At 37.4% G+C, this 72,089-nt stretch overlaps 1 protein-coding gene and 1 long non-coding RNA gene across 2 annotated transcripts; both read right to left on the bottom strand.

The window, feature by feature from the left end:
- Positions 1–43,621: 43,621 nt before the first annotated feature.
- On the bottom strand, positions 43,622–57,615 carry LOC145115575 (serine carboxypeptidase-like 17). The gene is made up of 14 exons (XM_079051885.1): positions 57,325–57,615; positions 57,000–57,145; positions 56,452–56,528; positions 55,975–56,097; positions 55,706–55,808; positions 55,460–55,497; positions 55,201–55,302; positions 55,011–55,097; positions 45,923–45,997; positions 45,597–45,668; positions 45,306–45,454; positions 44,990–45,103; positions 44,561–44,615; positions 43,622–44,191 (listed from the first exon to the last, which is right to left on the bottom strand). The coding sequence occupies exons 1-14, from the start codon at positions 57,549–57,551 to the stop codon at positions 44,108–44,110; spliced, it is 1,452 nt and encodes a 483-aa protein (XP_078908011.1). The 5' UTR covers positions 57,552–57,615; the 3' UTR covers positions 43,622–44,107.
- On the bottom strand, positions 49,270–52,219 carry LOC145115576 (uncharacterized). Its single transcript, XR_013711616.1, has 3 exons — positions 51,877–52,219; positions 51,709–51,785; positions 49,270–49,904 (listed from the first exon to the last, which is right to left on the bottom strand). It is a non-coding gene; the product is annotated as an uncharacterized LOC145115576 (long non-coding RNA).
- Positions 57,616–72,089: the final 14,474 nt, after the last annotated feature.

Here is a 72,089-nt window from a genome sequence, read left to right as displayed (position 1 = left end):
GCGAAACATTATTTCATTTCATGCATTGTTTATAAAAGGTTTTCGTTACTCTTTTAATGATTTGAATGGCTCAATTCTAGTTTATAAAAATGGTATTTTTATATTTGAAGAGTTAACTAGTAATGGTGTGTATGCAACTATGACATGTATTGATAGCATAGGCAATAATGTATTTCATATTGATCCGTATAATGGTTTAGACAAGGCATGCTTGTGGCATTGTCGTCTTGGGCACATTAACAAGAAATGCACCACCTAACTCCAAAAGGATGGAGTCTTGAAATCATTTAACCTAAGCCCAAATGATGAATATGAATCTTGTCTTTTGGGCAAGATGACAAAATCACCTTTCACTGGATCTTGTGAAAGAGGTGAAGGTTTGTTTGAACTCATACACACAGATGTGTGTGGACCCTTCAGATCCACCACAAGGGATGCTAATCGATTTTATGTAACACTTACAGATGATTATAGTAGATATGGCTATATTTACTTAATCAAACATAAATCAGAAACCTTTGAAAAGTTCAAAGAGTTTAAACATGAAGTCAAGAATCAATTAGGAAGGAAGATAAAGATGCTCCGATCTGATAGAGGAGGAGAGTATCTTAGTATCGAGTTTCATGACTACCTCAAGGAATGTGGAATATTTTCACAATTGACTCCTCCTAGGACAGCACAACTTAATGTTGTGGCTGAGATGCACAATCAAACCTTATTGGACATGGTTCGTTCCATGATGAGTCGAGCCACTCTTCCTATTTCCTTCTAAGGGTATGCCTTATAGACAGCCACCCATATTCTCAATCTTGTCCCAACAAAAAAGGTTGCCAAAACACCTAACGATATGTGGACAGGGAAACTTCCCTCGTTAGCACATATCAAAGTCTGGGGTTGTGAAGCTTTCGTTAGACGAGCGACTCATGACAACCTAAAAGCCAGAAGTGAGAGATGTCCTTTCATTGGCTACTCACCAAAGTCCTTTGGATACTTGTTTTATACACCTAGTAAAAACATGGTCTTTGTGGCACGAAGAGGAGTCTTTGACGAGAGAGAGAGAGAGAGAGAGAGAGAGAGAGAGAGATCATATGAAAATAGGAAACTGGGAGTACAACTGACCTTGAAGAAATTCTAGAGCCAAAAAATGAAGGATCCTTAGATTATACTAGCGGTAAACCAGAGAATGAGAATCATGTTAAATCTGTTGACACTTCGTTACCTCTTACACATTCTAGTAGAGTTAGCATGCCACCTACGTTCTATGGTTTCCATATAACGTCACATAGTGATACGTTTATCAGTGATCAAACACTGGTAGATTTGGAAGAACCAACTAACTACAAGGAAGCAATGGCGGGCCCGGAGGCTGCTAAGTGGAAAGATGCAATGGACAACGATATCAAGTCCATGCATGATAACCAAGTTTGGAACTTGGATGATCAAGAACCTGGTCGAAAGATAGTTGGTTGCAAATGGATCTTCAAGAAGAAGACCGAAGTGGTTGGAAATGTGCACACATTCAAGGCACGACTGGTTACGAAGGGATTTACTCAAACCCAAGGGGTTGACTATGATGAGTGCTTCACACCAGTGGTTAAGATTAAATCTATTAGGATAATGCTCGCCATAGCGGCATTTCATGATTATGCAATTTGACAGATGGATGTCAAAACCACTTTCCTTAATGGGAAGTTGGTTGAAGATGTGCACATGAGTCAACCATAGGGTTTTTTTGATGAAAAATTTCCCAATGGAGTGTGTAAGCTTGAGAAATCCATCTACGGATTGAAACAAGCATCTAACAACTAGAATCTTTGCTTTCAAAGTCAAAGAGATTGATTTTTCTAGAAATGAGGATAAGTCCTATATGTATGTCAAAGCTAGTGGGAGTATAGTAACTTTTCTAGTATTGTATGTTGATGACATACTCCTCAAGGGAAACGACATTCCAACCTTGCAAGAAGTGAAATCTTGGCTTGGAAAGTGTTTCGCTATGAAGGATCTAGGAGACGCAGCCTATATTCTCGGGATAATAATTTTGAGAGATAGAAAGAGCAAACTAATTAGACTTAGTCAAAGTACATACTAGGACAAGGTACTAAAATGGTTTAGTATTGAAATATCCAAGAAAGGAGAGCTACCGATTTAGAGAAATGCCAAACTGAGTAAGACTTAAAGCCCAAGTACAAATGAAGAGATAGTTGATATGAGTCGAGTCCCTTATGCTTCAGCTGTAGGATGGATCATGTACGCTATGACATGTACTCACCCTGATGTGTCCTTTACTCTAAGCATGGTCAATCTCTATCATGGAAATCTTGACAGAGCTCATTGGACAGCAGTTAAGAACATTATCAAGTATTTGCAAAGGACAAAGGACATGGTTCTAGTTCTTGGTGGAAGTGAGATGTTGAGAGTGACTGGGTATAGTGATGCCAACTTTCAGACAGATAGAGACAACTTTCATTCTCAACCTGGTTGGGTGTTTACATTAAATGGTGGAGAAGTTACTTGGAAAGTTCCAAGCAAGACACAGTGGCTGATTCTACTTGTGAATTAGAGTACATAGCGGAAAGTGAAGCATCTAAGGAAGCAGCTTGGTTGAAGAACTGTTGAGAGAAAAACTTGAGACACACTTTAACAAACGTTAGAACAAGTATAGTTGCGGAATAGTTTATCTCAAAGGATATAAAAGCTCAACAACAATAATAAGTTAACGAGTTAGATAATTAGAGAGTCAGTTGCGGAAATGTAAGGAAATATAAATGACAGCGGGTGTTATATCAAGTACACACATAAGTTGATTCTTAACAAGGAATACATTCAGATTGAGCTCTATATATAGAGTCTCAAATATTACATTAGTTCAACTATCTAAGCATAGCCATGCAAGGCATACTGGACAATAGAGAGTATTCTAACAAAAGTAGATAAAGGGTTAAACTAAGAAAGCTAGATAGTGAACTGCGGATGATGATGACTTCGGATGGGGTTGCTGAACAGAGATGACTGCGGATCCTTGAAAGCTGTGGTAGACCAAGTTTAAGAGGGTCACTTTTATGATTAACCAATTTCCCCCTAAGTGACATCTTCAACTTTTCTTCAGTTATGAAGTTTTAGGAACTTGATGAGTATCCACCAAAGCTTTCTGACATTCGCCAACCAGGTGATTCTTCTTAAAATTTCGAGCTTGACTTCGGCAGTTGTGTGTTTTGACTTTTGAACTGCGGTTCGACAAACTTCATGTTACTTCCTTGTGAGACTATTCATGGCAGTCATAGGAATGAAATATTTGGTTTCATTGAGCTTTCGCTTAAAAATGACTCCAAGATCTGGGAAGTTTGTTGCACCCAAAGATCTTTCTTGATAACCTTCAGTAAGGATCGGTGCAGGATCAAGTGGTGGTAGATCGAACTTTTTGGCAAGGACAGGGTGAATGTCTGCATCAATCTTTGCGAAGTCACAGGCAGTTTCCCTTTGAAATATGCTTGCCCTTTCGATGCTATCTTCATCTTAGGATACTTCTCAGACTTGTTTTGAAACACCTTTGCTATTAGGAAGACTTCTTCTGGATTCATGCATGGGAAGTCAGCTTGGGTGTGGACGTAGTCCTGATTCCTTCTTGTAAGAGTATACTAGATAAAATTAGCTTTCATGAATTTCCAGGGCTTAAAGTTCTTGACTGCGGATGGTCTATCATTAGACCAGATTTTCTCTATTGAAGAAGCATGTTTAGCATAGAATCGATTGAGTCTTTAGAATTCCATGGGCAGTCTCTTGTGATCAGGTAAGCTGCGGTCAAACTGCTCAAATACAGTGAAGTATTTTGCATTGGGGGAGACTGGAACATCCCAGTAACCGTCAGAAGGGGGTTCAGCAAAAGTAAGATAGGGTTTGTAGTCATCATCCATCAATCTTCGGTGGGGATTGATCCAAGAATTTAATAAGGATTCATCCATGGTGATGTCGAATCCGTTTTCTCTCCAGATAAGCTCAGCAAATTTGGCTGCTTTCTAGTCTGCTTTCTTCTGTTTCGCTGCGGGAGAGTCATTGGAATGTTCGGATGACATGTTGGATTCTAAGTTCTTGAAGTGGGGAGGAGTCTCCGGTCGCTCATGAGAAGGATTAGATTCTTGAATGATTTCCTGTTGCGGTGGTGACTGATGGCTTGGATTCTTGTGAAGAGATGGTTGCGGTGAGGGAACTTTTTCATTTTTGACAGGGGGGATCCTATGATGAGAGATGTTGTTTGAATGATGGTCTTCATCACTTCCCCCTCTTGAGGAATGCAAAACCGGAGCTTCCTCAAGCCATTGCTTAAGACAATCGACTTTGGCACACACCTCCTGGAGTTGAGCTTTGAGTGCATCAGCCAGTTGCTGATTGTTTGGGATGGTGGTGTTGAAGAGTAGTCGATGAATCTCCTTAGTTAGTTGAAGAATCTCAGGACCATGAAAATTGGAAGTTAGGGAGCGTTGAAGGCATTTGATTGTAGATTGTAGGACCGAGATGGTGGACTCATAGGCAATATGAGTTTCATCTATCAGCTTCTTCGAATGTGTTGACTGGTCCGCAATGGCTGTTTGTAGATCTGCCTTGATTGCGGATACCTCAGAGATGAGGCGCTCTGCAGTAGCCATAAACTGCTTATTATCAGCCTGACAACTTATATCTAGAGATCGAATTCCCATTTCAACTTTCAGAGAAATTCGCTCAGCAGCTAGTCGCTCACGAGTTTCAAGTCGTTCGATTCTTTCAATAAGTGACTGCGGTCCCGGGAGGTCTTCAGGTTGCGGTTGAGTGGGCTTAAGCGCAGCAAGAATCTGATCTACTTTGGCTTGTAGACTCAGTAATTCTTTTCTGGACACAACATTCTTCTTTTTCTTCTTTTTCTCTTTCGGCTTGGAGGTTGAGTGTTGAGAGCCACTCGAAGCTTCTTCTTCATCAAAAATCATTAAATCGTCATCAGAAGGGGTAGGATGAATTACCTCATTGAGATCAAAGTCATCGAATCCGAATGTAGGAGCGGAGCTAACTTCTATTGCGGTGTCATCCTCTTGAGAATCTCTAAAAGTTGGAGTTGGAGGGAGTTTTGATGTACCTTCACCATCAAGAGTGGTATGAGCGTTGCGGACTGTCTCAGCCATTGTGGACATCCACTCCTGTACTTTGAGTATGGTGGTGACGGTATTGGCGTTGTTAATAGCGTCTGCCCAATACTTTGCTACAGATTGAATTTCTTGTTGTTTTTGTTGAAGCTGCTTGGTCTGTTGATCCTTTCTTGCTTGAAATGCCCTACGGAAAGCGGCATATTTCTTTGCTTTAGCTTCATTGGATGGCTTGTAAGTATTCCATGAATCATTGAGGTCAATTCCGTTAGTTCCTTCAAAACGCAACGAGGTGTCCCTCGGGTTCACGGATCCTTGCACAATGGTGCTCACCGTGCCTAAACCACCTGGAAAAAGATGTAAGTAGAGTAGGATTTCCTGAGCTTCCTTGGTCTCCTCGACCCGTGGTCAAGTCTGGCCTCGGCTCAGTTCTGTCAAGGGCGGAAGAATTGCCCTGCGGTTGGGAAGGTGTTTGAAGTGTTTGTTTGACTGACAAAAGGATGGAGTTTAACTCCTCAGGTGAAAAGAAATGTAGACGGGAAGCCCTGGAGACCTTAGGGCGAGAACCAGTTCCATCCCCTTGGGAGTGAGCTGGGGGTGAGTCTCCACGATTAGTTGAAACATACACACTTTCTGTGTCTGAGTGGAATTCGATGGCTGAATTGAATGGGTCTGCGGCCACCCCAAGGACTATCGCAGCCTTTTGAGAGGCCGCGGCATCAGCTCGGTCACACATTTGGTCAGTGGGATTGGTTTTTCTTTTCTTGAGGATAGAAATGGGTTGTGTGTCATCATCAGAATCACTGATAAGTTCCATGGAGGGAGAGTGAGATTGAATGTCAGTTGATTCGTCATCTGAGGACACAGTTTGTTTGAGTTTCCTTTTCTTGGATGGTTTAGTGTTTTTGGGAGCATATTTCTTCTTTGGGGCTCCATGTTTCTTGCGGGGGCCTTGGTGGGCTGAGGCTAACTGCTTGCGCCTTTGTGATAGAGGTAAGTTGGATAGAGTGGTGCAAGATGGGACTGCGGTACTCACAGGATTGATGGGTGCGGATGAGGCTAGTATGTTCTGACTAGGAAGAGGCGGGGTAGGATGGTATGGGTCAATACCTTCCATAGCCTCTATGTGGTCTGTGACATCAATGTTTTCAAGTCCAAGTGAAGACAATATGTGGACTGGAAGCCGTCGAATGGGTCCAAAAGTAGATTGATCTTTAGAGGGGTTGTACCTTTTTAGATCTCTGGTGATGAAGAGGTTGACATCGTTGCCCATGCTCAGTCCTGCATCCGCATGAAGGTCCGAGATACATAGAGACCAGAATCTTGCAAAGGTGAGCTCGGTAGGATTTTCTCTTGGACTCTCCTTGGGAATGTACTGCAAGAAGTCATCCCACAGGATCTGACCGTAGTTGACATCGTGGCCTGTAAAAATACTCCACACTAACTCTAACAGATTGAGTCCCATGTTATCAGTGCCTCCGATTCTGCCAGACAGATTGCGGATCACGAAATGGCAAACGAACTGCCATACCGCAAGCAACTGATTCTTCTTGAATTCGCCTATGCCTTTCAGTTTCTTTTGGTAACCCATTTGGTAAAGAGCAGATAGAATGTCGGACATGCTTGGGGTGAAGAACTTTGTTGAAGGGTGAACTAACAGATTGATGGCGTTCAGAAATTTCTCTTTGGTTAGAATGACCAAGGAATCATTCACCAGATTCAGATGCACCTCTTGAAGGTTGTTGAGGGGTCGATACGCATAGAAGGCACATTTGAAAAGTGTTGATAGAGGTACCACATCTGTGAAGGAGTCAAAAGGACCAAACAATGGATGATTTGACAGGAACTTGATCATCAACTTATTTGGAGCATTGTAAGAGGAATGCTCGTCGAACACTGCCCTAAAATTGCTTGAAGCAATCGTTGGCGTTTGGTTCCTTGAAGCAGAGTCAGACCCAGTTGGGTGAGCTGAGGCAGATGCCTTGGAATGTTTCTTTGAGATACCCGATTTCACCATTTTTTTTTTGAAGAGTTTGAAGAATTTTCAGGAAAACGGAGTGCAAAAAGATGAAGGAGAAGAAGTTTGTCTTGAGAGTTTTCAAAAAGCGTAAAACTTTCTTGGGGAGGAAGAAGAGGGTTTTATAGTGGCGGATTTGAAACTGTTATTGATTTTACCTTAAGTAAAATTGGATAAAAACAACGATTGGTTTTTTTTATTAGGAAAAGTAATCTCAGCCACAGATGAGATAATAAGAGGTTTATTTTATTTTTTTGAAATTTTCCAAAACTGGGTTGCATTTAATGAAATGTTAGTCCCTATAACATCACGTCTGAAGAACGTGTGGTGAGGGGTTAATCCGTTGTACAAAAGAGGAAGATGTAACGAATTTGACGTTTTGGGGGTAATAGGAAGACACAGTTTAATAAAAAGGAATTTCTGAAAAGAAATTTTTTATGGAATATTGTTCGTTTTGTCATCATACCCAAAATAGGTCGGACAGAAGGCTTATTTGAAAAGTAGAACTGAGACAGTGATATGCTATACAAAGAATGTTTTTTAATGTTTTTCTTATTTAATGAAGGATCATTAAATAGCACACCATGTTTCAAGAATTTATGAAGCAGTTGAGAGATTAATCAATGTGATTGCGGATTAAGACTTTATTGCGGATGGATCTTTTATCATTACAGATGGATGGTTAGATGACTGCAGTGAGAGATCTGAGGAGAGCAATAGAACAAAGAATTAGTAAGAACTAGCACTAAGGACCATTGAAAGATAGATATGATATATAGTTGCGGTACATGAGATATATTGCGGTACATAGAATATACTGTAGTACATAGGATATACCAAAAATTATCTATCATAAATAAGTTCAATTAGGACCGCAACAGATACCAAGGATGGTCTGTGGTACCTATCAATTCAGAAAGAATTGCGGGTCCGGATTCAACATTCCTAACATTTGTAAGAAACTGTTGAGTTTTGTAGAGTCAAGTGCCTTTGTGAATACATCAATAATTTCTTCATGAGTATGGACAAAAATTAGTTCAATGTTACCTTTCAGGATGTGGTCTTTGATGAAGTGATATCGTAGTTCAATATGCTTTGTCTTTGAGTGCTGAATTGGATTGTGGGAAATCGCTATAGCACTCTCAGAGTCACAATAGATTGGTATCCGCAGCATTCTGTATCCGTAGTCCATAAGTTGTGTTTTCATCCACAAGACTTGTGAACAACAACTGGCTGCGGCCACATATTCAGCTTCTGCGGTAGACAGTGATACACAATTTTGTTTTCTTGATGACCATCTGACGAGTTTTCCACCCAGAAATTGACATCCACCGGAGGTGCTTTTTCGATCTAGTCTGCATCCGGCATGATCCGCATCAGTGAATGCTTGTAGGCTGAAGTCATTCCCTGCGGGGTACCATAAACCAAGAGTCTTGCTGCCCTTCAAGTATCTTAGAATATGCTTGGCTGCGGTCATATGTGACATTTTTGGATCAGCCTGGTACCTTGCGCATACACCTGTTGCAAAGACGATGTCTGGTCGGCTTGCGGTGAGGTACATCAATGAGCCAATTATACCTCTATAAGTCTTGTGATCCACTGATTCACCGGAAGGATCTGCAGATATCTTATATCCGAAGGCCATAGGGACCTTAGCCGAAGAACAGTTGTCCATTGAATATTTCTTTAGAAGTTCAGTGGTGTATTTCTCCTGATGGATGAATATCCCTTGAGGGACTTGTTTCACTTGAAGTCCTAGAAAGAAGTTAATCTCTCTATTCATGCTCATTTGGAACTTGTTGGTCATGAGCTTAGCAAATTCATCCACCATTCCCTGATCAGTTGATCCGAAGATGATATCATCCACATATATTTGTACAGGCATAAGATTATTACCGTTTGCTTTTCAAAATAAAGTGGGATCAATCACTCCTCTTTTGTATCCGGACGAGACAAGAAATTCAGAGAGAGTCTCGTACCACGCGCTTGGGGCTTGCTTTTGACCGTATACTGCTTTTTCAAGCTTGTAGCAGTAGTCTGGGAATTCAAGACTTTCAAAACCCGGAGGTTGCTGAAGATAACCTCCTCTTTTAATTCACCGTTGAGAAACGCACTTTTCATATCCATTTGGTGTACTTTGATGTTCTTGTGAGCTGCGTATGCTAAGAAGATTCGGATGGCCTCCATTCGTGCCACCGGAACATACGTTTCATCATAGTCAATACCTTCAAGTTGACTATATCCCTTGGCAACTAGCCTTGCCTAGTTTCTGACGATCGCACTTGATTCATCCAGCTTGTTCTTGTACACTCATCTAGTACCTACAATAGTGTGACCTTGCGACTTTGGAACGAGGTGCCACACTTTGTTTCTTTTGAATTATTCTAGTTCTTCTCGCATTGCAGATACCCAGTCTGGTTCTAGTAATGTTTCTTTAATCGTTCGGGGATCAGTTGAGGGCATAAATGTTGGATAGTGACAGTGATCAGATAAATCCTTGGAAGATCGAATCTGGATACCTGCGAATGGGATGCCAATGATTTGTCCTGGTGGGTGGTCCTTCGTCCATACGTGTAGACGGGGTTGCAGATGATCAACAGCTGCGGTAGAGGGAATGTCTTCAATATCGGAAAACTCTGCGGTTGGAGATGGCAGTTCCCCCTGGACTTGAGAACAGCCTGCGGAATCATCTTGGATTGTTGGAGCGAGATTAGCATTTTCTTGAGCAGTTGGAAGAGGTTCCCCCTGGATTGCTGATGGAAGTTCCTCTTGAGCTTGAGAAGGTTCCCCCTGGATTATTGGAATTGTGAAAATTCTCGAGTCTATTCTTGTGTCAATGTTCTCTATATCTTCATCATATGAGTCAGATGAGACATTTGATGGTAAGGGTTCTCTGCAGATGGGAACCGGAGCTATATCAAGTATTGGAACCTCGATGGTTGTCATTTGATCCGGAGTGGAGCTTTCCCCCTCAATCGGCAAGGTGGAAGTATTGAGTGATGCTACATCAGATAGAGATGGACCAGATACATCAGCATGCTGATGCAGAGCTTCCGGGGACACAAGAACTTCATACCACTTGGTTGTTTCGACAGGGCCGAAGAGATCATCATAGTTTACTTCAACTAGGTTTAGTGGACCCGAAGAGGCAGAAATATCACTTTCTAGAATTGCTTTGGTTTCAATTGATGGAGTGGTGTTGCGGATGTGATAATCATCGAATTTGACATTGAAGCTTTCAATAATTAGACTTGTGCGTCTAATGAGAACTCTATACGCAACTTTGTTTGTTGAGTAGCCAAGAAAGATGCCTTCATCGGACTTCGGTGCAAACTTGTTAAGATGATCTCTGTTGTTGATCACAAAACATCTACACCCAAAGATATGGAAGAATCAGACATTTGGCTTGCGGTTGTTAAGGCCCTCATAAGGAGTTATACCAAGACGCTTGCACATAATGCTTCGGTTCTACACAAAGCATGTTGTGGCCACTGCTTCGGCCCAGAAGTAGAGAGGAAGGTGTGTGAAGTTGAGCATAGATCTGGCTGCTTCTACCAGAGTTTGGTTCCTTCGCTCTACTACTCCATTCTGTTGCGGTGTGTAAGGAGCTAAGAAATTGTGAGTGATAGCTTTTGAAACCAAGAAACTGTTTAAGAGATGGTTGGTAAACTCAGTTCCATTATCACTTCGGATGCGACACACTGGTAGTTTGATTTGAAGCTCTATGTCCTTGATAAAATTGATGAGTGTCTGCGGTGTTTCTGACTTGAGTCTAAGAAAGAAAATCCATGTGAAACGTGTGAAATCATCTACTATAACTAGTATGCATTTCTTGTAATGAAGACTGGCTACGGTAGATGGACCGCAGAGATCAATATGCAGATGTTCCAGTGGTTCAGAAATTGAAGAATCAATCACCATTGGGTGACTTGCTTTGGATTGCTTTCCACATTCACTTGCAGGACATAGAGTAACATTGTTGAACTTGAGGATTGGAAGACCTCGGACGAGTTCGCCGGTGACCAAATTGTTGATGTATCTGAAGTTTACATGAGCTAGTTTGCGGTGCCATAGCCAGATGACTTCGAATACTGCTTTGGATAGGAAGCATAACTGTGGTTTCCCTATGATCAGAGAGACGTCTAGAGGATACATAGTACCTTCGGATCTGGATTTGATCAGACACGTGCTCCTATCGCTTGTCATTACATATCAAAATTAGTCATCAAATTCAACTCGATGGCCTGCCTTACATAGTTGGCCAACACTGATGAGATTGTGTTTAAGGCTTTCTACATAAGCAACCTTTTGAATAGAGAAGTTTCCCGTAGGAAGAACACCAAAACCTTGGATTAACCCATTCGCATTGTTGCCGAATGTGACATTTCCACCATTGCAAAATGGCCTGAAATCCCGAAGGTATTCTAACCTTCCGGTCATGTGCAAGGAGCAGGCACTGTCGATTAACCATTCTTCTTCTTGTTCCTCCTTGCACAAGGCCTGAGAATTACTCGGTTAGTTTAGGCATCCAAACTAGTTTGGAGCCTGGGATAAAAGATGAGTTTCTGATTGATGCATGAACCGAGGTTGCAGGGACAGGTTTCGTGTCAACTTTTAAGCCTAGTCCTGGGTGTTTGTGAGTTTTTGGAGTGTTGCGATTTTTAGAAAAGTTACGAGGTTTCTGAAAAGAACCAGATTTGACATGAGATGAACCATTTTGACAACTACATTGACACTAACATGCTGAAATTTTGTCTTTTATTCTAACACTTTGTTTGGTCAGCGGTCTAAATGATGAGGTAGGCTTCTAACCAGTCCGAGAGTGGTAAGATCTGACATTGGTGCTGTTGGAATTTGAAAAGGTTTGTTTCGAAGAAGATTTAGCACGTGTAGATTTTTTGGACCTTTTTGTTGGGTTTGGTAAAATACCCTTCCACTTGTAAGAATTTTGATGTGATTTCAAAAGTGTTGGAGTGGGTAAGATACCCTTCTATTTTGGATCATCTGAGGAATAGATTTGAAAACCATTGCTTCGAAAAGACTTTACTTTCTTTTGGGTTGTGTCAGATGAATTTGAGATGACTGTTGAAACAGTACATTCCTTTTTATATGTTTTCTTGATGGGAGAGTTTTTTGAGAAATAGTGCGAGAAAACAAACTTTTCTGGACTCTTAGATTTTGGAAATCTGATATGGCTTTTGTCTTTAGAAAAGATTTGTCGATTTGTGCCTTGGAATCGAATTTCCTCTTTGAAAGCCTTTTTAGCTAACGTTTTTGGGGGAACCGCAGTCATTGGTGTTCAGCTGCAGTTTCCTGGAAACCTTTGAAAGTTTATGAAAACGAGGGCTAGAGTCATCCGAACTGAAAGATTCTGGGTTTTGAGAACATTGATCCACTTCAAAATTTTCTATGGGTAATTCATGATGAATTGGCTGAAGAGTCACAGAGCTTTTGATTGTGGACTGTGGTAAGGATGATTTGACTACTGCAGAATAAGACTGAGTTGGGACGTCTGTGAGTTTTTTGTGGGACTTCTGCGGCTTATGACTACAGTGAGAGACACTGCGGTCTGAGGACAGAGATGGGAAGTCCTGTTAGACTTCAGGACTCTCTATGACAATTTCCTCATCAACAACAGATGATGTCTGAGAATTTGGATAGATTGTGCCACAATAGGAGTTTGATCACTTGTGTGACCCGAAACCTCAGGCACAATTTCCTCAATGACACAATTATTACTTAGATTATGAAGTCTACCGAAGTGTGTTCTGATGTCTTCGGGAAACGTTTTGTCATTGACTGGAAAATGAAATTCTCGGTCTGGAGGGACATACAGTCGATCTTTGTTAAACCGGGCTGAGGAATCCTTTGCGGTAGGATATCCATTGGACCAACCCCAATTCTATGTATTATCCACGGTTCCATTATTCACCAAATTTTCAATAGCTTCAATTTCATTGAACAGTTTTTCTATTAATAGATTTAAACGTACAATCTCACTCTGAGCTAAATCTCTTTGGTTCAAAGCTATCTCTAGTTGTGTTTCACTCAACATTCTTGCATCTTTTTCTAACTCTAAGTCCTTTTCTAACATAGCTACTTTGAGTCTTTTGTTGTCCAGTCGTCCTCTTACATGAAACATCTCTTGGCACGCTATGTTCTTCTAATCTAGAACTTTGTTATAGTCTGTAAGGACGGCAGCACATGTGTCATTAAGATTGTCTACGAAGGGTTGACAGTCATGCATGTTATAGTTTAGAGTTTAAATCATGAGTTTTACCTTTTCAACGATGCTTAGAGTTCCATCCTTCACCATGTAGCAGTAGTTCTTTTCCAGCTTTGTAGACCGATCGTCATCCGTAGTTGCCAGCATGCAGATCTTGCCTTTTCCTTTAATGTTGTTGATGGCTTCATCTTCATCTCCGGATGACCAAACTTGATGGTCTCTTTTTACATGGGCTATGTATGCCCTTTCCTTTTCCTTTTCTTCCAATTCTTGAGCCATTCTCAGGTAGAATGTTCTGTCTTTTACTATGTTAGCCTTGCAATCTTTTGCAAAATGATTTTCCTTGTTTCACTTGTGACAAATTACAACATCATTTTTGTCATATGAGGGAGTACCAGAATCAGTGGTGTGGATGGACTGCGGTGCTTCCTTGGGTTGAGTATTTTGAGAATGTGGTGGTGGGTGAGAATTTTTGGGATATCTAGAATGGTTATTCTGCGGGTTGAAGTTACGGTTAAATGGGGGTTTGTTGAATTGTTGATTCTTACGAAAGGAAGGAGGTGGTAGCCGGTTGAACTGTTGACTAACAAGAGCAATAGCCTTCTGAAATTCTTCTTCATCATCATACTCTGATTTAGCTTCGTATGACTACGGAGGAGTGTCATACAAGGGAGAGTAGGATTGATTATGTGGAGCTTGTGCTATAAGAGCAAGTGGTCCTCCGAAGTCAGCACAGTCTTTGAGTACGGTGGATTCTTGTGCTTGTAGTTCCCCGTAGAGCTTGTAGAGAGACAAAGAATGAATCTTTCTATCCCCTTGAACTATCATCTTAGCAGTAGTCAAATGTCTTCCCAAACCATTGAGAAACTGAAGGTTTGTTTCATGGTTACTGCGGATAGTACCAACATTAGATAATTTAGTGACTATCAGGTTGAACCTTTTGAAGGAGTCTTCCAAACTTTTGCCAGTATGAGCTTTGAAATTGTTGAACTCATTGAGTGCAGTTGTGAGCTTCTTAACTTGAGCTTGTTCTGAGCCCTCATACAAGTTCTTGAGAACTTCCCAGATCTCTTTTGCTGATTTGCAGTTTATGATAATGTCGAAGTTGTCAGGAGCAACTCCACAAGAGATTTCATAAAAGGCAACAGCATCATTTTCCATTTTATCGAGATCATCTTTGGTGGGACGATTCATGACTGGTTGACCTCCTCCTAGTCTGGCTGTGGCACCGTCGGTTTGAACTGGTGTAAGAACAGGGACATGTGATCCTTCTTCTATGGACCGCCATACATCTCTACCAAGTCTCCTTAAGTATCTTTCCATTCTCTGAGACCAGTGATGATATTAATTTGCAACCAATATTGGGGCTCGATTAGAACCACCAACATTGTTGGAAACATTTAGAGATAACGATTGTGCAATATTTCCTTGTTTTTTTTTGAAATTTTTTTTTTAAGAAATGAGCTCCAGTGGTATAGAAGGCCTATTGAAAATCAGAGTTTTGCTTCAAAAAACAACCACTATGGCTCTGATACCAATTGTTGAGAGAAAAACTTGAGACACACTTGAACAAACGTTGAAACAAGTATAGTTGCAGAATAGTTTATCTCAAATGATCTAAAAGCTCAACAACAATAATAAGTTAACGAGTTAGATAATTAGAGAGTTAGTTGCGGAAATGTAAGGAAATATAAATGACAACAGGTGTTATATCAAGTACACACATAAGTTGATTCTTAACAAGGAATGCATTCAGACTAAGTTAGTAAGTGAGATCAAATTTAGTGATTAAGTCACGAATGACTTGCTCCGAAGAGAGATAATGTTCAATTATATTCTAGTGAACTTTGAGAGTAAGAAGGGGAGAGTAATAGAACAAGATATGAGATTCAAGATGCGTTATCCTATATATATTGAATAAGAAAGATTAAGCTCTATATATAGAGTCTCAAATATTACATTAGTTCAACTATCTAAGCATAGCCATGCAAGGCATACTGGACAATAGAGAGTATTCTAACAAAAGTAGATAAAGAGTTAAACTAGGAAAGCTAGATAGTGAACTGCGGATGATGATGACTTCGGATGGGGTTGCTGAACAGAGATGACTGCGGATCCTTGAAAGCTGCGGTAAACCAAGTTTAAGATGGTCACTTTTATGATTCAACAAGAACTTCATGGGAGATCTTGGAGTAGTTCCAACCATTTAGGAACCAATAGAACTTTTCTGCGATAATGAAGGAGTGGTAGCTTTAACCAAAAAAACAAGAGATCATGGTAAATCAAGACATATCGACAGAAAGTACCATTATATCAGACTTAGAGTTGCAGAAGGTCATCTCATAGTGAAGAGAGTTCTGTCAGAAGATAATCCTGCAGATCCTCTCACAAAGGCTCTGAGTAGGATTAAGCATAGTCACCATGTTAGGCGCATTGGTTTGAGAGATGAAATTAGTTTAGTAGTTAGATGATTATTTTAAAACTTGTGACAAAATAAATGTAATTGATTTTTGGTGATTAAATAATAGAGATTATTTATGAGTTTGTTTATTGCCTTTATCAATTATTTATTCTTGTGTTTCGTTTTGCATGTTTTACTTCCTGAATAATTTAATTATTCAAATTCCACAGTCACTCATACTTTGGGAAGTAAGTAGTGAATTAATATTGTCATGAATTGGATTGTAGATTGTCTAAGGGAGTTAGACATAGCAATTGTATTGCTACAACATTCATGAGTACTTAGAAATGGAGATTTAAGTATTAGATTAACCCACACTCAGAGAATTACTTCATGGATTATATTATGAATAATTCTGAGACGATAATATCTTATATTCTTTAAAAGAAGATATATGAGTTGTAATTTCCAAGTTGATTGTTCATTGGTATTGTGAAAACGCGCCAGTAACATGCTGCTATAAAAAGCAGTATCATGTATGATTTTGTGAGTAAAGGATACAAGAATATAAGCCAAAGTTTATTCGTCCCTTTTTCCTTAACGAGAAAAGTGATATATTTGGACCCCTTGGTGATTTGGTGCTGACTTATAGTGTTGGGCCTCAATGTGTTCAATTTGAAGTCTTATGTCGTTATCACAAATCAGAAATCGGGAAACAAAAATTTAGACAACGAAGATTGATTCTAATACATGTATCATGTCTGTATGATATCTTATAGAATGGAGGAATATTTGATCACTTATCTTAGGGCCAATGTATGGTCAGATCAAAGTTCGACAGTTGCTATGGAAGCACACTTTGCTATCAAATTTAGTAGTTATACTCGTAATTACAGTTATAGACTTATCCAAGTGGGAGACTATTGGATTAGGTGTCTAAGCCAATAACCGAATTAGTATGTACTTGAAATTATTAGGAAAGTTCTTTTGGGTTACCCTCAAATCTAGTAATTGAATAGGATGACTTTTAGAGAGAGAGAATGATTTATTAATTTATTATATGATTAATAAATAACAATAAATGAATTTATTAATATGTTATGAAAATAATATATTAATCAGAGATAGTAATATTTAATTAAGAATTAATCATAAATTAATTAGAATTAATTTTCGGATTAATTTGGATTAATTAAAAGTGCGATGACCTAAGCTATAATTGTTCAATAGTTGAACAAAAGGGTCTAGAACCCTCCATACAAGGTGGACGGTTTTGACCCAATTCTACGGTTTCTAGGATGTGCCTTAGAGTTAAACAGGAAGTAGGATAGTTACCTAATTTAATATAATAGTATTATATTTAAATTAGGGTTATCATGGTTTCCTGGTTCAACTATAAATAGGGCCATTCACTTGCAATTTCGGTCACACTATTTTGACAAAAGAAGCTAGCCAAAATCCCCCTCTTCTCCTCTATCCTCAAAGTTTTCTATAGTTGCTAGGGTTTGGGTGTGAAACACTAGAGGCACGGAATTTCTGGTGCTAGCTTCTAAGTGACTACAAGAGAAAGTGGATTTGATTTGTTTACTGTAACAAATCAAAGGTATGTAATCTTCTTTCATGAATTCTGATTTCATTAGGGTTATTGTAGTGTGATAATTCATATTATGTTGCCTTTATGTGAAAGACATAGATCCCTTAGGTTGCACGTGCCCTAATATGATTAATTGTTAATTGTTTTTCCGCTTAGAGCATTGTTGTTGTAACCTACGGTTTCCATCAGGTTAATGGCTCCACAAATCCTTCCTTCAACCTTCAAGTGGCCAAAACACGATTAAAGAGCTCAAAAAACAAGAAGAGAAGCTAGGGTTTCGTTTAGGGATGATGGAGACTGAAGAGAATGGCCCAACCCTTGAATTAAGGACCTAAAATATAAAGGAAACCCTAAAAATCATGGGCTTGGGCTAGAACGTTTACCACGTCGTGACTCTTATAACTAATTGGAAATTGTTTATTTCATGGAAATAATAATCTTCATTAGCAAGTAACATTACATAATTCATATTCTACGAATTAATAAGTCATGCAAAACATTTTGTACTAGATAAATCTTTTTGTCTTTTACCAAAAAGTTAAAGTTTATATTTTATAAACTTGGGTTATAAAACATAAAACTCTAGCCTTTATTTTCTCTTGTGAAAATGGGGTTAGAGATAAGAGGTATGGACTTTTGAATTATTTAATGTAAAGTAATAAGAAGCATGGGGAACCATCTAGCTTGTATGTGCATCGGTGCTTAATGGTTAAAGACCCATGAGTATTGTGTATGCTATATACATGAGATTGGGGCTTTCATTCTTTTGCTCTTACGCATGTAAAAGCACAAGGAACCATCTAAGCATGTTACTCTCTCCATTTTGTTCATTCTTTTGAGGATAACTTGCTTGCGTTTTTCTCTCTTTGAACCATACTTGGGTTTGGTTCAAAGCTTAAGAGTTTTATATAAAATAACTAGTTTTCTGCATCAAGTTGAATCATTGTTGGTGTATCTTAAGTTCATCATACTTAATATACTTCCAAGCCTCCCACGAGGACCCAAAGAACTACAAAGGTTGTTATTTCATCATCTCTGATTTGGTTGGTGAGTTATTCTTTCTACAACTTGCAAGATGATTATTGGTGGGTATAAAAAAAATTTATGTTATTCAAATTATCAAGTCTTCTGTTGCCTAAAATTATGGTTTTGAAAGTATTTTTTAATAAAAGCCCAACAATTGGTATCTAGACCCACCTTGCAAGTTTGGTTAGATTTTTTTATTTTTGGAAATCTTAGTTTTTGGAGAATATGGATAACTTGGTTTTGTATAAAAATGTGGCATCCTTTTATTTTCAGAACCATTTAAAACCTTTCTTTACGCTTTAAAAATCGTTTATTTATATTTTTAGAAAATCCCAGTACAAAAGATCATTTTGATTACAAATGTTTGTTTCCAAAATGTTTAAACCCTAAGGATGTCATAATCAATACAAATACATAAGTTACATCATAAAGACCTGATGGTCCTGAATTCTATTACATGCTATCTCTTAATCACTCGACATCCTAATCAAGTTCCAGTAGCTTAAATCTTGATACATGTTATGCATACAAACTGAGTAGGTCAGGTTGAGAAACCTGGTGAGATACATATGGATTTCAATCCTATAATATTTTCATGATAATATTCCTTAATTATCAGACCTGCACAACCAACGGTTACCAAATAGTATATATATAAGGTTTAGTTATCTATAGAACCCTCTACCCATCCTAATCAATCCTCATAGATCCTAGTCCACGATCATCAGTAAGTTTTATCTTACCCAATGAACCGTTTAAAGGGTTTGACTACACAGCTATGGGCTTCCATGTATAGTGTGATTCAGAAAGGCACATGAATCGTTAGAGTTTTTCGATGAATAGGATTTTACTTTTTATCTACGTCTGTAGGTTATGAGCCTACACTAGCAACGTAATTCACCAAACCGCCTAGAATGGTCAAGTGTTTTCATCATACTTTGGGAGATGACAAGACATACCATTAATAGTTGCCTGATCAGGACCCACCATTTCTGGCCATTCCATGATGGAATACTGATATGTACTGTTACACCCCCAAACCGGAACGGCGGAAATGTTCGGGGGTGGAGGACGTCATGTACAGTATCACAACATTTGTATAATAGTAATCGAAGCAACAACAACCATTGTATTAATAATATAGAGTTTACATTGTATTCGATTCACAAATGATTGACTCCCAAAAGTAAATGGTAAAACAAATACTTGAAGCTACTATGCTCCGTCTTCTCGAAACCTGTGCATGTACCTGTCTACTAGTTTCCTGAGAATACAAGTGATTTTGAAAGTGTATCAACATTTAAGTTGGTGAGTTCATAAGCATTTTGTTTTAGAAAATAAGTTCTTTGTTCCTTGAAAATGTTCGTGTGTTCCTCCAGAAAATCCTGTATTTTCTTAATAAGTAATGATAAGTAATGTGACCATACCAGTTCCTTCTACGATCACTTAGTGAATACGAGTTATATATAATCCAGATTGAATGGACAGTTGAATGTATGGATCTGCCCTAAGCCCACAACCAAAAAAGAAACAGGAAGTAAGGCGGAAATCACACATTCCACTGCCTATCGGATATTATTTATATATAACCCTTATGTATAAACTAAGAAATCATAGTATCAGTAATAATGGTCCTAACCGAAGAGTAAGTAATCGTATTTGTTTCCAGAAAGTTGAATTGTAAACTGTTTGCTTGTAAAATAATGATGTTTATCCTGGAAAATCCTATATTTTCCATAAAACCGAATAGTAGTCTTAAACGTTCTAAGACCGAAAAGTACAAGTATAATTGCCATCTTAATTTAATGATACATAGTTTTATTCATAAGTAAAACTAGCTGAATATGTGTTTGCCATGTAAACTAGATGTGATGTTATTACCCTCCTATGATCACTTAGTACATACGAGTTATATAAAATCGAGATCGAACAGACAGTCGAATGGGTGATTCTGCCCTAAGCCTAGAACCAAACAAGGAACAGGATGTAAGGCGGAAATCACACATTCCACTGTCTACCGGACATCAATTTTGTATAACCCTGATGTATATACTAAGTAATCACAGAGTTAATACCCCTTTAAGACTGTTTGAAAATATATCATTACGTAAATATTTAGTTAATGCTTATTGTGAGAGTTCATTATAACCATACTAATATGACTAATGGCCTGCACGACGTTCTTCAGGCGTCGGAAAGTTTATGACATTTGTCACCTTAGAACTTCTGTTCCAACTGTAGCTAACAGTCAGGGCGCGGTATTGTCAGTCCCATATAGATCTATACACAAACTCACGCTCTCCCACTAGGAGAGGAGACTCTGGTTAAAATTCAGGATTTTAACGCGTACCTTCTTTGGTACAATGAAGGAGTGGCTCACAATCCTGTATTAACTAGTTTACATAAAGTGTGTTGAAGTTTTTGTTTCCTTGTTATCGTATGTATTATCCTTTTATAATGTTCATAATGTATAAAATAATCATATTTTTGTATAATTCTTCCTTTGACTCAAAAGAGTAAAATAACGTTAATGTTCCCCAAACTATACCTATTATAGCTTAAAAGTGTATGTTTCGATGAAATGGTAAAACTTTAGTATTTTTAACAACTTTGTACGTAAGAGTTTATAAGTTTGGCAGTAACGAGTTTAGCATTTTTGCGTAATATATATAAAGTACGTGAAAACATAATAAACGATTTTATATTTTTAAACGCAATATTTCTTGTGTTTTATTTGTATTCCCCCCTATAACATAGAAAAGCTTGGAAAAATATGGGGGTATGAACTCACCTTGAGCATGATTGCGGTTTAGATAACGGGATAGAAACGGTGACTTAGAGCTAGAATACAAGAAGGATGTCGTATCTTAATAAATTTAAACACATTACGCTATGTGTGATATTTGATAAAACTAGAACTTATGTGTTGTATAAAGACTAAACAAATGAAGGATACTTAAAAAAGCTTATAGCTTATTTGGAAGAAGAATGGTCTCCTGGAGCTTGAATTGAAAGGATGAAGGAAATGGGTTTGATATTTGAGAGAGAAATGAGGATCTTTTCGTTTAATTGATTTGTAAATGAGATATGATTTTAATGTTATATCTTAAATAGGAAGTAAAGATAGGAGGTGAGGTGATGGTTACGTTGCTAAGTGTATCATATCATCTTAGGAAGTTAAATGCATCTTATCTTGACTTTTAAGGAGGTTTACGACCTAATGAAAGTGTTTGCGGCCAAAAGAAGGTGATTTGGGATCAAGCATGAGGGTTTTCGGCCATAATGGGCCATAACAAATAGATTTCGGTCTTCACTTCCTTAAGGAAGTGATTTCGGTCATCCAAAACCGAAAACCACTTTGCTCTTTACTTCCCAAGCCGAAAACAACATGGTATTAGATTCCTAGGCCAAAAACTCAAATATGGTGAGTTATTTTATGGTTTAAAATTTAATCCTTCGACTTATGTTGACATATATTAGCTTAAACCAACTTAGGTTTCAAACTACACTTAGTTATTAACTCTCTAACCAAGTCCTCAAGGCTATAGATAATACAGTGTAACAAGGTTGCAATGTGGTTTCACTTAAACTCTGTTAGGGTTTAGACATTGCTAGTTCCAAAATTTTCCGGTTGTGACATTATCCCCCCGTTATAGGGAATTTGGTCCCAAAATTCGTTCCAGAGTGGTTATTCTTTGAACTAGGGAAAAGAGGTGTGCACTACTGTTCCTAGTGATCTTCTCGTTCCTAAGTGAATTCAGATCCTCGCTCGGTGTTTCAGCGGATCTTCACTATTGCGTTTTCTGTTTTGATTGGCAGGGAATGTGTGGGTTTGGCTTACTTTTCTACGTTCATTCGAATGGTAGCATGTCCACTCGTAGTATTGGGCAGCTTCGTCCTGAAGTTCATGGTTGGACTCACACCTGGTTCATCTATCACTGCCTCGTGTATACAAGTTGTATATAATTAAGATTGATAAGACGGTCGGATGGGTGACTCTGCCCTAAATCCACAACCATACAAGGAACAGGAGGTAAGGCGGAGACACACATCCTAAGTCCGTAGAATCTTAATTATATACCACCCTCACGTATACACTTAGTAGTGACATGTTAACAATATTTGTCTCTAGCCTCGGTGCTTGAACTTGACATGTTGTACGAGTAACATCCCCGAAAGGTCTGCTGGGAATACTTCGGGAACGTTTCGGAAGGTGTGGTACCCTCGAATGGGTACTTCTGAGTTTTGAAGCGAGAAACGATTCATAGGTTCGTTTCGGATTTATCGGTTTCGATTGAAAAGGGTTTTGCTAGTCGGTCGATTAAGGCGAAGGGTTTTCATAGCACATGAAATTGGTATGGTGAGGATCAAGCCAATCCATGTCGAATGATGATGGCGGGACTTCTTATAGTAATAGGTGTTAAGCCGATTCGGAAAAAGTGTTTGTTAGAGCAATAATCCATTCTATGTGTATGTTTTCAGTGCTTTCGGTTTTATCCTTGTTATTACTACTGCGAACATTTTGTACCGCGTTTAGTAAGTACTAGCAGTACGAGTGCTCCGATTATTAGTGATGAAATTTCATAATATGATCCCTAGCAGGTCCCTCTATAATCGCTTGGTGTATACGAGTGATGTCTAATTAAGATTGATAAGACTGTCGATTAAGTGACTCTGCCCTAAATCCACAACCAGACGAGGAACAGGAAATAAGGCGAAATCACACACTCTAAGCCTTTAAAATCTCAATTATATATGACCTTAATGTATACAGTAATCCATCATAGCTCACCTGCAAGGATCCTTATCTTTTATATGAATGATGTGTTTTGTTCGGACGAGAGAGTAATTTATACTTATTTATTAAAAATTTAAGCTTTAAATATTTTTATTAGGAAAACGTACTGTTGTTCACATGTGGTTCCGGGTGAGTCTCTCCTGCAGTGATCATAAGTACCCTTCCATTACCACCAACATTCCTTTCTTTTGGACAATCTCTCTTGAAGTGTCTAGTTTGACCACATCCGTAACAGGCCTGACTTACACTAACACTGGGGACCTGGGAGATTGGTTGTGTGGATGCCCTACAGAAACGGGCAGTGTGCCCATTCTTGTTACAATTTTCACAATACAACTCTCGGCAGGCTCCATAGTGATGAAAGTTGCACTCATTGCATTTTAGACGAATCCCAACATATTGTCTTACTGGTGTTTGAGCAGCAAGGGTAGTGGCAGCATGAACAACAACAATCTGTTGTTTCTTCGCGGGCTCTTGTGCTGGCTGACCCTTTTTCTTGCGCCAAGACTTTCGCTTATAGTCACTCCCTTTGGTTGGCTCGGGAATGGAGGTCATCACACCTTGGCGGACTCCATGGTCCACAAGTGTCTGTGCTAGACGACTGGCACTGTCAAAACTAAGTGGGTTGGCAGCTATCACGTTCCCTTGGATTGGTGGAGTTAGTCCCCAGATGTATCGTTCCACTTTCTTACTTTCCAGGGTGACCATCCCGAGATATAGAATAACCAGGTCACTAAATTTGGCAGTGTAAGCTGCAACGTCGGATTCGTTCATCGTTAGACCCCAGAACTCTTGCTCAAGATTTTGTACTTCGCCTCTCAGGTAGTACTCTTCCATCTTCATTGCTTTTAAGTTCTCCCAGCCCATTGAGTTAGCCACTGCAAGGGTTAGTGACTTTACATGGCCATTCCACCATGTAAGGGCCCTGTCAGAAAAGGTACAGACAACAAACTTCACCTTTCTCCCTTTTGGGCATGAGCAAATCTCAAAAAACAACTCCGTTTTCTCGAACCATTTCATTAGAGCAATGACTCCTCCGCTTCCATTAAAGGATTTGGGTTTACAGTTGGTGAAGTCTTTGTAGGAACACTCCCTTGGGTGTCCATTGTTGTCTCCGTGGTTAGATGGGTTGGCACCACTTCCCGCTCCACTGGTACCACTTGCATGGATATGAGTCATGGCGACTCTCACTGCGGTTGTTACAGCATCATGAAAGACAACAAGATCGTACTGTGGTGCTGATGGAAATGGTGGATTTGTTGTCGTGTTGTTGTTACGCCTGATATATCTATGAGGCGGCATCTTTCTGTCATAGAATTTTAAAGATGAAAGGTTGGTAAGGTATTGGTAGTGGTTATAAATCGAATTTCATAAGAACTATGTTATTATAGTTTTGTGTGTAACATGCTCCGAAAGTGTTTTGTAAAAAAAGTTCATAACAGAAGTCTATGTGAAAATAAACTTATGAATTTTTAATAGTGACTACCCTCATTGAAATTTCGTGACTTGATTTGCAGTTATTAGTTGTGACGAAAGACGTTATAAACCTAACACATAGTGTGAGTAGTGTAATCAGTGACTCACTAGGTTATATTAGTTTCATAGTTATTAGTGTGATGCATACGGTGCTCATCCACCACGCATGTCTTGCAAGCGCTTCTCTCTGTCTGATTCCCTCTCAAAATCTTTCTACTGTACTCCTTCTGGTTCTTCCTCGACTCCTCTGTTGGCTGTTTGCAATGTCTAGGTGTGTCGTTCGTGCGAGAATAGGGGTGTCTAAAGACTCTATGAGATAAATAAAACATTTTTATTTTTATGGGGTGATCCTTACCGGGTCCTCCTATAATCACGCAGTGTATACAAGTTGTATACAACCAAGATCGAATAGACCTTCGAATAAGTGATCCTACTCTAAGACCACAACCAAACAAGGAACATGAAGTAGAGTGAAGATCACAAATTCTAAGTCTATAAAGTCTTACTTATATAACCCTGGGAGCATACACTCCGCAATTATAGACCTACCAGTAAGGGTCTTTTAGTTTTCACATAGGTTATTTATAGTACCTAAAATACTCCTATAGTATTTTAATTGTATGTTTGATTCTAGAGCTTTTTGGTATACGAAGTTGATAAGTTTTTAGACTTGTTTTTAGAGCTTTTTGGAACGGCGAAAATGTTCGGTGGCGGAGGACGTCATGTACAGTATCACAACATTTGTATAATAGTAATCAAAGCAAAAACAACCATTGTATTAATAATATAGAGTTTACATTGTATTCGATTCACATATGATTGACTCCAAAAGTAAATAGCAAAACAATGACTTGAAGCTACTATGCTCCGTCTTCTCGAAACCCGTGCGTATGCCTGTCTACTAGTTTCCTGAGAATACAAGTGATTTTAAAAGTGTATCAACATTTAAGTTGGTGAGTTCATAAGCATTTTGTTTTAGAAAATAAGTTCTTTGTTCCTTGACAATGTTCGTGTGTTCCTCCAGAAAATCCTATATTTTCTTAATAAGTAATGATAAGTAATGTGACCATACCAGTTCCTTCTACGATCACTTAGTGAATACAAGTTATATATATTCCAGATCGAATAGACATTTGAATGTGTGGATCTACCCTAATCCCACAACCAAACAAGGAACAGGAAGTAAGGCGGAAATCACACATTTCACTGCCTATCGTATTTTATTTATATATAACCATGATGTATAAACTAAGAAATCATAGTATCAACAATAATGGTCCTAACCGAAGAGTAAGTACTCGTATTTGTTTCCAGAAAGTTGAATTGTAAACTATTTGCTTGTAAAATAATGATGTTTATCCTGGAAAATCCTATATTTTCCATAAACCCGAATTGTTGTCTTAAACGTTCCAAGACCGAAAAGTACAAGTATAATTGCCATACTTAATTTAATGATATGTAGTTTTATTGATAAGTAAAACTGGCTGAAGATGTGTTTGCCCTGTAAACTGGATGTGATGTTATTACACTCCTATGATCACTTAGTTTTTACGAGTTATATAAAATCGAGATCGAACAGCCAGTCGAATGGGTGATTCTGCCCTAAGCCCGCAACCAAACAAGGAACAGGAAGTAAGGCGGATATCACACATTCCACTGTCTACCGGACATTAATTTTATATAACCCTGATGTATATACTAAGTAATCACAAAGTTAATACCCCTTTAAGACTGTTTGAAAATATATCATTACATAAATATTTAGTTAATGCTTATTGGGAGAGTTCATTATAACCATACTAACATAACTAATGGCCTGCACGACGCTCTTCAGGCGTCGGAAATTTTATGACATTTGTTACCCCAGAACTTCTGTTCCAATTGTAGCTAACAGTCAGAGCGCGAGATTGTCAGTTCCGTATAGATCTATACACAAACTCACGCTCTCCTTCCAGGACAGGAGACTCTGGTTATAATTCAGGATTTTAACGGGTACCTTGTTTGGTACAACGAAGGAGTCGCTCACAATCCTATATTAACTAGTTTACATAAAGTGTGTTGAAGTTTTCTTTTCCTAGTTATTGTGTGTATTATCTTTTTATAATGTTCATAATGTACAAAATAATCATATTTTTGTATAATTATTCCTTTGACTCAAAAGAGTAAAATAATGTGAATGTTCCCCAAACTATACCTATTGTAGTTTAAAACTATATGTTTTGATGAAATGGTAAAACTTTAGTATCTTTAACAACTTTGTACGTAAGAGTTTATAAGTTTGGAAGTAACGAGTTTAGCATTTTTGCGTAATATATATAAAGTACGTGAAAACATAATAAACGATTTTATATTTTTAAACGCAAGATTTCTTGTATTTTATTTGTATTCCCCCCTAAAACATAGAAAAGCTTGGAAAAATGTGGGGGTATGAACTCACATTGAGCATGATTGTGGTTTAGATAACGGGATAGAAACGGTGACTTAGAGCTAGAATACAGGAAGGATGTCGTATCCTAATAGATTTAAACACATTACGATATGTGTGAAATTTGATAAAAGTAGAGCTTATGTGTTGTATAAACACTAAACAAATGAAGAATACTTAAAAAATCTTATAACTTATTTGGAAGAAGAATGGTCTCCTGGAGCTTGAATTGAAAGGATGAAGGAAATGGGTTTGATATTTGAGAGAGAAATGAGGATGTTTTCGTTTACTGGATGTGTAATGGGATATGATCTTAATGCTATATCTTAAATAGGAAGTAAATATAGGAGGTGAGGTGATGGTTACGTTGGTAAGTGTATCATATCACCTTGGGAAGTTAAATGCATCTTATCTTGACTTTTAAGGAGGTTTACAGCCAAATGAAAGTGTCTAGGCCCAAAAGAAGGTGATTTAGGTTCAAGCATGAGGGTTTTCGGCCATAATGGGCCATAACAAATAGATTTTGCTCTTCACTTCCTTAAGGAAGTGATTTCGTTCATCCAAAACCGAAAACCACTTTGCTCTTTACTTCCCAAAGCGAAAACTACATGGTATTAAATTCCTAGGCCGAAAACTCAAATATGGTGAGTTATTTTATGGTTTAAACTTTAATCCTTTGACTTATGTTGACATATATTAGCTTAAATCAACTTAGGTTTCAAACTACACTTAGTTATTAACTCTCTAACCAAGTCCTCAAGGCTATAGATAATACAGTGTAACAAGGTTGTAATGTGGTTTCACTTAAACTCTGTTAGGGTTTGGACATTGCTAGTTCCAAAATTTTCCGGTTGTGACATTATCCCCCCGTTAGAAGGAATTTCGTCCCGAAATCCGTTCCAGAGTGGTTATTCTTTGAACTAGGGAAAAGAGGTGTGCACTACTATTCCTACTGATCTTCTCGTACCTAAGTGAATTCAGATCCTCGCTTGGCGTTCCAGCGGATCTTCACTATTGCGTCTGTTGTTTTGATTGGCAGGGAGTGTGTGGGTTTGGCTTACTTGTCTACGTTCATTCGAATGGTAGCATGTCCACTCGTAGTACTGGGCAGCTTCGTCCTGAAGTTCATGGTTGGACTCATACTTGGTTCATCTATCACTGCCTCATGTATACAAGTCGTATATAATTAAGATTGATATGACGGTCGGATGGGTGACACTGCCCTAAATCCACAACCAGACAAGGAACAGCAGGTAAGGCGGAGACACACATCCTAAGTCTGTAGAATCTTAATTATATACCACCATCGCGTATACACTTAGTAGTGACAGGTTAACCGTATTTGTCCCTAGCCTTGGCGCTTGAACTTGACTTGCTGTATGAGTGGCATTCCTGAAAGGTCTGCTGGGAATACTTCGGGAAGGTTTCGGAAGGTGTGGTACCCTCGCATGGGTACTTCTGAGTTTTGAAGCGAGAGACGATTCAGAGGTTCGTTTCGGATTTATCAGTTTCGATTGAAAAGGGTTTTGTTAGTCGGTCGGTTAAGGCGAAGGGTCTTTTCATATCCCATGAAATTGGTATGGTGAGGATCAAGCCAATCCATGTCGAATGACGATGTCGGACTTCTTATAGTAATAGGTGTTAAGCCAATTCGGAAAAAGTGTTTGTTAGAGCAATAATGCATTCTATGTGTATGTTTTCAGTGCTTTCGCTTTTATCTTTGTTATTACTACTGCGAACATTTTGTACCGCGTTTAGTAACTACTAGCAGTACGAGTGCTCCAATTATTAGTGATGAAATTTCATAATATGATCCCTACTAGGTCCCTATATAATCGCTTGGTGTATACAAGTGATGTCTAATTACGATTGATAAGACTGTCGACTAAGTAACTCTGCCCTAAATCCACAACCAGACAAGGAGCATGAAATAAGGCGGAATCACGCACTCTAAGCCTTTAAAATCTCAATTATATATGACCTTAATGTATACAGTAATCCATCATAGCTCACTTGCAAGGATCCTTAGCTTTTATATGAATGATGTGTTTTGTTCGGAAGAGATAGTAATTTATAATTATTTATTAAAAATTTAAGCGTTAAATATTTTTATTGGGAAAACGTACTGCTGTTCACATGTGGTTCCGGGTGAGTCTCTCCTGTAGTGATCATAAGTACCCTTCCATTACCACCAACATTCCTTTCTTTTGTACAATCTCTCTTGAAGTGTCCAGTTTCACCACATCCGTAACAGGCCTGACTTACACCAACACTGGGACCTGGGAGATTGGTTGTGTCGGTGCCCTACAGAAACGGGCAGTGTGCCCATTTTTGTTGCATTTTTCACAGTTCAACTCTCAGCAGGCTCCATATTGATGAAAGTTGCACTCATTGCATTTTGGACGAATCCCAACATATTGTCTTACTGGTGTTGGAGCAGCAAGTGTGACACCAGTCAAATTTAGGTTAAAAATAAATTAATCAATAATCGTAATTGGGATGAACAAAGTGGTAGAGATTGTAGCAAGGTTTCCAAAAATATAAAGAACACTGAAATCCGAGTTATAACGAAGAAGTTATGACCAATCGAAAATCTGCGACAAAACCAGCAAAACACCGTTCAGTGTAAAAAGTGAATTTTCGATAAAAGGATTTTTAGCCTTAACAATCTAAATTAAAGTTGTAGAGTATGTTAAACCGAGAAAGTTCATAAAAAGAACGTAAAAATCTGACTTCGTATGAGGAAGTTGTGATTTTTCTAAGTTTCGGTTTAGCAGTAGATAGCTAAAAATTCGAAATATAAATATATCGATATTTAGCCGACACAACTTAAACGAGAATCGAAGGTCTCGTCAAAAGTAGTACAACAGTAAAAAGACAGACGAAAACGGACGTCGGATGAAGAAGTTATGAATTTTTAACGGATTTCGTGTCCCGGTCTGTTAAAAATAATAATATTAAAAATAAATTCAAAATTAGCCGACGTAGTCTAAAAGAAAGTCGTAGAGTATAATTTTACCTACGCGTGCATATAAAGAACGCCAAAAGCGGAGCTCGTATGTGAAAGTTATGAATTTGGCATGTTTTGGCACGAAAATCAACAAATGTTGAATACCGGGAATTTTATCATGGACCCTCTTCGGCCACGTCACCCTCGCATGCGAGGCTTCCACGTGTCTGCTACGTGGCGTCTTCTGATTGGACCGCAGTCTCGCGTGGCGCCTTCTGATTCGACCAAAGCCGTGGTCCACTTACCTTCGGACACCCTCATAGGAGATACCCCTCGGACACCCCTCGGACCCTCGTGGCACCTCCTGATTGGACCGAAGTCCGGTCCTCTCCTGGTCCGACACGCATCCGAAACTGCCACCCTCCTCGCTTCTACTTCTGATGCGTGTCTGCTAACTTGCCTTCGCCCTCGCCAGCTGTCCGAACCCTCGCCACCTGTCCGATGACTCACCCCTCGGCCGAACCCTCGCACCCCTATATAAAGGGTGCGAGACTTCTCGGATTTGAGAGGTTTTTCACCCCAAATTTCACCCTTTTTCACCTTTTCACCCCCTAAACTTTCTTACGACCCCCCAAGGCCCCGGTATCGTATCTAAAACCCGAAGCAAGCCCCGAAGCCCGGGAATTCTCGAGAAGATAGCCTCTTTCCAGTCGAAGTGCTGCCCTCATAAAGCCCAGTTTTTAATAAAAAACTCGCGGTTTCTTCGAGAAAGATCACCTATAGAAACGAAACGCTGCCCAAATCACCACTTATCAAAGTGAGTTCATACCCCTATAATTTACCCTTTTAATGGTTTTTAAATGCTTTTTAAGAGGGGAATACAAGTTTAACACAATATAAATTGTGTTAATATTTGTATGTGATAATAATCACACAAAGGGTTTCCTTATGTTTTTAAGGATTACCAAATACTTCCAAAATGACTTAAAGCCATGTTAAATCTTTAAAGTCATGTAAACTCCATTAAATTCTTTGAAAAAGGTTTTATAAACTATTTCAAATTATAATTTCCAAAATCATGCTTATATATGTATAAATATATAAATAAGATTTGAAGGGCTTAGGACTAAAGAATTATCTTATTTCCTTTTCCTTGTTTGGATGTGGAATTAAGGTGGTGTTATTTTTCCGAAGGTCGTTTCGTTCTTAATTATATATATATATATATATATATATATATATATATATATATATATATATATATATATATATATATATATAATATATATATATATATATATATATATGTGTATATATATATATATATATATATGTATGTATATATATATATATATATATATATATATATATATATATATATATTATACATATATGAATATAAAAGGTTACTTCATTCGGTAACATTACCTTTGTATCATGATGAGCAAAGGTGTTCATCCATGAGAAATCATGCTAATCAGATAGAACATATAAATTATAATAGGTATAATTTATGATTCAAAACTAAATATACAAGTATGATTCACATTCCAAGGAAAGTACCAACAATTCATTTACCTATATCAGGATATGTATAATACTTTTAGTATATGGATAATATATTAAAGAAGTAATAATACATCATACCGGGTTTGCATTAACAAGGTTACAATACAGAGTAACAGGGTTAGCAATCACGGGGTAATAATACATCATACCGGGTTTGCATTAACAAGGGTACAATAAAGAGTACCAGGGTTAGCAATCACGGGGTAATAATACATCATACTGGGTTTGCATTAACAAGGGTATAATACAGAGTACCAGGGTTAGCAATCTTGGGGTAATAATACATCGTAAATCTCGTTGAAACAATAAATTTGTGAGACTCTTCATGGTGTACTTATCTAAGTACGACCTTAAGTCCTGACTTATTAACCAGAATCTCCTGTAGGGAGGGCGTGAATTTGTGTATAGATCTATATGGGACTGACAATCACGCATCTTCACTGTTCGCTACAGTTTGGCCGGCAGGCCTAGGGTGTCAAATGTCTTATCGTTTCCGACGCCTGAAGAACGTCGCATCAGGCACATCAGTCATATTAGTATGGTTAATAGAACTCACATGGATAAAACAATGAGTAAATTACTTAGTAATATACTTCTCTTAAAACAGTAAGAAAAGATAATTACATCCTATTTTCCAGGATTAATACCAATGTTTTACTGTAGAACGGATAAAACTAAGAATACTTTTACAAATAAAACGGTTTATGGGATTAAACCACTTTTACAAATGAAACGGTTTATGGGATTAAACCACTTTTACAAATGAAACGGTTTATGGAATTAAACTACTTTTACAATTAGAACTTAGTCATTCACTCTCTGTAAACTAGTATAACATAAAGGACCTTTAGTGGTTAATTATATAATTCCTTAGCTTTTACATCAGAGTTATATATAAGTAATATCCGATTGACAGTGAAATGGGTGACTTCCGCCTTACTTCCTGTTCCTTGTTTGGTTGTGGGCTTAGGGCATATACACCCATTTAACTATCCATTCGATATTAGGTTACATATAACAGTATAAAATAAGTAATTGTCGAGGGAACTATTGAGGTTATCATCTTATCACATCAGGAAATATAGGATTTCCTGGGGGAAACTGTAACATCCCAAAATTCAAGGCCAAAAATTTCATTTTTAAATAAGTTATTACATAAACCATCAGTATAAAACATTCATAATAATATCTCGTGTTAAGCCAAAGTGTCAGTAATCAAAGCATATTATCATAAAACCATATCAGAGTGTGATCCCAAAGATATCATGTGCGGAAAACATAGTGTGATGCGCTGCGATCGAACCGGCTCCTTTCCTTGAAAACAAAGTACCTGAAACCAAAACTGAAAATCGTAAGCACGAAGCTTAGTGAGTTCCCTAGATACCACATACCATACAAACCAACTGATCCATACATGTCATACATAGCCAAGAGCCATTCATAACCAACATATCCATAATCAAGTAATGTGCTATGTGCCAAACATAGTCTTGCTAAGGTGCTATGTGCCAAACATAGTCTTGCGGTTATGCCACGGGCCGGACGTGGTCTTCCTGGTCAAGCCTGGGGCCACTCCCTGGGTCTTACAGACAAGTGCCAAGGGCCACCCCCTGGTCTTTCATGCAAGTATCACAAAGACAACTATACAGACTACTCTACTAGGCTACTCCGCATATAGTGTGCCAGGAGCCACCCCCTGGTCTTTCATACACAATAGCATACAGTGCGCCAGGAGCCACCTCCTGGTCTTTCATACATATTGCCTAGGGCTAACCCCCGGGTCTTCCTATCATACATAATAACATCCTGTGTGCCAGGAGCCACCTCCTGGTCTTTCATGCATAATGCCTAGGGCTAACCCCCGGGTCTTCCTACCATACATAATAACATACTGTGTGCCAGGAGCCTCCTCCTGGTCTTTCATGCATAATGCCTAGGGCTAACCCCCGGGTCTCCCTACCATACATAAACTAAATGGGTCGGCATTGTGGCTGTAGACCCATACAAATAGTGAGGAGACTCACCTCGCACTGCTGAACTTTGCTGATAACCCTCTGGCTACTGTCCGACCACTTTCTGAATCGCTGCTCCACTAGCTCCCCGAGCTACTAATATCAATAAAACACTTAGCTCCAAACTGAACTCTAGAAGTCAAACTAAGTGAACTCTGGTTAAAGTCAAAGTCCTGGTCAAAGTCGACCTTCCAGTTGACTCGACTCGCCGAGTCAACCCGAAGACTCACCGAGTCCTTAAACTCAGAAGCTCTCAAAATACGACCCAACTCGCCGAGTCACCCCAGGACTCGTCGAGTTCAACGATCTCTGAGTCCCATCCTGTCCAACTCACTGAGTCACCACTCAACTCACTGATCTACGTCTTAACCAGAAGAGGTTGGGGGTTCTGCGACCTGACTCGTTGAGTCCAAGAACAGACTCGCCGAGTCCTAGGCAATCTTCAACAGACTCGCCGAGTTGTTCTTCCAACTCGCCGAATCCATGCACATATTCATACAACTCGGCGAGTACACCCATGTGACTCGCCGAGTCTCTCCAGTTCTCAATTCATACATTGGCTTTTCGAGCCATGCAGGGGCTCCAATCTATAGATCCACCCTTCTACAGTCTATCCCCCACATAAAGTTGCAAACTTTACGTGAAACCAAGGAGCTAAAGGCCCAAAACACTCAAGGGCTAGGGTTTAAGACAAAGGGGCTTCACCAACAACTTATTGACACGAACTTTATGACCTTCTGGACCATCACAAGTCTAGATCTGAGGTAGCAACCTTATATCTAGGCCTCTAACTCGACATAGATCTCAATCATGCCCAAAATGCCCCAAATCTCAAACATAAGATAGATCTATTTGCAATAAAGCCAAAGCAACAGCTTATTACCTCCAATATATGCTCCAACTGAAGTAGATCCCGGATCTACACCACTCCTTTGCAGCAAGCCTCTTGATCTTTAAGCCCCTTTCCACCAAAATCACTTATCTAGGCTCTAAATTGCTTCCAAGGGCTCTCACTCACGATTTAGTGTTTCTGGATCTCAAAAGGGGAGTAAAGAGGCTGGGGAAGGGATGTAATGTTCTTTAAATAGGGCACAACCCCGGGGATTAGGGTTTTTCTCGCCCCGAACAGACTCGCTGAGTCCACTAGCCGACTCGCCGAGTCGGTCACTTACTCTATGCCCCAGATCCCGCTCTGACTCGTCGAGTTCCTCCCTGGACTCGACGAGTTGACTCTTGACTTAGAGCCTTTCCTTTCTTTTCTTGGTCTTTCTGATTCTGGTTGTTACAACACTCCCCCACTTAAACTAGACTTCGTCCTCGAAGTCTGCCACGGCCAACTACCTTACCATCTGGTCGCCACTTACCAAAAGGTACACACTCCACCCATCCGATCCAACCCTTGAAGATGTCATCTTCAGAATAACCCGTTACTTACTACCTTCAAGTACAACACTTTTATCCAACCGGTAAACATACCGATACTCCTGATACACTTACCCTTGATTCGCAAGGGGTTTACCCTTTTACCCTACTCTGTCACTGGCCTTTCTAAGGCACTTTTCACAAGTAACAACCTTCCCAATTTCCTTCGAGGACCGATCCTCTGCTGAAACCGCAATCCCGACCACTCCCAGTGCCGGCCATCATACCAATACTCACGGAATAACCCCCATACAATTCTCCAATACTGAAAGCTCCACCCAATCGTGAGAATTCATACAATCCTTCGGGTAGCATATCCCTCTCTGCTACGTTTAAGGCTCAGACGAGAACGGCGTCACCGAGCCAAATCCTTTACTCTGAGATCATTCGATCCCGCGATGAGCAGCTTAGCATCATCCAATCAGCACACGGCTTTTCACACCGAATCCCTTACCATCATTCTTGCATGTAGTCCTATTGACTCCCATCCACCTACCGGATGAACCGAGACCGCCCTGGTCCCAACTGATCTACCATTACCCGGAATACCGGTTTCCCCCATGCCACCTCGGAGATACGGGCCCCCGCCCACACTCCGCGAACTAAGCTACTAATGAATGCCACGGCTTACCCGCAGTCTTACGCCACTCTTGGTCCCCAATGGCCTACCGCCTTCCGGACCCAATCATAATGTGGCCCACTCACATCCGGGCGGCTGCCCCGTCCTGAACTTAACTATCTGAAAAACCCTGCCACTGAATCACACACCTGATACATTCGCACTAGCGAATAGGGACCGACGAATGCTACGGGCCACCCAGTAGTCTTACTATACTCGCTCTGTCAACTAGTGCATGCTACGGCCACCCACATAGTCTTACAACACTTCTGCGCTGCCAGCCAACTAAAGCTACAGGCCACCCCGCAGTCTTGCTAAACCAGTGCTTCGGGCCACACCGCAGCCTAACTATACTCACATACGATTGCTACGGGCCACACCGCAGTCTTACTAAACTAATGCTACGGGCCACACCGCAGTCTAACTATCCTCACATACGATTGCTACGGGCCACACCGCAGTCTTACTAAACTAATGTTACGGGCCACACCGCAGTCTAACTATACTCACATACGATTGCTACGGGCCACACCGCAGTCTTACTAAACTAATGCTACGGGCCACACCGCAGTCTAACTATACTCACATACGATTGCTACGGGCCACACCGCAGTCTTACTAAACTAATGCTATGGCCCACACCGCAGTCTAACTATCCTCACATACGATTGCTACGGGCCACACCGCAGTAGCACCACTCTTCGACGCTATCTGCTAACCATTGCTACGGACCGCCCCGCAGTCTTACCACACTCTTCTTACTATCTGACCACTGGTGAATGCTACGGCCATCCGGTAGTCTGACAACACCCTTCCACACCGACTGGCTTCTAGTGGATGCTACTACTAACCCATAGTCGAGCATACAAGCACAATCTAGTACCCCCAAGTGGTACTCATGTCCCAACTGGAACTCCCAACTGATTCCTCTGCAATCTGCTACCAGACATCTCGAGAATGAGGTCTCACAATTGCCAAGTTTTCCAAACTTCCAATTCGCACTGTCCTCAATTCATACAGCCACCTGGGCCGTCTTCCTTCCTGACAGGAGAGCGAAACTTATCCTAGTTTCAAAACCGCTTCTGCTCCCATAACATGATTATTTCTCCCCCACTTAGCTTCAGCTAAGTCTTTCCTGCCTGCGAAACCCGAGGATTTCCATTCCTTCCTCCCTTGCACAAAAGGCATGATAACTACCATCACCTTGATGCCGCTAGCGATCCATCACTAGTCAACTCCAAATACCGTACGATTATCGGATATTAGATGAACACCTCCTGCATCCCCGATACTGATAATCCCCTGAGCTCCAACTGATGCCTTTAAGGTCCGAAAGACTAATGCTCAGAGCAACCCCATCAGTGATAGACCACTTCCCTTGATGCTTCCAAAAGCCATCCCAAGTACCAAGACTAGAACCACCAAACCCTAATGATGGTGGAGGGCTACTCCATGGACTCTGTCCACCAACCTCCACGCAACGCTCCTGAACCACTTTGGTCATAATCGAGATAATATTGGACACTTCGATCCCGAAGTGAGGGATGACCCTACACTAGCTACTAATAGTTCCCGGTATGCAATTGGCATATGACAATTCTGAAAGTACAATCCGAATACAAGCAGAGAGACAACTCATACATACTATCACCTGAGTCCGGGGTAAGAACAACCCTAATACACATAGGTACGAAAATAGCCATAGATACGTACCTGCAACATTCCCTGCTGTAATCCAGATCTCCCTCATCTGTCACTGCAAGGCCCTACCCTCTCACCCATCCGTAAACCTCGAAGTTGTCGGGGCAGACACACTCCCTGCTCCTCCCCTCACCGTCGGGCAGTCGGCCTTCTTGTGTCCCACCTGATTGCAGTGAAAACATAATGGGCTTGACCCCTGTGGGCAGTCCCTACTGACGTGACCATCACTGCCACACTTGTAGCAGCCTGAACCCCTGGAACGACAAACTCCCTCGTGTGGTTTCCCGCACGTGCTGCACTGACTTCGGACCTGCCGACTTACTAATCGCTGATCTGAAGTCTTGGGTCTCTTCCCGGGACCCTCCAAAGTATACGTCTGATCTGACCACCTCTTCGCAATATGCTCCAAATCAATCTCCCTTTCCCGAGCCCTGGCAATCATAGAGTCCAGGGTCGGGCATGCCGAGAAGCTAACATGCTCCCGAATATCAGCTCTCAACATGTCATGATAGCGGGTCCTCCGCATCTCCTCATCCGCTGCATACTGAGGAACCAATAAGGCCCTCTCCCGGAACTTGGCAATAATCTCCGCCACCGACTCTGTCGTCTGTCTCATGTCTAGGAACTCCCTGGCCAGCTGCTGAAGCACCACATCCGGCGCAAACTCCACCCTAAACCTGGTCACGAAGTCGGACCAGGTCATAGCCTCAATGGCTGAGGCTCCCAAGGAATCACCAACTGACTCCCACCAGTCTCTAGCTCTGCCCCTCAAGCACCCTGCAGCAAATCGAACCTTCGACACCTCAGGATAGAAGCTCGTCAACTGTGCAGACTCAATGTCTGTAATCCATCTTCTGGCAATAATGGGGTCCTTCACCCCGTGGAAGTCTGGTGCACCACTCCCTCTGAAGTCCTTGAAGGACAGGGTGCGCGTACTCGCCTGGCCAGACGCCAAATCACTCCTAAAAGCTCGGAGGCGATCCTCCATCAGCTCAATGATCCCCTCCTCGATCGACCCAAAAATGACCGGGGTCGCCTTAAGGATGCCTCTTGTAATCTCAAACGCGATGAACTCGCGTAATCCATCATCAACTTGCTCGGATCCCGCGCCCGAGCCCAATCTTGATCCAGATGCTGAGCCTCCTGCTCCATGTTGCGTGGTCACCATACTGGAGATAAACACATAAATGTCTGGATCAAAACATACCCCAAGAGGTCTCACACATTATCCAAGATTCCTGGTTCCATCTCGGCCCTCCTTGACTCGAGTACGGATCCTCTGCTTCCAGTAGTACGGGCCCATACTACCTTCCACATCTATCCGTACTTTCCTCAAGGGTTGCTTCAACTTCACCAAGTCCCTTTCACTACTACTGATCTCTGCTACTCTCATCCTAGGCTTGCCCTAGATAAATCTCTGGCTCTACCCAAACCAGTCCTCAGCTGCTGAATGCCTCCTTGTAATGCCAATTAGTTATCACCTGAATACCATCACATGTAACGAGGCTCAGATAATCCTTCGAGTAAAAGACTCGTCCCTACAACGGTTAGACTCAAACGAGAGCTGCGCAATAGGGCCAAATCCAGCACTCTGAGATTATTCAATCCTGATCACATGTGACGTGACGTATTCATCTAATGGCTAACTCCCATCACTCAGAGTCCCACAAAGCACAAAGCAAGCAACATTCAGACAGAGGGAACGATCTCCAGCAATCATATCCTTATAACAGGAAACTGCACCAACATACAATGCTAAGCTCATACTATCAGGTATAACCTAAACAGGCTATCCTACTGCTGTCTACTCAATACTAGCATGCAATTCTCATAAGCTGAAGCACATAAAGCAGGCACATAAGGCATCATTCCTAGATCCTTAGTCCTATTCTAGCATGTTGTTCTACTAAAACTGGTAACCATAATATAAACTTGTATGGGTATCTTGGGGTAAACTTACTTGAGCTCGGCCGGTCGCGCACATCACACACTTCGTTCTTTCTCAAAACTCTTTAACTCATATTTTAAAAAACCATTTTCTTGTAAAAAGCTCTTGTCCCTCGATTTGAGTCCAGACACCCCCGAGGGTGTGTCCGAATCCCTCAAACCAGGGCTCTGATACCAACTTGTAACATCCCAAAATTCAAGGCCAAAAATTTCATTTTTAAATAAGTTATTACATAAACCATCAGTATAAAACATTCATAATAATATCTCGTGTTAAGCCAAAGTGTCAGTAATCAAAGCATATTATCATAAAACCATATCAGAGTGTGATCCCAAAGATCTCATGTGCGGAAAACATAGTGTGATGCGCTGCGATCGAACCGGCTCCTTTCCTTGAAAACAAAGTACCTGAAACCAAAACTGAAAATCGAAAGTACGAAGCTTAGTGAGTTCCCCAGATACCACATACCATACAAACCAACTGATCCATACATGTCATACATAGCCAAGAGCCATTCATAACCAACATATCCATAATCAAGTAAGGTGCTATGTGCCAAACATAGTCTTGCTAAGGTGCTATGTGCCAAACATAGTCTTGCGGTTATGCCACGGGCCGCACGTGGTCTTCCTGGTCAAGCCTGGGGCCACTCCCTGGGTCTTACAGACAAGTGCCAAGGGCCACCCCCTGGTCTTTCATGCAAGTATCACAAAGACAACTATACAAACTACTCTACTAGGCTACTCCGCATATAGTATGCCAGGATCCACCCCCTGGTCTTTCATACACAATAGCATACAGTGCGCTAGGAGCCACCTCCTGGTTTTTCATACATATTGCCTAGGGCTAACCCCCGGGTCTTCCTATAATACATAGTAACATACTGTGTGCCAGGAGCCACCTCCTGGTCTTTCATGCATAATGCCTAGGGCTAACCCCCGGGTCTTCCTACCATACATAATAACATACTGTGTGCCAGGAGCCTCCTCCTGGTCTTTCATGCATAATGCCTAGGGCCAACCCCCAGGTCTTCCTACCGTACATAATAACATATTGTGTGCCAGGAGCCTCCTCATGGTCTTTCATGCATAATGCCTAGGGCTAACCCCCGGGTCTTCCTACCATACATAAACTAAATGGGTCGGCATTGTGGCCGTAGACCCATACAAACAGTGAGGAGACTCACCTCGCACTGCTGAACTTTGCTGATAACCCTCTGGCTGCGCCACTTTTTGAATCGCTGCTCCACTAGCTCCCCGAGCTACTAATATCAATAAAACACTTAGCTCCAAACTGAACTCTAGAAGTCAAACTAAGTCAACTCTGGTTAAAGTCAAAGTCCTGGTCAAAGTCAACATTCCAGTTGACTCGACTCGCCGAGTCAACCCGAAGACTCGACGAGTCCTTAAACTCAGAAGCTCTCAAAATACGACCCAACTCGCCGAGTCACCCCAGGACTCGTCGAGTTCAACGATCTCTGAGTCCCATCCTGTCCAACTCACTGAGTCACCACTCAACTCACTGATCTGCGTCTTAACCAGAAGAGGTTGGGGTTCTGCGACCTGACTCGTCGAGTCCAAGAACAGACTCGCCGAGTCCTAGGCAATCTTCAACAGCCTCGCCGAGTTGATCTTCCAACTCGCCGAGTCCATGCACATATTCATACAACTCGTCGAGTACACCCATGTGACTCGCCGAGTCTCTCCAGTTCTCAATCCATACAGTGGCTTTTCGAGCCATGCAGGGGCTCCAATCCATAGATCCATTCTTCTACAGTCTATCCCCCTCATAAAGTTGCAAACTTTACGTGAAACCAAGGAGCTAAAGGCCCAAAACACTCAAGGGCTAGGGTTTAAGACAAAGGGGCTTCACCAACAACTTATTGACATGAACTTTATGACCTTCTGGACCATCACAAGTCTAGATCTGAGGTAGCAACCTTAGATCTTGGCCTCTAAGAAGACATAGATCTCAATCATGCCCAAAATGCCCCAAATCTCAAACATAAGATAGATCTATTTGCAATAAATCCAAAGCAACAGCTGATTACCTCCAATATATGCTCCAACTGAAGTAGATCCCGGATCTACACCACTCCTTTGCAGCAAGCCTCTTGATCTACAAGCCCCTTTCCACCAAAATCACTTATCTAGGCTCTAAATTGCTTCCAAGGGCTCTCACTCACGATTTAGGGTTTCTGGATCTCAAAAGGGGAGTAAAGAGGCTGGGGAAGGGATGTAATGTTCTTTAAATAGGGCACAACCCCCGGGATTAGGGTTTTTCTTGCCCAGACCAGACTCGCCGAGTCCACTAGCCGACTCGCCGAGTCGGTCACTTACTCTATGCCCCGGATCCCGCTCCGACTCGTCGAGTTCCTCCCTGGACTCGACGAGTTGACTCTTGACTTAGATCCTTTCCTTTCTTTTCTTGGTCTTTCTGATTCTGGTTGTTACAGAAACAACGAACTTTTCCAAGAACTTAGAGTATACTTTATAGAACTAAAATACTTATGAACTCACCCGCTTAAATGTTGATCTACTCTTTCAAAATAACTTGTATTCTCAGGAATCCAGTAGACAGGTACACTCCTGAAGCTTTTGAGAAGACTATCTAGTACCGTACTGCGACTCTTGTCTTCTACTGTACCTACTTTGGTGTTTGAATATGTAATGTTTAAACACTTATGTAAAACTGATACTTATTAATGCAATGGTTGTTTGTATTTGGATTACTATATTGCATGTGTTATGATACATACATGAAGTCCTCCGCCCCCGAACGTTTCGCCATTCTGGTTTGGGGGTGTGACAGATTGGTATCAGAGCAGTGTTTATAGTGAACTCAGTATATTAGTCATAAAAGATATACAACTACAAAACCCATTGGGATAAAAACACTCTGACCAAGAATTATACTTTAAAAATATAACAATATTTTATAAAAGTATAAGTACAGGCAGAATATATATACTAGAATGAGTATCACAAGAAGAACAAAACAAAAGTATTTGGATGTTGGACATTACAGTTAAACCTGGACAGTTATGTAATCATATCTGGGATCAATATAGCCTGATCAACTATATTCATTTGAGATATGACCCACATGTGTTTGGGAGTGATTGTAGTGTTACAACAAGTCTAAAACTTACCTAAGTACCAGAAGAATTCTAGAACCAAACATAAAGATTAAAATACTATGGGAGTATTTTAGGATGCCATAACAAGAAAACTGAAAACTTGTCAAGTTCTTATATCTAGAAGTCCAAGAATCAAACTTATAATTAAAATACCATGGAGGTATTTTAGATACCATAAATAACCTTGGGGAAATGTTAAAAAGATCTTTTCTGATAAGTCTATAATTACTAAGTGGATACGTTAAGGTTATATATAGCCGAGATTTTATAGACTTAGAATATGTGATTTTCACTCTACTTCCTTTTCCTTGTTTGGATGTGGTTTTAGAGTAGGATTACTTATTCGAAGGTCTATTTGATCTGGATTATATATAATCGGTACACACCATGTGATTATAGAAGGACCAGAAAGGATCACCTTCGTAAAAATTTAAATTTTCTCATAGATCCTTTAGACATTCCCATTCTCGTGTAAACCCCTTAGATAGATGTAGTTACTTCAACAATCAATAGAAGAGTCAAGGAGGATCCAACAGAATTTCATTAGGAGAATTCCGAGAAAGAAACAGATGATAAGTAAATAAACTATAAAATCATTTAGTGCCCTTACCCTATTAAGGACACCAATGAGAGATTCACATGAACTTCCGAGATTCAAAATCTTCATTACGAAGTAATGGGGATCAGTGGCAGAATCGGAAGTAAGACAGCTCAGGAATTCAATATACCTACGGAGGAAAAGGACACCCTATAGATACCAGAAGAAAACAAATCATTACCACCCAGAATAGAACCGAGAACAAAGGAAAACCACGCGTGATTCATGTGAAGTGTTTGAGCGCCATTTCATCTAAGTAATAACTAGTAAATCGATTCAACCTAGTGAGTTAGTGATTACATTACTCACATTGGGTTTTGAGCTTATCCTCTTTTCCTGTCACAGCTAATAACAATAAATCAGATCACGAAATCTTAATTGATAGTGATTACTTCTCAAATTCATAAGTCTATTTTATGTAGACACTATTATGAATTGTTTTTGAATATTTTTGAAAGTTGGAAAACGATATCCACCAATCGAAGGTAACTTAGTTCGAATGATACCCGGTTCATAACCATGCTAGAAACTTATTTATGTTCCTTACCAGGACTGCATCATAGGGAAGCAGGTCGAATCATTGAGAACAATATAACAAAACAAAAGATTTATACATAGATACAAATGGTTAGAATACATCTAGAGACAATGATAGTCGCTCACGAGCTCATTTTCTTATCATGAAACAGAATCATGCCTTCGAAGGAACGTAACCAACCCACCAGTAAAATACCAATCCTTCAAATAGATGCGGCTACGTTTCAAGCTGCAGTCACAGCAGCTGTAGCAGCTGTCATGGCACACCTTAATGCTAACAACGCAAATGTTAGTAGTAATGCTGTCGGCAACCCCGATCGTGGTGATGGCCAAGTACAGCAACGAGTACCTATTTGTAAGACTATATATCTCACAAAATTTTGCAAGTGTGTTCCACAGTTATTGAATTAAGAATGATTGTATGACAAACAATCAAATGAACAAGTTACAATATCCACTGAACCTGAGTTATAGAAAGTATAAGAAATGCAAAAGGATGCGTACAAGATAAGAAGCAAACATCAAACCCCACAATTGTTACTCACAAAGCGTCATCAACAAGCCACTTCATAAGCATGCTTAAACTTTCTTTAGGTTTATTATCTGGAACTGTGTGAGCTCCTCCCTTTAGATACAAAAAAAATCAACCATCATGATCATAACATGAATAGTTATTTTACCTCATTAAAACTGCAACACTTCTTTGTTAAAATGTTTATAAGTCTATGGTCATCAATATTAGGAAGAGATTAAAGTTTTTTTTGAACAATAAACATACATGACCCTCTAATCTTACTCTTAATTCTATATATTTTTCGACCCCTCAACCACTTGGCGAGGGTCGCTAGACCCATTTTCTATATATACCCCGATACCACTAGGCCAAAGACTCTTTGATAGGAAAAGACTAAATAGTCAACATCTTTACAAAGTAAAAGACTCTTAATTCTATATAGCACCATGTGAGGAGAAGTTTTTGGGGAAAATTTCTCACCTTTACAGTAGCAAATGTCAAGTTGTAATCGTGGTACGAATACTTCCGGTTGTATCTATAATAAAAAAAAGTATCAAAATAGTATTGAAATATTATTATTTTTTCGCATTTATTTTAAAGATATAAAGTGGCGGATCCAGAACGAAATCTAACCGGGGTCTATTATTGATAAAAAAAAATACATACAGGTATAAAATCATGAAATTTTTAAAAAAAATTGGGTTATTTTCAGAAAAAAAAATATCAATAGGTGTATTTGATGTAAAAATAGATGCCAAAGAGGAGTTTTTTTTTTTAATAATTTTTTTTAAGGTTTTATAGTACTAAGTGTCACCCACCTCCAAGTGGGGTCATGCACCCCACTTAAAGTGGGTGCAGCCAATGATAATATATAGGTAGTCATGTTGCTCTAATGAAAACACAACTAACCCGGCTACTTGTTGGTCAACAAACCATGGCCTCCAAGCATTCACGACTAACAAATTGAGCGATTTAATCCAGTTTAATGTACTCAAATAGGGAACAACCATGTCATGATCTCCACTGCTCGTACATACATAGAAAGTAAAAAAACCAAAATGTAAAGGATGTTTGTTTGCTTGTAATTTCTCTAAGTACCACATGCATGCATGGATAAGGTCAACCAAAAATTGACTCTAGTGTGAGAAGAGAGAGAGTAGATATTAAGATATTGGTAAGAAGATATAGATAAAAATTATGAAATAAAATTAAAGGAGGGTAAGACCTATATACGAGAGCTCGACAGTTTTTACTAGCAAGGTGTTGATGATAGGCAACATTGCTCAAGACATTGTGCGTGTAAGATATGGGTTCCTTGTCATAATAAAATTTCAAGCTTTCATTGCATGGCACCCACTTGGCGTCTTTAGACTCCTGGTTATGATCGAGGTCATGAGATTAATTATTATATATCTACATAATCAAGACGAATATATATATATATATATATATATATATATATATATATATATATATATATATATATAAAACTCATTGTGAAATATGAACTACAGACCTCACGGATGTGAAGAGCCTTTTGCACATCTCTCCTGTTAGCCCATGCACTTAAGTACTTTGATTTGTTATCCTGCGAAAAGGATAAATAGACGATATTAATCATAAAAATCATAATACTCAAGAGTGATCGAATCATCGAATGATACTAGCTTTCAACATGACCATTACATATACTTCACATGAAAAACCATAATAACTGAAAAAAATTGCGTAGTTTGATATCATTCAAAAAACCATTTTGCTAAATAAGAGAGAGAGAGAGAGAGAGAGAGAGAGAGAGAGAGAGAGAGAGAGAGAGAGAGAGAGAGAGAGAGAGCGCTATACAGGACACCCTTTTACGGCAATTGAAGTGTCACAGTTCGGCTCTAAAACGTGCTCCATTTTAATTCTTTCAAGGCACTGTATATTAAAAATAAGAAAGCATCAAACATACTGCGTACATATTTAAAATATGACATTATTAATCAACAATATGTTAGAAATATGCTACAAAAAAATGATCAAAGAAACGATAATATGTTAGAAATAAAAAGATCAAAAGAGCATGTATGTTGCTGTGTTTTTAGTGCTCAAATCTATTGTGGAAGAATAGAGGAAACAAGGGACTATGGGATGAAGAAAGATCTTTCAGATGATACTGACCTCATCTTCAATGGATTTTTCTATGATTTTTACAATACAACAACCATCGGATTTCAACAACAATGACATTTTCGAGCACTCTGTTTAAACAATTTTATTTTTTTTAATTATTTTACACTCAAACTCAGTTTTTGACTTTTAAATAAAAAATAAAATAGACTTTTATATCTTTTATATGGAACCGACCTCATATTCATTGTTTTTCTATAATTTTAAACGATTTAGACAATACAACTATTGGATTTTAGCAACAATGACATTTCCTTATTCAAAGAAGTTTTTTTTTTAACCATTTACACACTCAGAATCAGTTTCTAACTTCTACATCTACATCTACATAAGAAATAAAACACTCTTTTATCTTTTAAATGACATCGACTTCATTTGCACTAGATTTTTCTATAATTTTATGCGACTTTTACAACACAACATATTACAGAATTTTATGTTTAATTCATAAAGGTTTTTTCAGTAGAACGGGTGGAACCAGGAACCGGAAACCCAAAATCTAAGAACCAAGAATAGTCTTCTTTGCTAACAAATGGGTCCGGTTAGGCCCGATCCAAAAGGTTCAAATGCTCATGCCTACAAGGGACTAACGGGAGCTGACCCAATAGGCTTGATAACGGAAAGACAGTTAGTTACATGAGGAAAATGAGAGCTGGCAATGCATGTTACAAATCTCTTTCCCCTTTTGTTATTATGTTGTCTAAATTTCAAAATTCAAAGATTGGAGAAGGAAGCTAAGGGAAAATCATAAAAAGGAGTTCGACTAAATTGCTCAAAGCATCCATGAATTCCACAGGATGGCTGAATTGAATCTGTTGGGTCTGGCCTCTGCGCAAAACAGATATATTTGGTTATTAAAATTGCCGAATTAGAGAAGAAATATCTGCAAGATCTGAGACAGAAGGCACACATTAGATAGACTGCTATGGATGGGGACTAGAACTCCGCATGCTTCGACCAGATTATGAACAAAAACTGGAGAAATTACAATATTAGAGTTGTGGGACCAATAAAGCATAGGCCACATTTTGTCAGCAACAAATTCAAATAATTTCTTCCAACATCAACGAACCTCTTGAAAGCCCCATTCATATCGGAGTAAATTAAAAGAGCCGTTTAGAGTTATGGGACCAATAAAGTACCACACTAATAATGGGTTCTTTTTACCAAGGGACTTGTAGCCTATCGGTATCAGGTGTTGTCCTCCCTCCTTGAGATCGAGAGTTCTAGTCACGTCGTGAACATAGGTGTTGTCCTCCCTCCTTGATATTGTATAGATTTCAAAATGGAGGGGTTAAAATGACACTTATGTTCATCTTTTGCATGTTTTGAGTCACTTCCAGAATATTAATTTATTCGAACTTCCACATTCGGTTCTATTTTTGGAAATAAACAGTGATGTAAGATTGTCATGGAGCATCGCCAGATTATTTATGGAGATAGACATAACAGAAGATTATGACCAATACTCATGAGTACTTAAATGAAGATTTCAAGTATTGGAGTGACGCACACTTATAGATTGCTTCATGGGTTCTGTCACGAGTAATTTTAAGATGGTAATATCATGTATTCTTTAAACAAAGATTCATGAGGTTTTTGTCGTACAATTTGTTATATATTGGTTTCTCCCTAATGTTGTTCGTAACTGGCAGCTATACAGGGATTGACCACGTATGACATAAGGAACAGGCGAAATCTATGTACTCAAAGTTTATTTGGTCCTTATACCTTAACATGATAAGTAGATATCTTTAGACCCCTCAATGATTTTGTGTTGACATCAAAATGCATGGTCATGCTCATACTGAATTCATAATGGATCAATTGTGCAGTTTGTTGTTGTCGACACAAGTCTCTATCGGGAAACATATAAGCTTGAACATTTGAGAATGGCATTTTTCTATGTCTTATGTTTAGATAGATATCATGAATAGCAAATGAATATTTGATCACTTATCTAATGGATGTATCACAACTTATCTAAGGGTTGTATCACAACTTCGAGTTGTGAGTATAGTAGGTGCATTAGATGACATACTCTTCACTTATTACTAGTGAAAATTGGACCATATAATGTTGGTGACTTGTGCAATTGGGAGCTATTGGAAGATTGTGCCCGCATTCACAACAAGTTGGTAATATTAATATTAATGGTAGGGTCCTTTTCGTTACACATAAGAAAGATTTAATCAATAATTAATAAGAGATAAATAAAAAAGGATTTAGTTCGTTAATTTATTAGAGATTAATAAATTAATAGAAACTAGTAAAACTTTAAGGGTGTAAAGTGGAAGATAGTTTCTTAGTGACGAAGAAATCCCTTTATGGAAACCCTAATCTCACCCTATATATAGAGGTTTTAGGTACCAAATTTATGATGGATTTTTCATTGATTATATACCTAAATTTGGCTAACACTAAAACTGTCTCGAAACCTCCCAAGTTTGACATCGAGTTTGCATGTCAGTCTTAATATGTGACATGTACTCAACAAACTCAGTTTCTACATTCGATGTTTATGGTGTTTGTTGGACTTAAAGGAGTCAAAAGCTTTGTTGAATCTTATCTTGGGTTTGACTATGAAAGAGGAGCTCTATTTTGGGCTCTTAGCACACACACTCTCTCCAATAGTATTAGAAAAAGGTTACAAGAGACTATAAGGGTATATGTTTCTAGATTCTACTTGTTTATTTTAATTGAAATAAATTTGGTTGAACATGGATTTGGTTTTGACTTATGATGTTATTGTTTTTATTGCTTCTATTGTGCGCCTTTGTGTGTCACACCACCAAACCGAGAAAACAGCGGGAACGTCTGGGAGTGGATGACTTTCATGTACAGTATCATAACAATTGAATATAAATGATCAAAGCCATACAACCATCATATTGATAATTAATAAGTTTACATTGCATTCAAGTCATGGTTTGCATGACATCAAATACATGTGACAAATATATATATATATATATATATATATATATATATATATATATATATATATATATAACGTGAAGTTGTAGTGCTCCATCCTAAAAAAACCGTTGTGGTTACATGTTTACTGATTTCCTGAGAATACAGGTGATTTGAAAGAGTGTCAACAATTAAGTTGGTGGGTTCATAATCTCATCCTGGACGGTCTTGGTGCGATCCCGGGTCTGATCATGATCTTCTTCCAGACGACGAAGACGGACAGCGGTGACTGCGGTAGTGGCACCAATCTCCATGATCTGGTCGGTGGATGCCCTTGTCTGCTCAACTTGGCGAGCGATGCGACGTATTATGACAGGGAGATCCATGTCTTCTGAACCCCCTCTGTCGAGGTTGTAGAAGCCTCGCTCCATACCATAAGGAGGGTGTTGGCCTTGTTCCTGGCCCCATATCCTCAAATCTACTGCCCAACTGGGCGTCGGGCCTTGGAAGTTCCGTCTGGGAGTGGGGTTTCGGGCGACATGGGGTGGATTGTAGACTTCGGATTCTGTGTCAGAGTCTTCCTCGACTTCCTCCTCGTCTTCTTCTTCCTTTGGTTCTTCCTCAGCATCCTCTTCGGGGTCTTCCTCCATTAACTCCTCAGGATGTTCTTCAATCCAACCTCCATTTCCATGGTTAGGGAAATAGGGGTCTTCGGGCATGTGAATTCCTGCCATGACGTCTGTGCGAGAATAGAGATATGAGAAATACATGAAAGGCTTAAGTGTATGGTTCTGTAATATTCTAAATTACTCCTATAGTATTTTATACTTGATGTTTGATTCTAGAGTTTATTGGTATATAGGGTTGGTAAGTTTTAGATTCGTTGCCCACCACGACCATTCCTAAAAATATGTTAGTCATATCTCGTATAAATATAGTTGATCAGGCTATATTTATCCCATATATGATTACATAACTGTCTAGGCTTAATCGTAGTTTTCAACTTATCATAATACTTTTACATGGTTCTTGTTATGACACAGTCCTAGTATGTATGCATGTATGTATACTTTTTATAAAAATACTATTATATTTTAAAAATATACTTCTTAGTCGAAGTGTTTTAGCCCCATTATATTTATAGTTGTATATCTTACATGGTTTGATATACTTAGTTCACTATAAACAATGCTCTGATACCAATCTGTCACACCCCCAAACCGAGAAAACGGCGGGAACGTATGGGGGTGGATGACTTTCATGTACAGTATCATAACAATTGAATATAAATGATCAAAGCCATACAACCATCATATTGATAATTAATAAGCTTACATTGCATTAAAGTCATTGTTTGCTTGACATCAAATACATGTGACAAAAATATATATATAACGTGCTGTTGTAGTGCTCCATCCTAAAAAAAACCGTTGTGGTTACCTGTTTATTGATTTCTTGAGAATATAAGTGATTTGAAAGAGTGTCAACAATTAAGCTGGTGAGTTCATAAGCGTTTGTATGAGAAAAATCTGTCATTTTTCCTTGTAAGATGAAAGAGTGTGATTCCAGAAAATCCAATATTTTCTTGTAAAGTGTATTGTAGTCTTAGAATTCCTAAGACCGAAAATGTATGAATACTGCTATACGCGGACGAAGTATAATGTGGTTTTAATATTTATAAAACCATTTTAATGTATGTTTCCAGAAATGTAAGTTGTACTATACTGGAAAATAATGTACTGTAGTTGTATCTGTGTAAAACCCTTTGAATGCATGTCTCCAGAAATGTAAGTTGTACTGTAAAATAGTGTATGTAGTTTTATTATTAAATAAAACTGGTTGAATGTAAGTTAGCCCCGTAAACCAAATGTATTAGTTGATACCCATGTGAGTTATTATAACCATGCTAACGACTGGTTGGCCTGCTACGACGTTCTTCAGGCATCGAAATGTTACGACATTTGTCACCCCAGACCTGCCGGTCTAACTGTAGCTAACAGTTTAAGTGTGGGGTTGTCAATCCCGTATAGATTTATACACAAGTGTCACGCTCTCCCTCCAAGAGACTCTGGTTATAATGCATGACTTTTGTAGGTACTCTAAAAAATACTTGAAGATGTGTCTCACAAAGTCGTATTGACGGTTCACGTGTAGTGTAATGAAAAATCATTTTTGTATGTGGAAGTATTATCCTTCCATGGCAGTTACGTAGTGTAAAATAATTATGCCTTTAAATAATTATTTTTATATTGTATCCCGAAATGGCAAAATAGCGTAAATGACCCATAAACTATACCTATTATAGTTTATAATGTATGTTTCGTTGAAATGAAACCTTTGTATTTTAAGCAAACTTTGCATGTAAAAAGTTTATTAGCTTCGTAGTAACGTCATTTCATGCATTTAGTATTTTTACATAAAATGTAAGAAAACATAAGTAATAGTTTGTATATTAACACAAGTTCTCTTGTGTTTAACTTGTATCCCCCCCCCCCCCCCATAAAACCATGAAAATCTCGAAAAATGTAGGGATATGAACTCACCTTAAGTGTGATTGTGGTTGGTTAACGAGGTGATGGTGAAGATCTTCAAGTCAAAAACACTTGAAAGTGGTTGTATCCTATGAGTTTTTAACACATAATAATGTGTATGAACGAGATGAAATAACATAAATGTGTTGTAAAAACACTAGATTAAATAAGGAAACTTACCAAAATTCTAAGGATCAATCTTGAAGAACTAGTTTCGTGGGAATGTTTTGAAGGAGTTTCTGGAAAATTGTATGAAGGTAAAAGCTCGTTCTTGAGAGAAACGTGGAAGAGTTTGAAGATGGAAATGTGAATTATGAAGAAGTTTTCGGCCATATATATGGAATAGGGATTGAGGATGAAGTGATGTTTGCATTGGTATGTGTAATCCATCACCTTCAGAAAAGAACCCACCAATCAAATGACATGTTAAAACCGAAATCACCATGCAAAAAGGACTAACCACTACCGAAATCACATGTGATTTCAGCCTAAGCACAACCGAAATCACATGGTGATCTCGATCTAAGCTCCAACTGAAATCATATGTGATTTCGGTCCAAGAACCAATCCAAGACACCATGATTTTGGTCCTACTTTTTGACTTTTGTTAGACTTTTATGACTTTTGTTGACTTGTTTGACTTGTGTTGACTCAGAATAGCCGGTTGTCACATTGTGGCCTTGTAAGACCCCTCATAACAAAACATTTATTTGCCAATCCAAACACTGTTTTTCATAAAAACAACACAAACTCACAACTTCAGGTCTTGTAGATAAAAAAAACCTTTGCCTTTTGTTTCATATTTAACTTCAAAATACCCTATCATTGCTTAGAAAATTAGGCTTATTTAAGTGATCACCTACAAGATTAGCAAAAACAAGACATTCCTATAGATGTTTAAGGCTTGGTTTATTTTCCAAACCATACTTCATATAGGGTGATGTTAGGAAATGTTTTTGTTGGTAAACATTTGAGAATAGTAAATGCATGTCTAACATTCTTCTTTAGAGAAGGATTCGTTCTATGTTTATTATGGTTTGATTTTTCCTCTCAACAACTCCATTTTGTTTAGATATGTGGTGTTATGATTCACCTTTTAATGTTATTTTCTTCATAAACAATGTGAAATATTTTTTAGTAAAATCTCCCCTAGTTAATGTGAATCGTCTTTATCTCATAGCTCATAACTTTTTATCATTGACTTGCATCATTTGAGAGCATTTATCAATTCAGAACTTTCACGATCACATGTAAACCCACATCCACTAGCTAAAAATGTATACCAAAAGTAGATAATATCACTCCCTTTAATAGACGTGCCTCTAATTGGTCCATATAGATCAATGTAAATAAGTTTGGGAGGTTTTTTTTATCCTGAAAAACCTATTAACCGGTGAATGAATCTGAGTTTTTGTTTGCAAGTGCACACCTTCACATAACCAGTTTAGGTGTTTGGCCTTTGGGACTTTAAATGCCATATTTTTCTCATATAATTTGTTTGAGCATAAGAAGTTAACAAGATCGTGTCTTGAACTCCATGACCAAAGAATCTCCTATCGAGCCTCTAAACATGCCAATCAATACGTTTTCAAAAAGGTTTATATAATCGATTTGGGGATCTTTTGATCATAAAAAGTATAGTATCATTTCTATTGAACACTCTTAATACCAACCCATATATAATGACTCAAGTCCCCCTTCATAAATTGTTTAAGTCTAATAATACCACTTGTAAGACTTAGAATTAAATATACCTCATTAAGGATCCTCTTCTTGACAATTATACAATCATATAAACCGACCCTTGTTGTAAATAATAGACGGACAAACAATTAAAGAATCTCGCATGACCTCTTAGAATTTTGAGTAGCCTTTGATCACAAACTCTTATCAATATTCAAAATGTGTTCTTTATTATTGGTTTGAGTGAAGTTCATATCCCCACCTTGCAATTTGTTTAGACATTCTGATGCTAAATAACCAAATTTTCATAAACAAAACATTTGATTTTACCTTTATTCTTTCTAGAATAAATGTTTATTTTTTATTTGAATTGGAGTCATGACCACAACATAAACCTCTTCCTTGGCCTCGACCACCATGTACTCTTTTGTCTTTTGAACTATTTAATAAGTCTCCCTTGTTTGTTTTCTTAGATCAATATTCCTACTCAATATGTGGGGGAAATATAGAAGGCTTGTCCTCTCATTCTCGATAACCTTGAAGTCTATCTTCATTGGTTTTTAGCTGACCCACAACCTCTTCCACTGTCATATTTTTAATGTTCTTAGATTAGTCGGTCGATGCCATAATTTGCATAAATCATTCTTAGATTAGTTGGTTGATGCCATAATTTGCATAAATCACAGTGGGATGGCTCAAAGAAACTTCGTCATCACTTTAATCTCCTATATATTTTTTCTTATCAAATACCAATTATAACTGTATTCAATCTGATATTCAATCTCATGGCTAAATCATTCGTGGACTCACCATCTTTCATCCCTATCACTTCAAAGTCACTTTTCAAGGTTTGCAGTTTAGGCTTCATTACTCGATCTTCTCTAATATGCGTCATCACATGCGTTTCCTACGCTTCCTTAGTCATATCCTTCTAAACTAATTTTAACTAACATCATCTAAATTGAGACGTAAATGTCCATAACAACCATTTTATAGTTTTGTTCCTTGAACTTTTGTCTTTTGAATTGCATCCTATACTCCTTATACCTACATTTTATATGTTCACAACAAGTAGTAATCTTCATGAGAATTGGATAGTGTAAGGCAACAATATATTCCTTCTCAGTTCTTTGATCACATTAAGATAACAACCTCAATATAGTCATTCTTGGCATATACTTTAGGAATACACCAACTTGTCTCTTATGCCACTTTTTAGGAAATATATGGATAAAATAATATGTATGATTATGTGTTTTTAATAAAAATCTTAGTAAATGAAAAACCGATTCTATTGTGGAAAAAATCAAGCAATAAAGAACCAAAAACAGCCGACCCAAAAGGCTTAATAAATTAAAGATAAATTACATGCTGAAAGGAAAATACATTAAATTATTACTTTTTATTATCTTCTACAAAACACTAAAGCCAACTTTAATAGAAAAGATAACCATAATATATATATCTAAACGATACACTTAAATATAGGAAATATATGGAGTGTTAATACTAAAAGAAGTGAAATCATATATGGACACAAAACAGGGGTAAGCCAAAAAGATATTTTAAATGTTGACAATTTCTGGATGTTTAATCAACACATAACTCAAGTTAAAGTCTAGATCATGTACCTTATCTACCACTTGAAGATCATTTATACAGAGACTGTTGTTAGGATCTACATTCAAGTACTCTCCAAAGCAATTCTCTTTAGCAGACTGCAAAAATATACAACTAAATTCGTGAACATAATGCAATTTTATGAAAATAATATATTTGTAAATTAATGTATTATTGGACATTTCAAATGCACTTATTTACCACGTAGATTTCATCAGATAAGAGTGCTAAGCGATGAGCAAATGGAATTCGCGAATTGTATTCATCATTTGTGTCTGTTACAGCATTACCAATTACATATCCCTAAGTTAGAAAAAAGATAACAAATTCAGTGATCCATGAAAAATATGTAAACATTTTCAATCACTATGGTGATCAAATCGAGGACAATCAATTTCATGCTACAAAATGTATGATAAATATGAAATTTGACTTATCCAAATGATTAATCTGTTTTTACATTGATGTTCATATGCGGCCCTTCTCCAACTTCATTGCCTATAAAAGTAGGAAACAAAAGGTTGAAAACATGGCATCTTAAAACAACTGATCTAAGATAGAGTTTTTAATTAGTCAAAAGAAGATTATTGGGCCATGGTATATTTTGAAACTTCCACAAACAACACGATTGCAAGATTTTTTTGAAACATAATTCTATTTCCCAAAGCTATTTTTATAGAAAATAACTTCATGTACTAAAGAATACCGTTATATATTTCTTGAACAATCATCGGAACCACCAAGCCAGCATACGAATCACCACAAACATATAATGGATTCTTGAGAAAATTTGGATGATCCACAAGCCACTATTGAAATAGACACAACAAGCAAACACTGATATTAGTTTGTATTTAAAATAGACAAACTACAATATACTCGAAATTGATGTTTGGATGACATAAATGTGTCATTTGCATCATATATTTACAAGATAAGTTCTAAAATTCGTAACCAATGACTGTGTAATCTTACCTTCCTCAAAAACTGGTAAACCTGAATTGCTGATAATGTATCGTTTGTTGTGTAAGCATTGGAAGTTTCTGCATAGGAGAATCCAGTACCAGCAGGTTGATCAAGAGATATTATGCTTCCAACCTAAATTGTAACAATAATTTTATTATATCAAGAACTTGTACTAATTGAATTTCTGACATCAAGTAGACTGGAAAACATAAAATACAAATATAATCCTTATCCGCTTATAAAGAACACTACATACAACATTCAAAACCCATTCAAAATAGAAGTCGTATCTAATTCATAGATCTCTCTTACATATGAGCTTAAATTCTATTAGTATTCTAGAAAATAATCATCAAAGTTCATATAATCTTTATGTCCTCAAAAACGTATTTTTAGGAATAAAAACTATTCGTTTGTAGTCAAGTGCTAGTATAGTTTAAACTAAGGATTGTATGCAAAACAAAAAGCACAATTATAGTTAGACACCTTTGTCCAACTGTAAGGATTTATCTCCAGGATTGGCTTCTTCGAAGAGGAACTTGCATAGTTGAAAGTGAATGGTCCTATACACACAACCATGAACGTGTTAAATAAAAGAACATATGGCATAGTACACATTGTTGATGTAAAATCAAGAAGTTATAAACGGTACTAACAAAGTTTTAATAGGAATTCATCAATTCAAACCAAAATACTTTCCAAACGATAACATTACTTAACCAAAAAGTCCTAATCCCCTTCATGTATTCAAGGTCTCAAAGCTCTTTCAATTATTGTGTGTGCTTTTTTGTTATTATTTGATTGGTGGCTTAAGAGTTGTTTTTAACAGTAAAGGTTTATTAATTTTGTAAGGTAGGAAGTGAATAATAAAGCGAGGTATAGACAAAAATTTACAACTAAATTAAACTTCGTTATCGATTATGTTGAGCTTGTAGAAGTGTATAAGAGGTATACATGACCAAAGATGAATCAATCCAATTTTGTTAACCCACTTGAAAGAAAAAGAAACAAAAGGTTGCACATCTTAGAAATACCTGTTTCAGCTAAGACCTTAGCAAGACCAGAACAACCAGGCCCTCCTGACAGCATAAGCATGAGAGGGTCCTTTTCTGGATTTCCTTCGGACTCAATGAAATAGTAAAATAATTGCACCTCTTCAGATTCTCCTACCCCAATGTAACTAGAAGAACATTCATGTTGTTTTAAGAGTTATTTTATACAAGTCTCTCTCTCTCTCTCTCTCTCTCTCTCTCTCTCTCTCTCTATATATATATATATATATATATATATATATATATATATATATATATATATATATAAAAGCAAAAAACATGAAATTTAACTAACGTATAGCCTTACCCAGTTTCGAGTGTGATAGGAAGATCACCAAGAAAACCTGGTAGTGTTTTAACTAGGAACCTAGACTCCATATCCTCCGAGGGAACAACCTCCGTAGAAGGAACTACTAGAAGAAATACACCAAGCAATACCACAACTAGCAGAAGAAACACAGCCAGCAATACCAGACTTGTGAACTTGTTAAAGACGTTACAAGTTTGACGATCATAATGTGGCTCTTGTTTCATGGTGGTTTCGATGCAACAAAAAAAAAAAAAAAATGTTAACAGAAAACAAGATCAAAATTTTTATTAATTGTGCGTGGTAATAATCTTATATCCTCCAGACCAATATAAAAGAGGAATAAAGTTTCAAATAATCTACTTTTAATACAAAAGTTAAAAGTTGGTTAACAAGAAAAACGTTTATTCTACCACAAATTGACGGAAAATATATTGTTCAACTTTTGTCCTACTGAAAACCAATCACTAATTTTTAGTTTTTGTTTTGTTTTGTTTTGATAAATGAAATAGTTTCAGAAACAAACCTATATTTTGTTGTAATAACATGAACTGTAGTTCCTTCAAATAACTTGATTAATTTGGTGAAAAAAGATCTTGCGATTGCTAATTATTAAATTTACAGGGTTTGTACTTGGTACTATATTTTCCACAATTTTTTTAGCTTTATAATAATCCATTTTCCAAAGTATATAAATACGTCCCCTTTATGTAAACCGACACTTTCCTTATTTATATACTAAACGGAGGCCCAAAACGGCAAAAACGATAAATGAGAGTTTTAAAACGTGATTAGCACTTTATACAAAACGACAAGTTGTTTTCATGTCACAAATAAACGTGATTAGAATTGTAGTTTCTTATGTCTTATAAAACTATAAGAGAACCGAGCATCCTACACAGAAATTAGAGACTAATTCTAAAATAAGCCGGATTGGTGATTTCACATAACTTAAACAAAATTTCATCTTCGACTTTCAAACACTACAAAAAATTAAAATGCTAATTAGTGACGAAAACAAAGTAGTCACTAAATGATTTACCGACTAAAACTGGTCGTCACTTTTCGTTACTATAAGTCCGTCACTAAACTTCACTAGAGACCAAAATATATAAGTGGTCACTAAATAGTGACTTAAATATATTGGTCATTAAAAATAGTCACTAAGGATCGATAGTCGTCACTATTTTATCCAATTAGTGACCTGTTTTAGTGACCACAAAAATGTCACTGATTTTGGTTACCCTATAAATAGTTATAGTGACTAAAGGAAATGGTCACTAGATATTTAGTTTCAGAGACAAAAGATGGTCATTACCCTATTAATAGTTGTAGTGACTAAAAGAAATGGTCACTAAATATTTATTGTTAGAGATAAAAAATTGGTCAGTAATTAGAGAATTACGAGAACAGGAAATATGCTATAAATTGAGTTGTTATAGAATTTTCATAGCTCTAATTGGATAAAACTTTCACAGCTAATTCTGTAATACGAACAAAAAAAGTAATGTATTATAAATAACATATCATCAAATGTTGCTATTTCTTGCAAATATATATATATATATATATATATATATATATATATATATATATATATATATATATATATATATATAGAGGGTGAACATTTGGACCGAACCGGACCGGACCGGCTCTTGGACCGGACCGGTTATGGAGAATATTGTGGACCGTGGACCGGACCGGATAAGTCGTGTCCATGTCCGTGTCCGGGTCCGGGTCCAGGTCCGGGTTTTCCGGTTCTTGGACCCGTTTGGACCGGTACAACTTTAATTGCATAGATTACAAGTCGTTAAAATAAATTTTTGGGTTTCATAGAACTCGTTAAAACGAATATGTTATTGGGTTTGATATGTTACAACATGTAAAAATGATTACGTTTCTGTTTCATGCATAACTAATCTACCTTTATGTTATAATATTATAACTTGCAAAATTAATTTTCTAAATAAAAGAAACTAACATATAAATCAAGTTCACAAAGATCCCTTTCATATGATTTATTTGTCAAAGATACATAAAATTCAAAATTATAGTCTAAAATAATAGTTAGAAAGCTAAAATATTTCAGCTTTGATAGCTCAACTTTGAATGAATGTAACTTACTGAATATAATACCAAAGCCAACAAAATTATAGTCTAAATTCATCTACAAACTGTAAACAAAATGTTGGAAAAAACCGCAGGTCAATCCGACTTAAAACGAATGAGTTATGGTTGTTTAAAAATTTTCACAGATTACAAAATTTTAAAAATCTTGTTGAAAAACTGAAAATTTTCAGCTTTGATAGTTCAACTTTGAAAGACTGTAATTCATTGAATATAATACCAAAATCAACAAAAGTATAGTCTAAATTCATCTACAAACTGTGAATTAAACGTTGGAAAAAACCGCGCGTCAATCCGACTTAAAACGAATGAGTTATGGTTGTTTAAACATTTTCACAGATTACAAAATTTTAAAAATGTTGCTGAAAAGCATAAAATTTTCAGCTTTGATAGCTCAACTTTGAAACACTGTAACTCATTGAATATAATACCAAAATCAACAAAATTATAGTCTAAATTCATGTACAAACCGTAAATTAAATGTTGGATAAAACCGCGTGTCAATCCGACTTAAAACGAATGAGTTATGGTTGTTTAAAAAATTTCACAGATGACAAATTTTCTTTTTTTAAATCGGGTCCAACCGGGTCTAAACCCGGTAAAAACCGGACCGGACCGGGAAAAAAACCGGACCGGTTTTGATGGATTCCTAGAACCGAGAACTGGCCCGGGGGTCCAAAAAAACGGTTCGGTCCGGTTCACCGGTCCGGTCCGGTCCACCGGTCCAAATGCTCACCCATATATATATATATATATATATATATATATATATATATATATATATATATATATATATATATATATATATATATATATATAGTTTGTAATGTGGATAGACAACTATTATGCGGACGTGTGGACAGTGCTATTTTATGAGAATTATTAAGAGAATAAGTTGTTTAGTAATGCGAATACGTTCAACTTTACATAACTATCGTCATTTTAATGCATTCTCACTAATTCTTATTCATTTTTGTTCTCACACTTCGTTTTTCACTCATTTTCATTGTTACAGAATACGACTCAATAAACATAGAATAAGAATAATAATAAAAAGTCTATAATAACCTTATAGATGATTTAATTAGTGAGAATGTGTGATAATGAAAATTGTTATGTAAGATTGAACGTATTCATACTATCAAACAACATATTTTCTTTGTTATTCTCATAGAATAGCGATGTACACTCGTCCGCACAATAGATGTCAATCCACATTTGAACATAACTCTCTCTCTCTCTCTCTCTATATATATATATATATATATATATATATATATATATATATATATATATATATATATATATATATATATATATATATATATATATATATATATATATATATATCAAAAGTTTACAAATCAAATATTTTCAAATTAAGACATCAAAAGTAAAATAAACATTTTTAATTGTCATTTCATGGCCATCGAATTATTACACAACTAGGTGCTTTGAGGATCTTCGTGAACGGATGAACCCCTTTTCTTTTTATCTAAAAACCACAAGTTAAAGATATGTGAAATGGTGGCTTGTGTTTCACACAACCTTCGACTATTAATGTTAAAAAAAATTATGAAAATTTAAGTCTTAACCGGGAAATACGCATTTCCCCAAATTTCTTTATTAATTTGTTTTTTCTGGCATTAAGTCAAAAAGATATACCTTATCCATCACTGTACATGTTTCTTTTTAACTTAACACGGAAAGAACAACTTAATTGAGAAAGTTGGAACAAAGCATTCAACATTAATTTATATATTATTTTTGTTTTCCTCAAATATATCATCATTTTCTCAAATACTTTTCACACATCATTTATCCAGACAACTTAATGGAGAATAAAAAAGAAACAAATTTTTTTCCTCATTAAAGTAACCAAAATTTGTGAAGCATGGTGTCAGAAAAAACAAGTAAATAGGACCCGCCAACTCTGAAACTGAACTTTCAGAAGGAATGTGTTCCATTTGTGTAAGAGTTATATGATGCAACAAATTCTATTATGGAGAATAAGATCTCCAATATTGTCATCTTTTGATACGCCTTCAACTTGATCCAATATTTTTCTACATGTCTTCACCATTTTTTTAAGGGAAAAAGGAAGCATTTGCCATATTTTTAAAGAAAAGTAATATAGCTAGGTACCTGGATCCTATCAAGGGCTCCCAATAGTAGTAACGGTGTTATGCATTTGCCCATTACAGTTCCCATAAATGAATTCTCGCTCAAATCATCAGTCTCATGCCCCATAACATCTACGTATCTTATGTACATAATCAAAAGGGCTTCTTGCTCAACGATATCAGGTGTTTCCCTTCCTCCTTGTGGTTGAGGGTTCAAGTCCTGTCTGGGACATAGGTGGATTAAGGAGTAGTTTAAATGTAGGATAAATTTTCCGTTAAAAAGAACATAATAAAAAATGAAAAGTTCAAAATTCTCTGGAGAAAATGGAATACATAAAATATGATAACAAAGTGGCTTATTACCTTTATAATTTGTAATTGTGTGAACCTCTACATCTCTAGCCATAATTGACCAACTCTTACCACTTTCAATACCCAAAGCATTTAGTAGCTTAAGTGGTTGATTGGTGTATGAAGCATCTATGTAAAGTCACAAGTATAAACCAAAAGGGTGTTTGGGAGTGCATTTCAATCAACTTATTGGCTTTTTGGAAAAACCAATAACTCTTGGTTTTTTTGGAAAAGACACTTTTTTGCCTGTTTTTGCTTAAAAAGGTACTGTTTACCAAACACTTTTTAAAGTTATTGACTTTTTGAAAATCCAATAAGTTAATAAGTCATGTTGAAAAGCACTCTCAAACACCACAAGACATACATGAATATAAAACCAAATATGAGAGGTGAGGTGGGACCCATGCACCTTATGGTTTCCAACAAGGTATCCCATTCACTACCACTAAAAATATGTCATCCAACTTCTATAAGATGGACCAATGCATCAAAGGAGATCGAGGCCACTGATTGATCAAAAACATTGTTTCCTTCAAACATGTTTGTGTTTGGGATTAATAATTAAGACTGATGGTCAATCCATAGGAAACATTCATTGAAACTTAGTCATATGTTGTTTTCCATACTCAGGGGAGTCATGAAGACTGTTCAAACCATCTCTCCCATTAGTATCTAAAACGTGTAAAGGATCATCAAGTTCGGGATTTGCAAACAAGAATACTCTAAGCCTAGTAAAATCCATCCCCTAAACCTAACTTGTCGTATTCCTCCATCATATTTTTCACATCATCATCATTCACTTCTAAAACCAGATCATCAAGATCTCCAGGTTGTTTATATTTCAAAACATTCGCCCAATTCAAACAATTCTTTCATCATTGCCATAAGTTCTTCATATGTAATGTCTTTGTGAACACTCAAAACTTGTGTTTCACGACCAATGTACCTAAGTTCCCTTTCGGTATACCAAAAATTCGAAAAAAATGAAATGATGAAGTAGAATCATTCAACTGAAATGAAATCGGTAAAACTAGGGTTTGTGATTACCTCGTGAATTAATCAAATTAGAAGGTTTAGGAGGTTGACTAGGGCAAGACACCATCAATTTTATCCCTGGAGCCCTCAACTGTACATCCCCCTTTGTGGATGGACCTCTGGTGCCTTCCCATACTACTGGTTCCGCTCCACCTCTAATTAGCGTTGTCTTCAACCTTCCCTCCTTGATATCTCTATGTTTTTAAAAGGAGCCCACTATCTACTAGCCCAACAAAAGACAGAACAGTAAATAAGTCAATGCCCAACAAAAAGATAAAGAAGCCTATATCTTTCTTTGATTAAGGGGAAGCATTATCGAGAAGAATAGGTCCATGGTTGCATCTTTTTAGCTCAAATGTTGCATACATAAGACATGCTCCTAATTTTGAGGATTCCCCTGCATATTTAATTTCCAATTGTAAATGCATTATTCACTACTAGAAAACAAGCCTTTAATGACATGAACTGATTTATGATACTCAAAAGTGGGTATGATAAAGAAAATGTCATCCCTTATAAAATTGGAAGGATTTAGGACACACATTTTTTGCGTGTCCTAAAATAACATGTTGCTTTACAAATTTTTAGGCAAACATGAGTCTCATCCTTAGTAGCTAGTGGGGGGAAAGAAATCCCCGAAAATTAAAAACCCACACATTGGGTGATTTAGGGTTAGTTCATTCCCTCATTTGTTTCACTTAACTCACTCGTTTTCCGTTTAGTGCTACCACACTCCAAATGCATGAAATGGTACCGAGCCTTTAACCCTCTTACCTCAATCTCTTCAAAATCCTAATCTCCCACTAGGCCCGCCGCCAATGACCATCGTTTGCAAGGTGAAACCATATTCAACATATGCAAACATAATCATCCTGATACCCTCGTCCTTAAGCTCACTCAACTCATCCATTCTTCTTCCGATGGATTTATTCTCCAAACCAGCAACTCGGTCGCCGCTACACCACCACCGGCTATGGAATCTTCACTGTCATCTATATATGCTCCACCCTCGAGTTTTAGCTTTACACCAATTTCTTCGTCACCTGCACCCGTCATCAGAACCCTACCTGTGATATCGTCTACCTACAACTCCTATGATTCCTCAACTTCAACACTGGATTGTGGTGCTCAACATGTGGATAACCCTACTGTCGACATTGGAAGAAACAATGTAAGCGGTGGTAATAGAATTCTGAATCACTACTTCTTGAAATCTTAACCCCAACCATTTGTTTGACTGACAAGATATTCTCATCTAAAAATCTCTGAAAGGTTTTGTATGTTTAATGTTTCTAAAACTTTATGTATGTTTTTGATAATTCTGTTTGATGTATGTATGTGTCACACACCGACCGATGACGAAAACACTAGGGTTGCGACGCCAATGTTGGATTAAAGTTAACAAAACATATTGATTAATAATAGGTTTTATAAAACATTACATTCTTCCTCAAATCCAGTATGAGGAATTACATTGTAGTCAACGCAAAATGTGAAAATTACTAGAACAAGTGTTGGTGATTTTAGTGTTAGCAAAATATTTTGGTGTAATTATTATTAATAATGAGATAGGTCGAGCTTCTTTTACTATCCGAGATAAAAGTTGTGGGGTGCACACTCAGAGTGATAAATGTGAACTGGGAATGAGGGGTCTAGGGGCAGCGCCCCTGGGTTCAGGGTTCTAAGGGGCTGTAGCCCCTTGGCGGGGTCTAGGGGCAACACCCCTAGTGGGGTCCAAGGGGCAGAGCCCCTGGTGGTGATTCTATTTAACTACTTTTCTCTCTAGTATAAGAACCTTTCTATGGTTCCAGAAAAAGAGTTGGAACTTACATACACGAAAAATCATATATTTATTTGTTCTATCTCTCAAGAACACAAAAATAACAAGGTATAATTTATGTTTCTGATTTAGAAGTGGTCTAACTTCTAAATCAAGGTTCTTTGGATTATCCCATATCTAATTTGGTGATACCCCAGGCTATAGGGTCGAAATCATAGATTTTGGAAAGTGACTGAAATCATGATACAAGAAATATCTAAGTATATTGATATTCTTAAGACTCAAAAATTCTAACATTCTAAATTTGTGATTTTCAAGAATATCAATGGAAGTATATGTTAAAGACATAACTTCCAAATTCGGGAAGGTGGATAAGTTTGAAGGCACTGATTTTCATTGCCGGATTGCTTCTCACTACCCTGAAAGTTATTCACGTTTTGAGCACTCCTGCGCCATAACCAATGGAGGATGAAACCCTTGAACATACCAGAAGAAGATGCAAATTGGAAATGATGATTACATTTTTCATGGGAAAATTTTAAGTGGTATGTCTGACTCTCTCTTTGATATCTATCAAAATCAAAAATCTGCAAAAGATATGTGGGATGCCCTTGAATCCAAGTACATGGCAGAGGATACCTCAAGTAAGAAATTCCTTGTCAGTAATTTTAACAATTACAAGATGGTGGGTTCAAGGCCTATCATGGAACAGTACAATGAACTCATGAGGATTTTGGGACAATTTTAACAACACAAAATGAAAATGGATGAATCCATTTCAATATCAAGTGTTATTGACAAATTCCCCCATCCTATAAAGACTTCAAACACACACTGAAACACCAAAAAGAAGAGTTGTATCTAATACAACTTGGCAGTCACTTGAGAATTGAAGAAGGTCTTCAGGCTCAAAAAAGTGGCTAGGGAAAAGAAAAGGAAGTTCCTGGATCTTCAATGAACATGGTTGAAGATTAAAAACATCAGAATAATAAAAAATGAAAGAAGAAGAAGAAAGATGACCATCATAAGGGTACAAACAAGAAAGCAAAACTTATGTGTTGAAATTACAACAAACCTGGTCACATGAAGCGATATTGTCGTTTGAAGAAGAACAAAAATGGTGCAAGAACTTCTGGACAAGGATCTAATGATCAAGGTCCAAAACCACAAGGTCAAAATTTTATTTCTAAAATTACTACTACTGCTGTTATATATCATGTAACACTAATTCCTGAATCATTCTATGTTCAAGGTGATGATCATGCATGGTGGATAGACTCGGGGGCAACGACTCATGTGTTTAAAGATCACTCTTGGTTACATGATTATGAAGTAGTTAAAGATGGATCGGTGTTGTACATGGAGACCATAATAAAGCACCTATTGTGGGTCGTGGTTGTGTTTCTTTATGTTTTAGTTTTGGAAAAATTCTTCTTCTTAAGAATGTTATTCATGTTCCTAAGATTAGGAAGAACTTAGTTTCTGGTGGTGTAATTAATAGATGTGGATATAAACAAGTCTATGAATCTGATAAGTATGTATTATCTAAATTCTTCTTCTTAAGAATGTTATTCATGTTCCTAAGATTAGGAAGAACTTAGTTTCTGGTGGTGTAATTAATAGATGTGGATATAAACAAGTCTATGAATCTGATAAGTATGTATTATCTAAGTGTGGTACATTCATTGGACTTGGATATTATTGTAATGGAATGTTTAGGTTGAATATAAACAATAATGTTGTAGATTCTATATACATGGCTTGTTCTAGTATTGATGATTCTTTTTTATCGCATGCTCGTTTAGGACATGTACATTATAAAAGAATGCTTGAAATTTCTAAAAATAGATTAATACCATCTTTTGATGTTAACATAGAAAAATGTAAAACTTGTATGTTAACTAAAATAACTAGACAACCTTTTCCTAATGTTAAAATGAATTGTGTTATGCTTGAATTAATTCATAGTGATCTATGTGATTTTCATTCAACTCCATCCTTAGGAAATAAGAAATACATACTTACTTTTATAGATGATTATTCTCGTTTTTTCTATGTATATTCGTTACATTCCAAGGATGAAGCCCTTGAAAAATTCAAAATGTGTTAAAATGAAGTTGAATTGCAACAAAATGATTTAATCAAAAGACTTCACACTTATCGTGGTGGAGAGTATTATGATCATAGTTATTTCCAATCTATTGGTATTATACATGAAATAACCGCTCTTTATACTCCTCAACAAAATGGGATTTATGAAAGGAAAAATAGAGTTATAAAGGAAATGGTGAATTCTATGTTGTCTTCCTTAGGTGTGAGTGATGGTTTATGGGGAGAAGCTATGCTAACTTCATGTTATCTTTTAAATAGAGTTGCAAACAAAAGGAACAAGATAACTCCCTATGAACTTTGGTACAAAAAGAAACCAAACTTAAGAAATCTTAAAGTTTAGGGTTGTCAGACTGTTGTGAGGCTGACTGAACCAAAAATGAAGTCTTTGGGTGAAAGAGGTATTGAATGTATCTTTATTGGATATGCTGAGCATTCAAAGGCTTATAGGTTTTATGTTATAGAACCTAATGCTTATTCTTCAGTTAACACTATTATAGAATCTAGAGATGCAATATTTGATGAAAATCGATTTTCATCCATACCTAGACCAAAGGAATTGGTTTCTAGTTCCAGTGAGACTACCAATGAAGTTGTACCGGATTCAAATGAATCAACTGAGCTTAGAAGAAGAAAGATACAAGGGAAAGCTAAATTACTTAGTAATGATTTTTAGCTTTACCTAGTTGAGGGTTCTAGAGATGAAATTGAAAATCGATACTCATATTGTTTTAGTGTTAAAGAGGATCTTAAAACATTTTATGAAGAAATGAAATATCAATATGTTGCTTTCTGGAAAGAAGCAATAAATGATGAGATGGATTCCATCATGGGGAATAATACTTGGGTGTTGTCTGATCTTCCACATGGATGCAAACCTTTGGGTTGCAAGTGAATATTCAAAAGGAAGATGAAAGTTGATTGATCAATTGACAAATTTAAGGCTTGATTGGTTAATCAAGGTTTTAGACAAAAATCTGGAATTGACTATTTTGACACATATGCTGTAGTTTCTCGTATATTTACCATTAGACTGCTAATTGTCTTAGCAACAATTCATAATTTGGTGATTCACCAAATGGATTTTAAAACAACATTTTTAAATGGTGATTTAGAGGAAGAGGTGTATATGAAACAACCTTAGGGTTTTATTATGCCTGGAAATGAGCATAAGGTGTGCAAGTTGGTTAAATCAGTGTATGGGCTAAAGCAAGCACCAAAACAGTGGCATCAAAAATTTAATGATGTTGTCTTGTCTCATGGTTTCAAGTTGAATCAATTAGACAAGTGTGTATTTAGTAATTTTGATGAGTCTGGCAAAGGAGTGATCATATGCTTGTATGTAGATGATATGTTAATCTTTGGTACTGATCAAAGGCAAGTTGACATGACCAAAGTGTTTTTATCATCTTAGTTCTCCATGAAGGATATGGGGGAGGCAGAAGTGATTATTGGAATAAGAATCAAGAGTGAACACCAAGGAATCTCAATTTCACAGTCTCATTACATTGAGAAAGTGCTTAAGAAGTTAAATTGTTCTGATTGTTCTCCCGTGAGTACACCTTTTGATCCACGTATAAAACTTATGCCAAATACTGGTGAAGCAGTTTCACAACTTGAGTATTCAAAGGTCATTCGGTGTTTGATGTATGCTATGACCAACACAAGGCCTGATATTGCATTTTTTGTAGGAAAGCTAAGTAGGTTTACTAGCAATCCTAGTACACTCCACTGGCAAGCAATAAAGACGGTGCTAAAGTATCATAAGAAAGCTATGGACTTTTGTATAACTTATGTAGGGTTTCCTTTAGTTATTGAAGGATATTCAGATGCTAGCTGGATTACTAATATCGAGGACCACTCTTATACAACTGGTTGGTTGTTTCTTCTTAGTGGAGGTGCCATTTCATGGGCTTCTAAAAAACAAGTATGCATCACAAATTCAACTATGGAATCTGAATTTGTAGCCCTTGCAGCTGCTGGAAAAGAAGCAAAATGGTTAAGGAATTTTATCTATGAAATTCCTTTGTGGCCGAAGCCTATATAACCTATTTTTATACACTATGATAGTGTTGCCACCTTGGCAAAAGCATATAGTCAAGTGTATAATGGAAATTCGCGGCATTTGGGTGTTAGGAACAACATGGTACATGAGCTTATTACTCATGGTATCATTTCTGTTGAGTTTGTTCGATCTCAACAAAAATTAGCTGATCACTTGACAAAGGGGTTAACTAGAGACATGACAAAGAAGTCTGTTATATGGATGGGTTTAAGGCCCACTTGATATCTCTACGGGTGAGATACCCAATTCCATTCGAATACAATGTTAGAAGTTGAATTAAATGTGGAAAGCATGCTTATGGAGATTCAAGCACATTTATTTACTACATACCAAGGTATGTGCTTATAACCTATATTTTTAAAGTAGGTTGATTAAGTTCTTAATGGTTCTTTTGAAAAAGTGCATTAACAAGTGCATGATATAAAAGGACTACCTATGTGAGTGTGAAGTGTTGCCGCTTTAGAATGCTTGGGCTAGGCTTTTATGCACTCATGAATGGATATGACACATGGATATAATAATGTCAAGTATGAAACATTAGATATTGTGTTTAACCTATGTGTAAAGAATCTTCAGTTACTCAAATGAGTTGATGGGTTCAATCCTTAGGACACCCTGATTCTCGAGTATTTGACATGTATATTATACTAATGTAAAAATTCAATCTTCAAGATATTCTCATTTAGGCATAAGTTTGATTTTGTGTTTTCTTTTAGTTAATTAAGGATTACACTAAAATGGGGGAGGAATATCAGTGATTTTAGGGTTATCAACATGATTTTGGTGTAATTATTATTAATAATGAGATAGGCCGATCTCCGTTTACTAACCGAGCTAGGAGGTGCGGGGTGCACACTTGGAGTGATAAATGTGAACTCGAGAATACGGAGGTCTGGGGACAGCGCCCATGGGTGCTAGGTTCCAAGGGGATGCAACCTCTAGGTGGGGTCTAGGGGCAGCGCCCCTAGTGGGGTCCAAGGGGAAGAGCCCTGGCGATGGTTCCATTTAACTACTTTTCCCTCTAGTATAAGAACCTTTCTCTAGTTCAATAAAAAGGGTTGGAACTTACATACACGAAAATCATATATTGATTTGCTCTATCTCTCAAGAATACAAAAAAATAAGGTATATTCCGTGTTTCTAATTTCGAAGTGACCTGAATTCTAATTTGAAGTTCTTTGGATTATCCCAAATCTGATCTCGTGATACCCAGACTATAGGGTCAACATCACAAATTTTGGAAAGTGATTGCAATCACGATCCAAGAAATATCCAAGTATATTGATATTCTTAAGACCCTAAAATTCTAATAACAAGTTTTGAAAAACATTAGTTAAAATGAAACAAAATGGCTTAACATATCGGAAAACCATATAAAACAAAGAAATAGCTAATTCCACGACACACTGGGTGTGTCTTCCAACTCCTAAGTTCATGTAGATACATACAATTAAATACATCAACAATAATGTTGGTGAGCTATACAGGTTTTGACTATGTGTGTTTTATAATCAAAAGTGTGTTTAGACTACATAGTTATAGAAATGTAAAATGCAACATGTTTTACACTCGTAATCCCATACAAGTAAATGAGGCTTCTTTATGGTTTTGACTCCATGTGTTTTTATAATCAAAAGTGTGTTTAGACTAATGAATTATAAAATGCAAAATGCTGTACACTTGTAATCCCATACAAATAAAAGAGATTAGTTTATGGTTTTGACTCCATGTAATTTTATAATCAAAAGTGTGTTTAATTAGACTAATGAATTATAAAATGCAACATGTTTTACACTTGCAATCTCATACAAGTAATAAAAGACATTTGTTTATCTACATCACTTATTAAACCTAAGTTATAATTCAATAAAGTGTCATGTCGAGCCTTTGTAAAGATTTATTTGTTTAATTAAATCAATATTTGACACTTAACCATTTGAGTAAATTGTTCCTACATTAATTGTGCACATTCTAGAATGAACTTCCAGGGTTTTATAATGAGCCTATAACCGAAATATAGAAGAGAAACCTCTAAAACACACAGTGAAGGGTGTGCTGATACCATCACTAACGCTTCATCAATGTTATGAAAATAAGAAGAGAATGAATAATTACCACGGTTTTGACTCGTCAGTCGGAGGTTGTAGCTAGCAACCACAGGCGGGGCTGTCAACCCATATAGATCTATTCCAATTAGTTCAATGCTCCTTGTAGATTAACGGTTATAGCACAAAGGGCTTTTACTAAGTTTTCATGTTCTTAATGGATGAGGAATATCAATCTCGTATAAAGAGTCTCATCATTATCAGATCATGAATTGTGTGCATGTCTTTAATTCCTAAACTTAGTTGAAAGTTTATTTGACTAAATCGTTTAAATCCTTAAAATAGAGCAAAGCAAACTTTATAACTAAATTTGTAAAGTTTATCATACTTAAGATTTAGTTTTATAATACAGTTTTCTGGAATAAATCAGGGAACACAACGACTGTGTTTTGACTAAAATACAGAGTTCAACCAACGTGAAATGAACAAATAATTAGAGAATTTGAACACAAATATACAAGTGAAGAAATTATCAAATTGATATCACAAATAATTCACTTTTACACCTTTTTGTTTATAACGTAGTCAAATCCATTCTTGTTCACGTAGTTCATGTTTTTGGTTTATATATATATATATATATATATATATATATATATATATATATATATATATATATATATATATCATGATTTGTTAAATGTATATATCATCATATTGTTACCCACATATATGTATACATACTTAAATCGTCAATTTATGTACAAAACCTTGTTTTATGACCATTTTTGTGTATAAGACTTTCATGTATATATAGTACATATTACATCAAATATGTATATATATACATACCCATCATTATTTCATGTGACAAAATGTCTTTATTGTACATATTACAAAATTGTCTTTATGTATATATACCTATTACATCAAATATGTCTTTATATATATTATATCCATTTTGTGTAAAACTGATATAGATGAATATATATATATATATATATATATATATATATATATATATATATATATATATATATATATATATATATATTACTTTGTTTTGCCTTATAAATTATTAAGTGACATTTGATGACATAAAACGAACTTAAAATAACGGAAATTTT

This window comes from Lactuca virosa, chromosome 5 (assembly GCF_052849685.1).
Source record: "Lactuca virosa cultivar CGN04683 chromosome 5, Lactuca_virosa_CGN04683_v6, whole genome shotgun sequence".
In the NCBI taxonomy this organism is placed as follows: domain Eukaryota; kingdom Viridiplantae; phylum Streptophyta; class Magnoliopsida; order Asterales; family Asteraceae; genus Lactuca; species Lactuca virosa.
Note: the sequence above shows the minus strand (reverse complement) of the source record. Positions and strands in the feature narration are given on the sequence as shown.

What these genes read in the sequence shown, in the direction of transcription:
- LOC145115575 (XM_079051885.1), bottom strand. Translation starts at nt 57,551, where the DNA reads ATGAAACAAGAGCCACATTATGATCGTCAAACTTGTAACGTCTTTAAC. An exon ending in CCTATCACACTCGAAACTGG is followed by an intron (nt 57,146 to 57,324) that starts GTAAGGCTATAC and finishes ATGTTCTTCTAG; the next exon opens with TTACATTGGGGTAGGAGAAT. An exon ending in TAAGGTCTTAGCTGAAACAG is followed by an intron (nt 56,529 to 56,999) that starts GTATTTCTAAGA and finishes TTGTGTGTATAG; the next exon opens with GACCATTCACTTTCAACTAT.